Source organism: Narcine bancroftii, chromosome 5, assembly GCF_036971445.1.
Source record: "Narcine bancroftii isolate sNarBan1 chromosome 5, sNarBan1.hap1, whole genome shotgun sequence".
Lineage (NCBI taxonomy): Eukaryota > Metazoa > Chordata > Chondrichthyes > Torpediniformes > Narcinidae > Narcine > Narcine bancroftii.
In genome coordinates, this window is record NC_091473.1 from 133,971,482 (window position 1) to 134,043,570 (window position 72,089).

Consider the following 72,089-nt stretch of genomic DNA (forward strand, 5'->3'; position numbering starts at 1 on the left):
ATGTGGATAGACTATTTCCGTTAAGAGGAGGAAAGATTAAAACAAGAGGACATGAGTTAAGAATTAAGGGGCAGAGGTTTAGAGGTAACATGAGGGGGAACTTCTTTACTCAGAGGGTGGTAGCCGTGTGGAATGAGCTTCCGGGAGAAATAGTGGCGGCGGAGTCAAATGTATTATTTAAGAAAAAGGTTGGACAGGTATATGGATGAGAAGAGGATGGAGGGTTAAGGGGAATTGTGCAGGGAGGTGGGACTAGAAAGGGGTGTTTGGTTCGGTGCGGACTAGAAGGGCCTAATGGCCTGTTTCCGTGCTGTAATTGTTATGTTATGTTAAATGGACTAAAGAGATGTTGGCTTTAGACTCCACACCTCCTAACACTGGTTGTGGGGACTGGGGGGGGGGGTCATGTGGTGGCTCGCCTAAGCAACAGGCGAACCAGCTCGTGGAGTCACGGGCAAGTCCGCGGCAGATCTGACTGTGAGAACTCAGGCTGCGGGGCAAGCCCACAGCCTAGCAGCTGAGGTCATAAAGGTCCTGGGAGTCACAAGCATTAACGGGTTCTGAGGGATTTAAATGGTGCAAGGGTTCTATTAAAAATCAGTTAGTTCAATTCTCTCACTCTTTCGCTCATTACATGCTTAGTGCGACTGCAGTATATACAAATATTAAAATAAACAAATATTATTTGTCATGGAATATTTGCGCGAGCTGTTCATCGGATGTTCAGCTGTCTCACTGCTCATGGGAAGAAGACATTTCTCAGCCTGGTGGTTCGAGCTCTGATACTCCTGTATCTCTTTCCTGATGGGAATACCTGGAAGATGCTAGGGGGCCTCACTGATTTCACGAGCCCTCTTTAGGCATCGATCCCACGTCAATGGGAGGGAGGGAGAACCCAGTGATCCTTTCCCCCTCAGTGGTCTCTCTACCCCTCAGGACTTTCTTCTTTCTTCAAGAATGGGTTTACATCTGTTGTACTCCCACGAAGAGTAACTGGCTTAGAACCCATGGAATTTTGGAAGAGGGTCATCCAATATACCCACTATCCTTATGGTTCCCTCCCCCCAACACCCTAGGATGCAGATTTTATGAGGGTGCTGGAAATTTATAGATCTTTCACTCAATTAACTTCCCTCAAGATAAAAAATTACTAATGCTAATTTCTTGGGTTCATTTTTCACTCTCGACCTATCAGAATCAGAATTTATTGTTATGAACAAGTCATGAAATTCGATGTTTTACAGCAGCGTCATGCGAACATTTATTTTATAACCATCTTACAGCATTTACTATAAATCTCCCCAAAAACAAATAGTGCACAGAAAGTAAGGCAGTCTCTACGGCACATTGATCATTCAGGAACCTGATGGCAGTGGGGAAGAAGCTGTCCTTGTGTCATTGAGTGCTCGTCTTTAGGTTCCTGTACCTTTTCCCCTGATGGTAGCAGAGTGAAGGGGGCATGGCCCGGGTGGCGGGGGTCTTTGAGGAGAGAGGCTTCTTTTTTAAGATGCTGCCTCTTGTAGATGTCCTCGATGGAGTGAAGTCTCGTGCCTGTGATGTCACAGCTGAGTTAACAACCCTCTGGAGTTTATTCTTGGCGCCTCTATACCAGCCAGTGACGCAACCAGTTAGAATGCTCTCCACAGTACACATATAGAAGTTTACGAGAATCTTTGGCGACGTACCGAATCTCCTCAGACACCTCACAAAGTATAGCCGCTGGCGAACCTTCTTTGTGATTACGTCAACATGGAGGCTCCAGGAATTTGAAGTTCTTGAACCTATCTACTACTGAGCCCTCGATGAGGACTGGGTCGTGATCTCCTAACTTGCTTCTGAAGTCCACAATCATCCCCTTGGATTTGCCAACAATGAGTGCAAGGTTGTTGTTGTAACACCATTCAATGAGCTGATCTATCTCCCTCCTGTATGCTTCCTTATTGTTATTTGTGATTCTACCGTCAACTGTGGTGTTATCGGCAAACTTGTAAATGGCATTGGAATTGAGCCCGGCAAATCATTCATGGGCGTATAACAAGTAGAGCAGTGGGCTAAGCACATACCCTTGTATGGGTAAAGGATCCATTATTGTCATGTAATGCTACATTTAAAATGTAACATACATCAATTCTTTAATTTTTGTCTACCGTAAGGAAGACAGAGAATTGCCACTTTGTCCAGCGCCCCTCTCAGAAATGAAGCACCAGCAAGGAATGAACTCATAAACCCTGGTTTACAAGATCATTGCTCTAACCACTGAGATATCGGAGCCTCTAAGACAGGGGTGTCAAACTCAAATTCACGGAGGGCCAAAATTAAAAACTTGGACTAAGTCGAGGGCCGAACTAAATATTTATTGAAAATTTTCAACAACATCTGCATGTTTTCTCTTCTTTCAACATATGTAATGTTAAACTTTTTCTTATTAAAATAAATGTTTAATAATAGTTTTGGATAAACTCTTTCCAGAAGCATTAACAAATGAGAAATAAAATATTCAATAAATAATATTTCTCTATAGAGGATTTGTCAAATGTTGCTAGTGTGCTGTCGAATAGTAAAATCTGAGGGCTATTGAGAATGTGGGAGAATAACATGATTCCTGAAACAATCAAATGGGTGACTGATTGTGGGCATGAACTCTAGCAGGGTTATTTGCCATGCCCTTTTTCCATTGGTACAGATATCCTTTGATTTACACACTTTTCAAGTTTTATGCCTAATGAGCTTGTATCCAGGTGCAGGACCATTTTTAACCAGGAATATATTTATCACTGTGACATGAAACTATTGGAAGATTGTTTTATCCTGAGATTAAAGTTCATAATCCTTACTCAGGTCTGTGTGCGGGAGGGCGGGTTTTGCGGGCGATCGGGTTGGACAACGACAGTGCGGGGGCATCGGCTCTCGCTGCAGGGCGGCATCTCGGCGGATCAGCGGCCCCGTCACCATGAGTCGCGGGCGGGCCTGCGGCAGGGAGGGGGAGTGGGCAACGGTCCTGGCGAGGTCAGGCCCGAGGCCTCCGATTCCAGGCGCTGGGAAGCGGCCTTGGCTTCCCCTGACACCGGCCAAGCCCCAAAACCAGAGTCCACGGTGAGACCCTGCAACGTAAACAGAGGAGGTGTGGGCGATTAGCGGGCTGACGCCAATGCATTCTGGGATTTGTTGTATTACTGTGCATGCGCTATACTGGCGCGGCGGCCAGCAGGCCACCTCTAATACATTTTTGAAATGATCTTGCAGGCCAAATATAATTATATCGGCCCGCGGGCCAGAGTTTGACATGTGTGCCCTATGCCATCGGAACTCTGTAATTAGTAAGGGATTGCTTATGGTGGAATGTGAGTGGGAAGGAAAGGGTGAGAATCACTGCTCTAGACCCAATTGTTACTGAAATATTTTGCTTGAGAAAAATTGTAATTGGCCCATTTCCTTTGGAGTTATGAATCCGTGCACATGACGAGTCAATGAGGGATGATTAAAGCAGTGGCCTTCAAACTTTTTCTTCCCACCACAGACCACCTTAAGCAATCCCTTACCAATCACAGAGCACCAATGGCACAGGGACGCGAGTGGAAAGAAAAAGGTTGAGAACTGTTGTATTGTGGTAACTCCACATCTGATTAGGTTAATTGTTAGGCAAGTGGTCAGAGAAGGCCCCCCACCCCCCACCCCAAGAAAGGCTTAAATCACAGGAACAAAATAAGCTTCCGTCTCACTGCTCCCAATCTTACACACAGTCCTGATGTGGAATGTGGGGTCGCAGCTCCACGTTCACCCGAGTTCAGGTGGTGTCTGTGTGGAGTTTGTACGCTCTCCCCTTGTCTTGAACCAACAGGTCGGTCGCCTGATGAAGGCACCTGAACCCCCCGTTGAAACGCCGGCGTCCGGGGCGGTGGAGGAATTGGCTGAGAAGAGCGTGTTGCTCCCACCCCCCTCCCATGGTTGGAGAGGGATTAAACTGCGATCTCACGGCATGAGGCTCGTTTCCAACAAAAGGAGCGGGAGGCAGGGTCCGCCGCGCACGGAGCGAGGGGGAAGGCATCGCCAACGAGACGTTCGGTCCGGTTCGCCGCTGAAGCGCAGACCCAGCGAGGATGGTCCCCAACTCCAGCCGCGTCTGTGTGTCTGGGAGCCGGGCGGGCTGAGTGCGGCGCTCCGATCCCTGGGATTCGGGACTCTGAGATCCCTCCACACCTCCGGCGTCTTCATTTTCATCTTCATTGTGCATGTGCTATACTGGCGTGGCGGACAGCGGGCCAACTCTAATATATATTTAATATGATCTTGCGGGCCAAATACAATTATATCGCGGGCCAAATTTGGCCCGCGGGCCAGAGTTTGACATGTGTGCTCTAAGAGGTGTGCCTGTGTAGATAATCAGTGAGGAGACATTGTTTCCAATTCGTACTGAATGTAGTCTTCCGATGAGGAACTCAAGGATCCAGTTGCGGGGGTGGGGGTGGCAGGGGGGGAGGTACAGAGGCCTAGTGTTTGTAGCTTCTGACCAGTGCAGAGGGAATAATGGTATTGAAGGCTGAGCTGTAGTCGATGAAGAGCGACCGTATAAATGAATTGCTGCTTTTGAGGTGATCCAGAGCTTAGTGGAGAGCCAGCGATATTGCATCTATGTGGAGCAATTGTGATAATAGGCGAATTGCAGCCAGTCCAGATCTTTACTTAGGTACGTGTTAATTCTGGTCAGGACCAGCATCTCAAAGCATTTAATCACAGTAGAAGTTAGGGCTACTTGGCAGTAGTCGTTGCGGCAGCTCATTCTACTCTTCTCGGGGACCGGGATGATTGATGCCCTTTTGAAGTAGGTGGGAACCTCTGACTGTAGAAATGAGAGGTTGAATTGTTTGGGACTGTTCCTTAGATAGAAAATAAATTGTTTAGTTCCTGTCATTATAGTTTATCTTGGCTCAGTCGAGAAGGGACCCCCATGTTAGGTCTCACTAATCTTTTCTCTTTTCTCATGTACCAAAGCTTTCCTAGCCTGGTTTTATGTTTCTGGATGGCCTACTCTTGTATTCCAGTTTCCAAGCCTTGTTCTGCCTTTGCTTTTAATTCTGAAATGTTCCCAACGCTCAAAGTAGAGGAATTGTTGTTTTTATTTTATGTTACACGAAATTTAATGCAGACAAGTGTGAGATGTTGCATTTTGGAAGGACAAACCAAGAAAGGATGTACACATTAAATGGTAGGGCACTGAGGAGTGTGGTAGAACAGAGGGATCTGCGAATACAGATACAAGAATCCCTGAAAGAGGCATCACAGGTGGATAGGGTTGTAAAGAGAGCTTTTGGAATATCGGCCTTCAAAAATCAAAGTATTAAGTACAGGAGTTGGGATGATACGGTAAAGTTGCACAAGACATTGGTGAGGCCAGATTTGGAGTATCATGTGAAGGTTTGGTCAGCTATCTACAGGAAAGATATCAATAAGATAGAATGAATGCAGAGAGATTGTCTAGGATGTTGCCTGGATTTCTGTAACTGAGTTGCAGAGAAAGGTTAAATTTGTCAGGACTTTATTCCTTGGATCAGAGAAGAATGAGGGGAGATTTGATAGAGGTGTTTAAAATGATGAGAAGAACAGAGAGAGTAAAAGCCTCTCTTTTTCCACTCAGGGTAGGTGAGATGCAAACCAGAGGACATGGGTTACAAGAGAAAATGGAAAATTTAGGGGGAATTTCTTCACACAGAGAGTTCAGGAATGTGGAGTGAGCTTCCAGATGAAGTAGTGAATGCAGGCTGAATTTTAACATTTAAGAGGTACATGGACAGATTCATAAATGGGAGAGGCATGGAGTGTTATGGACTGGGTGCAGGTCAGTGGGACTAGGCCAAATAGATGGTCAAACACAAACTAGAAGGACTGAAGAGCCTGTTTCTCTGCTAATGCTCTATGGTTATTTATAAACTTACTTCCGATCATTTTAATTTTAATTTCTTTGGTTAAGTCACGACTGAACCACTTATATTTTTTTGCCTTCAAGAGATTAGATGCATCTTGTATGTTATTTATTCAAAAATTAAGCAGTTACTGATATACCATTAATGTGGTCTTCTAAACCTACCACAGAAAACCACATTCATACCTTCACTATTTCCTGGATTAAGTTTGAAGAGTCTGATTTCCAGATTGAATTGATACGTGTTTAATTCATCAAAAATTCAATCATGTTTTAATCATTAAATGAGGAGAAAGGTACAGGAACCTGAAGACGAGCACTCAGCATCACGAGGACAGCTTCTTTCCCATTGCCATTAGATTCCTGAATGATCAATGAACCAAAGACACTGCCTTATTTTGACTTTCACGCACTATTTTTATTTATTTTTGTAAAGTGGGTTTTTTTAATGAAAATTTGCTCTATGAAAGCTGCTGCAAAACTAATTCCTTGACTTGTTCACTGCAGAGTCTTTAACCACCTGATAATCAATAAACACTTTAGAACTTAGAACAGCACAGTACAGGCCCTTCAGCCCTTGATGTTGTTCTGACCCTTCTCAAAAAAGTACTAAACCCTCCCCATGACCCTCTATTTTATTTCATCCATGTGTCTGTTTAAGAGTCTCTTAAAAGCCCCCAATATTTCAACTTCCACCACTATCTCAGGCGATTCATTCCAGACACTCTGCAAAAAACTTACCCCTGATGTCTTCCCTAAGCCCCCTCCTTTAACTTTGTACACATGTCATCTGGTGTTTGCTGACCCTGCCCTTGGAAAAAGTGATTGCTGTCCACATTATCTGTAGCTCCCATAACCTTGTAGACCTCTATCAAGTCTCCTCTCATCCTTCTATGCTCTAAAATGAAAAATCCCAGCTCTGCTAACCATAGACTTGTTTCCCAATCCAGGCAACTTTCTGGTAAATCTCCTCTGCACTCTCTCCATACTTCCACGTCCTTCCTATAATGAGGTGACCAGAACTGAACACAATACTCTAAGTGTGGCCTTATCAAAGATTTGTAGAGTTGCAACACTACCTCTACTCCTGAATCAATCTCCCTATTAAAATGAATTCCAGCATCCCATAGGCCTTCTTAACTATTCTATCAATCTGTGCAGTGAACTTGAGGAATGTATAGATTTGCACCCCAAGGTCCCTCTGTTCATCCATACTCTTAAGTATCCAACCATTAACCCTGTACTCAGCCTTCTGGTTTGTCCATACAAAATGCATCATCTCCCACTTATCCGGATTGAAATCCATCTGCCACTTTTCTGCCCAACTCTGCATCCTGTCTATATCCTCTTGTAACGTTCAACAACCTTCAGCTCCATCCACAGCTCCTCCAACCTTCGTATTATCTGCAAACTTACTGACCCATCCATCTGCCTCTTCATCCAGGTCATTGCGAAAAATGAGTAGGGCAGATCCCTGCAGCACTCCACTAGTCATCCATCTCCAGGCAGAATACTTTCCTTCCACTACTACTCTCTACTTTCTTCCTACAAGCCAATTTTCTCTCCATACAGCTAATTTTCCACTGATCCCATGACTCATGACTTTCTGGATGAGTCTCTCATGAGGGACCTTATCAAAGTCCTTGCTAAAATCCATGTAGATCACATTTACCACCCTACCCTCATCAATTTCTTTTGTTACCTTCTAAAAAAACTCAATTAGATTTCTGAGGAATGGCCATCCCTTCACAAAGCCATGATGACTCTCCTTGAGTAGACTGTACTTCTCCAAATGCTTATAGATCCTATCTTTACAAATCCTCTCCAATAATTTGCACACCACTGATGTAAGACTCACTGGTCTATAATTCCCACGATTCTCCCTATTACATTTTTTAAACAAAGGAACTACATTTGCCATTCTCCAATCCTCTGGAACCTCCCCAGCGGCCAAAGAGGATTCAAAGATCATAGCTACTGCCCCAGCTATCTCTTCTCTTTTCCCACAGTAACCTGGTGTATACAACACCCATTCTCATGGACATATCAAATCTTGATGTTTTAAGATCCAACACTTCCAGTTCCTTAATCTCCATGTTGTCCAGCACACAGGCCTGTTCAATTTTGACCTCACCATGATCAAGGTCCTTTTTCCTGTGAAAACTAACGCAAAGTATTCATTTAAGTCCTCTCCAATCTCTTCTGCCTCCGGGCACGTTGGCTCTCTTGTCCTTTAGCGGCCCCACCTTCATTCTCATCATACTTCTGTTCTTCATGTACACAGAACAACTTGGGGTTCTCCTAATCCTACATGCCAAGGCCTTCTCATGCCTCATTTGAGTTCTCCCAAGTCCTTTCTTAAGATCCTTCCTGACTTCCAAAACTTGCTGTTTCCTATATCTAATGTATGTTTCATTCTTCCTCTTGACTTGTTGCCTGATCTGTTTCATCAACCACGGCTCCCTTTTTCTACCATCTTTTCCTTGCTGCAGTTGGATGAACCTATCTTGAACCCTGCTCCACATTACTTCTGTGGTTTCACCCTTAAACATCTGTTTCCAATTGATTCTCTCTAGTTCCTGTCTCATTCCTCCATTTAGCCCTTCCCCAGTTTGACAGGAATCCTTCTTGTACACACCTGACAAATTCAGCCCCATCCATCCCTCTTGCAGTCAGTAGGTGCCAGACAATATTAGGGAAGTTGAAATCACCCATAACGACAACCCTGTATTTCCTACACCACTCCAAAATCTGCCTGTTTATCAGTGTCCCAAGGTCTGTGTGGGGGCCGATAGACTACTCCCAGCACAGTGATAGCTCCCTTCCTATTTCTGACTTCCACCCACACCGACTCAGTGGACACTCCCTCTACAACCTCCTCCCTTTCTATATTTTACTATTGCAAAATAATAAATCTAAAGTAACCTGTTTCCTATCAAACACACTAATCTAGTAAAAACATCTCTTATACCCTGCATGTTTTGGTCTTCCTAGCTGTTAATAATAATGTTAGTTTACCCAGACTTTACATAAATAAATTCCTCCATGATTATTGTATTACCCTTGAAACATGCATCATTCATTGCCTGATTTATAGAGCCTTGCATTACAAATACTGTTTGGTAGCTTATATACAAATATTGTCAATACTTTCTGCTACTTTTATAGTTTCTTTGTTTCAACCAAACTCATTCAAATTTCTAATTTTCGTAGCTAAGTCCCTCTCTGTCGACTGTTCGAATCCCATTCCTTCATTCAAGGGGTATTTCATTATCCTTCTTTATTTACCCAGGTCTGCTGAAAATGAAGTAGGCTGCCGTTTTTAAATCCCAGCCATGGTCACTTTGCAACCAATACCTCCGTGATGGCTTTTGGATGGTACTCCTCAAGATATCCAACTGGGAGGTCTGGAAATATTTCCCACATTTCGAAGTGACAGACTTTCAATAGACCTATTTCACTCCATAATCCTGGTCGCATCCTCTCACAATCTGTGGAAAAGTTCAAAACCAGGAAACAATTCCTGCCATGTTTCTATGAATTTCTAATTAGTGCAGTGCAGAAAGTGGCATTGCACTGCACTCACAAGATTGTGGCCGTTAACTTGGATCAATTCCAACGAGGATTTAAAAAAAAAATTGGTTGCTTCTATTTTGTTGGTCCCGAACTTGGCTCCACTTTACACAGCTAAAAAATTCTTGATGAGAATATTTATTTTACGTGCACTCTATGCCACAAAAATGTCACACATGGGGGTGTCAGTTATGTACTCAGTAGATGACAATAAAGAGTTGAATATCTCAGACAGGGTCCAACAAGCTACAGGGATGATGTTCTCCTCTATGCTACCAGCACCTGGACTATCTACGGCAGGCAACTCAGAGCATCAGCCAAATACCATCACTGCAGACTGCAAATCCTACAAGTTCATCCATGTGGTAAGCAAGTAAACACCAGTATTAGAATTGTTCAACATTGAGGCTCTAGTACCTGTGATAGGGTACATAGAGTCTTTCTCATGCTGGACAATAGATTCCTAAAATGGAAACTGTTTTCCATGTTCTTTCAAGGTAGGAGATTAACAGTAAGACTGATAGATTTAAGGAAAGAATTCTAGGAAAAAGCTTCCTTGAAGCAGCATAGATTCTTCACGAACTCTATGACCAATCAAATTAGAAAATAGAAAATGTAGAACATTACAATACAGGACCTTAGGTCCTCAATGTTTTGCTGACCTATATATTCATGCCAAAAAAAAACTAAGCCCTTTCTACCTCGTAACCCACTTTTCTTTTATCCATGTGCTTAAGAGGCTCCACCACTAACCCTTGCAAGGCATTCCAAGCACCCATAGAAATCAGTGTTTAAAAAACCTACGCAGGATGTCGCCCCTAAACTTTCCTCCCTTCACTTCATACAAATGTCCTCTGGTGTTTGCTGCTCTTGTCCCGGCAAAAAGGTGCTGCCTGTTCACCTTAGCTATGCCTCTCAGAATCTTGTAGACCTCTCATCCCTCTATGTTCCAAAGAGATAAATAACACCTCTACCAACCTTGTCTCAAAAGGGCTATTTTCCAATCCAGACAACAAATTGGAGGAAGATTGTTCAGAATCAGAGGAAGGCTTTCAAAGTTTGGTGAGGGATCGGGAAGCTGGAAAAATGGGCTGAAAAATGGCAGATGGAATTTAATGCAGAAAAATGTGAGGTTTTGCATTTTGGAAGGACAAACCAATGCAGGGCATACAGGGCAATTAGTAGGGCACACAGGACAATTAGTAGGGCACTGAGGAATGTGATAGAATCAAGAGATCTGGGAATACAGATACATAATTCACTGATGTCATGGGGAGATAGGTTGGTTAGGAGAGCTTTTGGCATCTTGGCCTTCACAACTCAAAGTATTGAATATAGGGGTTGGGATATTATGGTAAAGTTGTACAAGACATTGGTAAGGCCAAATTCAAAGTATTGTGCAGTTTCAGCCACCTAACTACAGGAAATAGATCAATAAGTTTAAAAGAATGCAGAGAAAAATTACTAGGTTGTACCAATATTTGAGGAACTGAGTTACAAGGAAAAGAGTAAACAGATTAGAAATTTATTCTCTGGAATGTAGAGAAAGAGGAGAGATTTGATAGAGGTATATAAAATTATGAGAGGTATAGACAGAGTAAATACAACTAGGCTTTTTCCACCGAGGTTAGGTGAGATACAAACCAGAGGTCGTGGGTTAATGGTGAAAGGGGAAAGGTTTAGGGGAACTTCTTTACACAGAGTAGTGGGAGTGCAGAATGAGCTGAAGTGGTGAATGCTGGCTCAATTCTCCCATTTAAGAAACATTTGGACATGTACATGGATGGGAGGGGGTATGGAGGCTGGGTGCAGATCAAAGGATCTAGGCAGAAAAATATTTTGGCCTGTTTTATTGGCTGTGATGTTCTATGGTTCTAATAGCATGAATAACATGGAAGTCATGCAAATGGAGCACAAATAAATCTTGGGTGGGTTGTGAAAGGCGGTTCACAAGCTAACACACAAACTACTCTCCTGTGAAAGCATCTGCAGTTTTCACATTGGCCTCATTAATCCTCAAAACCAGAAGTTTCCTTCAAAATGCAACACCTCACACTTGTCTGCATTAAATTCCATCTGCTATTTTTCAGCCCTTTTTCCTCCAGATGGTCCAATCCTGACAGACTGAAGAACCATACAACATTACAGTGTAGAAACAGCCCCTTCAGCCCTTTTAGTCTACGGAGAACCATTCTTTTGCCTAGTCCCACTGACCTGAATCCAATAGCCCTCCACGCCTGTCCTATTCATGTACATGTCCAAACTCTTAAAATGTTAAAACTGAGCCCACACTCACTACTTCAACTGGCAGCTCATTCCACACTTCCACTACTCTGTGTGAAGAAGTTCCCCCTCATGCTTCCCTATACTTTTCCCCTTTCACTCTTAATCGATGTCCTCTGGCTTGTATCTAGCCTACACAAATTGGAAAAAAGCCATTCTATATTTACTCTGTCTATTCCCCTCATACTTTTAAATACCTCTATCAAATCACCCTTCATTCTTCTGCACTTCAGGGAATAAAGTCCTAACTTGTTAACCTTTCCCTGTAACAAAGTTCCTGAAGTCTGGGCAACATCCTAGTAAATCTTCTCTGCATTCTTTCTAACTTATTGATATATTTCCTGTAGTTAGGTAACCAAAAATGACAATACTCCAAAATTGACCTCACCAATGTCTTATTCAAATTTACCATAACATCCCAACTCCTGTACTCAATACTTTGATTTATAAAGGCAAATATGCCAAAAGCTCTCTTTACATCCCTATCTACCTGTGACTCCACTTACAGGGAATTATGTATCTGTATTCTCAGATCCCTCTGTTCTACTACACTCCTTAATGCCCGACCATCACTTGGTTTATCCTTTCAAAATGTAACACCTCACACTTGTCTGCATTAAATTCCATCTGCTATTTTTCAGCTCATTTTTCCAGATGGTCCCAGATCATTCTGAAAGCTTTGAAAACATTCCTCGCTGTCCAAAATACCTTTAATCTTAATTTCATCTACAAGCTTGCTGATCCAATTTACCACATTATCATCCAGATCATTGGTATAGATAACAAACAATAATGGTCTCAGCACCAATCCCTGAGGCACACCACTAGTCACAGGCCTCCAGTCTGAGAAGCAATCATCCACCACTACTCTCTGACTTCTCCCACCCAGCCATTGTCGAATCCAGTTTGTTACTTCACCATGAATACAAAGCATCTGAACCTTCCTGACTAACCTCCCACACAGGACCTTAGACAACATCCACAGCTTTTCCTTCATCAACTTCCCTGGTAACCTCCTCAAAAAGGTCTACAAGGTTGGTTAAACACAACCAACAACATGCAGAGCCATGTTGCCTATCCCTAATCAGTCCATGGCTATCCAAATAATTGTGTATCCAATCTCTTAGAACACCTTCCAATAATTTACCTACTACTGATGTCAGGCTCATGGGCTTATAATTTCCAAGGTTACTTTTGGAGATTTTTTTAAAATAAAAAACAGAACAATGTGAGCTACCCTCCAATCCTCACGCACGACACCTGTGGCTAAGGATAATTTGAAGATCTCTGCCAGAGCCTCTGCAATTTCTACACTAGCCTCCCTCAAGGTGCAAGGGAATATCTCATGAGCCCCTGGGGATTTATCCACCCTTATTTACTTTAAGTCAGCAAATAGTTCCTCCTTTTTAATCTGGTTGTTTTCCTTACTTCCCATGACTCTGTGCCTGTATCCTGAGTGAATATTGAAGAAAAAATTAAGATCTCCCCATCTCTTTTGGCTGCAATAGAAAACTGACCATTCTGATCTTCAAAGGGACCAATTATGTTGTCCTTTTGGTCTTAATATACCTGTAGTAACCCTTAGGATTTCCCTTTACATACATTGTCTGCCAAAGCAACCCCAGGTCTTTTTTTTTTGTCTTCCTGATTTCTTTGAGGGTTTTCATGCATTTCCTATACTCCTCAAGTACCTCATTTGCTCCATGTTGCCTATACCTTCTATTCCCCTCTCTCTTCTTCCAAACCAGATCCTCAACATTCCTCAAACACCAAGGTTTTTTATGCCTGCTAAACTTGCCTTTCATCCTGACAGGAAAATATAAACTCTGTATGCAAAATCTGAAGGTCTTCCATTTACTTCACACATTTTCACCTGAAGAAAGACATCCCAAGCCTCATTCCCTCAAGATTGATCTTTCCCCATTTTATAATCTTAACCTGGGGCCCAATCCAATCCTTCTCCATAATTAACTTGAAACTAACAGCATTATGGTCACTCAATCCAAAATGTTCTTCTGCACATACTTCTGTCACCCGTCCGGTCTCATTCCCCAGTATGAGATTCAGTATTGCATTGTCTCCAGTTGGTACCTCTGTATATTGATTTAGAAAACTTTCCTAAATATACTTGACAAACTCCAAGCCATTCAGTCCTTTTGCAATATGGGAGTCCCAGTTAATATGTGGAAAATTAAATCTCCTACTATCACAACCTTGTGTTTCCTGCAGCTTGATCCTTAAATTCTTGTTGACTATTGGATGGTCTATAATGCAAGTCCATGAGTGTGGTCATACCCTTCCTGTTTCTCAGCTCCAGCCTCAGTAAACAAGCCCTCTGGTCAGTCATGGCTGAGCACAACCGATATTTTCTCTGATGAGTAATGCCACTCCTCCAACTTTCATCAACTCCTGATCCATTGCGTCTAAAGCGGCAGGAGCCTTGAGCTGCCAGTCCTGCCTCTCTTGCAACCAAGTTACACTAGTAGCCACAATGTCACAATTCCATGTGTCAATCTAAGCTTGTCTGCCTTTCCTACAATTCTCCTAATATTGAAATAGATGCACCTGAGAACACTTCCACCACATTAACTTCTAAAGATGGATGCAATTTTCACATCTTCTTTTCCTCCTCCACTCCTCTATCTGCTCGAACACTCTGGTTCACACACCCCCCACCCTGGCAAATCTAGTTTACACCCACTGGTGCAGCTCTAGCAAACCTTCATGCAAGGGCATTAGTCTCCCTCCAGTTCAGATGCAAACCATCCTGGAAGAGAGCCTAATGATCCAAAACCCAGAAGCTTTCCTTCCTGAACCATCTTTAGCCATATGTTAAGTTGCATTGTCCTCTTATTTCTAACCTCACTAGCACATGGCACAGGTAACAATCCTGAGATTACAACCCTGGAGGCCCTGTTCCTCAACCTAGCATCTAACTCCCTCAACTCTCCTTGTAGGACCTCCTCATCCCATATCATTGGTCCCTATATAGACTATGATATCTGGCTGCTCACCCTCCCTCCTGAAAATACCATGAACTTGATCTATTTCAGACCCTGGTACCAGGAAGGAAACATACCATGTGGAATACTTGTTCTCTTTCACAGAACCTCTTACCTATCTCCCCAACTATGGAATCCCCTATCACTACAGCTTGCCTCTTCTCCTCCCTTTGCTTCTTAGTCACAGGACTAGCCCCTACATCAGAGATCTGATCACTATGGCTTGTCCATAGTAGGTTATGCTCTTCAACAGTATCCAAAAATGATATTCTTATTACTGAGGGGAATGGCCACAGCACCCTTTCTCTCTCCTGCTGGTCACCCATCTTCCCTCCTAGGTATGAGAGCATCCATGCAACTCCTATCTATCACCCCCTCTGCCTCCCAAATAACCCAGAGTTCATCCAGTTCCAATTCCTTAATTTGGCTTGTCAGGAGCTGCAGCTGGATGCACCTCACAGAAGACATTATCAGGGATACTGCTGGCTTCCCTGACAATCCACATTTTACAAGTGAAGCATTCCCCTGCCTTGGCTGCTATTCCCTCCCTTTATGACTAGAGGAACAAAAATCTAAAATCTATTCATTCCTGTATCTACCTGCTAAATCCTTTTTGTTACTCAAATGGGATGGCCCTTTCTTACTTCAACTCCTACACCACCACCTCAACCCCTATATACTGAAGCCTTTTGTGTCAAAGCCTTTCCAATCTAACTCAACCTTGAATGACTACTCTGCTATACAGTCCAATACTTTTATAATGATGTTGAGGTTCCTTGACATCAATTATCTTTCATCTGTTGACCTCAATTGCCCTTCAACTGTTCACCTCAATTGTCCAATTAACTGCTATCTGCTGAGTCCTTTTTCAACCCCTTTGTCTTCAATTGTTGAACTCAATTGTCCAATCAACTGCTCCTGTGTCTTCAACTGTTGAACTCGATTGCCCAATCAACTGCTTTTGTCTTCAACTGTTGAACTCAATTGCCTAATCAACTAGTTCTATCTTCATCTGTTGAACTCGATTGCTCAATCAACTTCTCCTGTGTCTTCAACTGTTGAACTCGATTACCCAATCAACTCCACTTGTGTCTTCAGCTGTTGAACTCGATTACCCAATCAACTGCACTTGTGTCTTCAACTGTTGAACTCGATTACCCAATCAACTGCACTTGTGTCTTCAACTGTTGAACTCGATTGCCCAATTAACTTTTCCTGTGTCTTCAATTGTTGAACTCGATTACCCAATCAACTGCTCCTGTCTGCAACTGTTGAACTCGATTGCCCAATCAATTGCTCCTGTCTTCAACTGTTGAACTCCATCACCAAAATAAATCACATGATCACCAAAAAAAATCTAAATGGAAACACTCCCGTCCATCTCATACAGGATCAGACTATTTATTAATATATTTGGCTGCATTAGGAAAAAGGAACATTCTCCTGGCAGCCTCTTCCATGGGGTTTCCTAATTAACAGTCATTTCACAATAGCCAGGAAAATCCCAAATTTGATCATTAATCTGTGTTATGACCAGGTGAGTGATTTTTCCCAATTGGCCTCAAATTTAGCCATAGGCAGGTGGTAGGTGTAGGAATGCAAGGGAAAAGGATTTGCAGATTAGGTATCAACTAGGATTCCTGTTGTGTGGTTCATTTTGCATGATAGTCTTCTTATTTAGGAAAGAATTCTCCATGATACTTCGTTGGTTGAATTGCATGTCATTATTTATTGGACAAGACTCAGACACACACAAAAAAAAACAAAAATTATGAAGAATCTTCAATGACCCAGAGATCCAGAAGAAGGAAGTAGTAGTTCAAAGTCTTCCGAACCATATTTTAAAGTGAATTATGGGACACACTTTGAGGACAACATAACCTGCATTATCTTATTTGTAATCTATCTATAAGGGAGTTGGGAAAGAAGGCATCAGTTTTAGAAGCTTTTTTTTTAATCTACATCTACAGTCATTGCATGCGGGAGGTCAATTGCAGGTTAATTGGTTTCATTTTGAGGTAAATTTGCAAACAGCTGACTATCTGCAAACTTTCTACATTAACAGCAATTAGTCAAGGTGTGAGGTTTGAAGAGTAGCTCTGCTGCAAGAGCTTTCCAACAGCCTTTAGATTAATCTGAGTGGGTGGGAAGGAGCTAATATACTGGGCTGTCATCTGTAGCTCTGTGGTTGGTCTTTCTCATCCCTCAGGTCCAGCAGGTTGCGCTTTAAAATGAGACTGCACGAATGGAAGTGCAATCTATTGGGTGTGAGTTTACGAAAGATTCCAGGGCCCTGTTTCAAAGAGTTAGCCCCAGTGCTTAGTCAATTGCTATGTTAATCCTACATTACATCAGTAGCTGTGATTGCTTTGGGGTGTCCTAAAAGTGCAACATTAATATTTATTTTCTATAGACTGTTCGCAACCTTACTTATCCTGAAGGTGTAATTGAAACAGGAATGATCCGTTGTTTTCTTGCTGTCATTTCCCATTATTCTACTATGTGCTCATCATGGATGGAAGAGGGGCTTATGGACATGGGATAGAGCAGTGTTTTCTCTGAAGAAGAACTGGGACAGGTGCATCAGGGTTGATATTTCTGCCTCCATAATATTTAGGAGATGTCTGACAAAGACAGGAAGCTCTTACTCCATCAAGGTGCCTGCAACCAAAGTGACCTTTAATCTTCAGCAAGTGGAGTCAAAGACAGCTGAACAATTTGGGACACATAAAAAAAGCTATTGAAGACATCAATCATATACAGGGGAAATACTTCAGGCAGTGAAAGGGTTATTGATCAGAAATGGTGGAAAACTGATGATGTCTCAACTCTGTAGAAAGCCCAAGCTGACGAGCAAAAGCTTGTTTCCTCACTTAAATTTGGACACGAGAGCACGGTAGCAGGTTCTTTCGGTAGCCTTATGCTGTTCAATTACACCCAATTAACCTATAACTCCCGGTACGTTTTGAAGGGTGAGAGGAAACTGGAGCTCCTGGGGAAAACCCATGCAGACTGCTTAGAGACCGCGGGATTTGAATCCTATTCCCGATTGCTGGTGATGTAGCAGCATTGCACTAAGTGCCGCCCTGAGGAAGCATGGTTATTCAATTACTGTATTAAGCAGTACATTGAGAATACCAAAGATACCCTTCCATTTTAACTCATCTAAAACCCTCATAGGATGAACACAATTTACATTCGGGAAACATTTGGGAAAGTAAAGCAACAGTGGGTCAAGCGTTCCCATGGGTAATAAAAGCTGGTCTAGTCCTGCCATTCTCAATGGGAGACATACGGACCCCCATACGTGAGCCTGGGGGCCATGAATTGAAATCATGAAATATTGTTTTTGTAGGAGAGAAGCACAGAAGAAACCATCTAAACTTGACCGCTTCGCAGGGAACATAAATGTTGACCAGAGTCCTAAGAGGGCAATAGGCAAAAAAAAATTGTTGAGAATGGCAGCTCTAGTCAATGTCATTTGTGCCAACAGTTGAATTTGTGCAATGTGTATAGCCAGGAGTCCAGGTGTGTGCAATGGTCAAACTTCCTACACAGTCTTTTCATGTTTAAATCATTTCAGTACAAGTTAATTAATGAAATGATTGATGAGCTTGTAGTTGATGACAATCATAAGATAATTTGGAGATCAAAGACTCTTGATTGCTAGAGAGATAATTACTGAGCTGGTGAGCAGAAAAGCTGGAAGGCAAGATGTTGGGTATAATTACTGAGGCAGCATTGGAACATAAATTACAGCACAGTACAGGCCGTTCAACCCACAATGTTGCATTGACCTATGTATCTTTCTTTGGCTTGGCTTCGCGGACGAAGATTTATGGAGGGGGTAAATGTCCACGTCAGCTGCAGGCTCGTTTGTGGCTGACAAGTCCGATGTGGGACAGGCAGACACGGTTGCAGCGGTTGCAGGGGAAAGTTGGGTGTTGGGTTTTTCCTCCTTTGTCTTTTGTCAGTGAGGTGGGCTCTACAGTCTTCTTCAAAGGAGGTTGCTGCCCGCCGAACTGTGAGGCGCCAAGATGCACGGTTTGAGGCGATATCAGCCCACTGGCGGTGGTCAATGTGGCAGGCACCAAGAGATTTCTTTAGGCAGTCCTTGTACCTCTTCTTTGGTGCACCTCTGTCACGGTGGCCAGTGGAGAGCTCGCCATATAACACGATCTTGGGAAGGCGATGGTCCTCCATTCTGGAGACGTGACCCACCCAGCGCAGCTGGATCTTCAGCAGCGTGGACTCGATGCTGTCGGCCTCTGCCATCTCGAGTACTTCGACGTTAGGGATGAAGGCACTCCAATGAATGTTGAGGATGGAGCGGAGACAACGCTGGTGGAAGCGTTCTAGGAGCCGTAGGTGATGCCGGTAGAGGACCCATGATGATTCGGAGCCGAACAGGAATGTGGGTATGACAACGGCTCTGTATACGCTTATCTTTGTGAGGTTTTTCAGTTGGTTGTTTTTCCAGACTCTTTTGTGTAGTCTTCCAAAGGCGCTATTTGCCTTGGCGAGTCTGTTGTCTATCTCGTTGTCGATCCTTGCATCTGATGAAATGGTGCAGCCGAGATAGGTAAACTGGTTGACCGTTTTGAGTTTTGTGTGCCCGATGGAGATGTGGGGGGGCTGGTAGTCATGGTGGGGAGCTGGCTGATGGAGGACCTCAGTTTTCTTCAGGCTGACTTCCAGGCCAAACGTCCTGGTGCGAGAAAGAGACAAACGAGATGTGCTCCACACCAGGGTCATGCCCAGCACGGAATGCCACACTGACCACCGGCTGGTTCGCTGCAAGCTCAACCTTCACTTCAAGCCAAAGCCCAGGAACAGTAAAGCCCCCAGAAAGAGGTTCAATGTTGGAAATCTGCAGTCAGACGAAGTGAGAGGAAACTTCCAGGCAAACCTCAAAGCAAAGCTCGACGATGCAATCCGCCTCACGGACTCGTCCCCTGAAACCCTCTGGGATCAGCTGAAGACTACCATACTGCAATCCACTGAAGAGGTACTGGGCTTCTCCTCCAGGAAAAACAAGGACTGGTTCGACGATAACAGCCAGAAAATCCAGGAGCTGCTGGCAAAGAAGCAAGCTGCCCACCAGGCTCACCTTACAAAGCCGTCCTGTCCAGAGAAGAAACGAGCCTTCCGTCGCGCATGCAGCCATCTTCAGCGCAATCCGAGAGATCCAAAATGAGTGGTGGACTAGCCTCGCCAAGCGAACCCAGCTCAGCGCGGACATTGGCGACTTCAGGGGTTTCTACGAAGCTCTAAAGGCTGTGTACGGCCCCTCACCCCAAGTCCAAAGCCTGCTGCGCAGCTCAGACGGCAAAGTCCTCCTCAGCGACAAGATCTCCATCCTCAACCGATGGTCAGAACACTTCCAATCTCTTTTCAGTGCCAACCGCTCAGTCCAAGATTCCGCCCTGCTCCAGCTCCCTCAACAGCCCCTAAGGCTAGAGCTGGATGAGGTCCTCACCCAGGATGAGACATATAAGGCAATTGAACAACTGAAAAGTGGCAAAGCAGCAGGTATGGATGGAATCCCCCTAGAGGTCTGGAAGGCTGGCGGCAAAACTCTGCATGTCAAACTGCTTGAGTTTTTCAAGCTTTGTTGGGACCAGGGAAAACTGCCTCAGGACCTTCGTGATGCCATCATCATCACCCTGTACAAAAACAAAGGCGAGAAATCAGACTGCTCAAACTACAGGGGAATCACGCTGCTCTCCATTGCAGGCAAAATCTTCGCTAGGATTCTCCTAAATAGAATAATACCTAGTGTCGCCGAGAATATTCTCCCAGAATCACAGTGCGGCTTTCGGTCAAACAGAGGAACTACTGACATGGTCTTTGCCCTCAGACAGCTCCAAGAAAAGTGCAGAGAACAAAACAAAGGACTCTACATCACCTTTGTTGACCTCACCAAGCCTTCGACACCATGAGCAGGAAAGGGCTTTGGCAAATACTAGAGCGCATCGGATGCCCCCCAAAGTTCCTCAACATGGTTATCCAACTGCATGAAAACCAACAAGGTCGGGTCAGATACAGCAATGAGCTCCCTGAACCCTTCTCCATTAACAATGGCGTGAAGCAAGGCTGTGTTCTCGCACCAACCCTCTTCTCAATCTTCTTCAGCATGCTGAACCAAGCCATGAAAGACCCCAACAATGAAGACGCTGTTTACATCCGGTACCGCACGGATGGCAGTCTCTTCAATCTGAGGCGCCTGCAAGCTCACACCAAGACACAAGAGAAACTTGTCCGTGAACTACTCTTTGCAGACGATGCCGCTTTAGTTGCCCATTCAGAGCCAGCTCTTCAGCGCTTGACGTCCTGTTTTGCGGGAACTGCCAAAATGTTTGGCCTGGAAGTCAGCCTGAAGAAAACTGAGGTCCTCCATCAGCCAGCTCCCCACCATGACTACCAGCCCCCCCACATCTCCATCGGGCACACACAAAAAAAACTCAAAACCGACCTATGTATATCGGATTAACAACAACCTAATTTTTCCTCACAGCTATTACCCTCTTTCCTTCAACCTGGAACCAATCTAAGAATCTTTTGAATGTCCATATTGTACCTGCCTCCAACACCACCCCCGACGAGGCATTCCAGTAAACAGACATTTACCCCTGACGTTCCCCCACTCAACGTATGTAGATGTCATCTGGTATTTGCTATTGTGGCCTCATAGGCCTTTTTCACCCTATTTATGCCCCTCATAATCTTGTTAATACCTCTATTAACAACCCTTCAGTCCAAATCTTCAATCCAAATTACAGCAGAGAAGGTGGCAGAAAGAACAATGGATTTATATCAGGATCCACTTAAAATGAATAACCAAAACAGTCCATTCCAGTGTTGGAAATGTTTAATTCAGCCAATATTGCACAGAGGTACAGCTCATACCAGCCCCAGCAGGTCTAACAAAGCCAAAGAAAACCGGAAATGACTTGGAAATAACCTTCCCATTACGCATAGATCTTGTTATTACAAGTTTTATGCATAACATCTGCTTTCCAATTGATTGTTGAATTTTCCAGTCTTTTCTTTACAAGTCAGATCTTAGTATTCCAAATTCAAAGATCATTCGAACTGGTCACATTGAGGACACATCCATTTGAGGTTTTGACCTCTGCGATCATTTTGATGCAATCATGGGCAGATTGAAGGAGAAAGCTTGACTTTGATTAAATCTTTTGTCAGCAGTGCTGTTTTGAAATGAAGGTCCTTGGATTCATACATTTGCATCTGAAGTGGGGTAGTGTTTGGGAATGCAGAGTAATGGAATTTCAGTGGAAGTTCCACTGGAACATAGAATACTAGAGCACCATGCTAAATGTGCTCTGCCCAATATCATAGCTCGTTTAATAAATTGCTATGATAAGTTGGGAGTTATCACAACGACCAACTTCAAAACTGTTCCAGTGTTTCCAAACTTTGATGATTAATCTCCCTGATATTGCTGCTTGGGAATACAGTAAGAAAAAGATTCATCATTACATTTAAATTCAATTAAAAAAAATTTAGACATACAGCACGGTAACAGGGAATTTCGGCCCCTGATCCCGTGCTGCTCAATTACACCCTATTGACCCAGTATGTTTTGAACAATGGGAGGAAACCGGAACCCCCAGGGAAAACCCATTGCCGACATGAGGAGAACGTACAAATTCCTTACAGATAGCGCAGGATTCAAACCCCGGTCCTGATCGTTGATCCTGAAAAGGCCTTGAGCTAACTGCTACACCAACCGTGACACCCCAAACGTTAAAGTTGCAGTTATTTGAACACTTAGACCCTCAGAGTGAGAGTCATAATGTTACACAGCATGGAAGGTCCCTTCAGCCCAAATCATCCATGGCAACCTAGGTGTCTAGCTGAACTCGGCCTATTTGCTCCATATCCATGTACTTGCCCAAATGTCTTTCAAATATTGTAATTGTACAGACCTATACCTCTTCATCTGTTAGCTCATTTGGAGTATTGTGTGCAGTTCTGGTCTCCAAATTATAGGAAGGATATCAGTAAGGTAGAGAGGGTGCAGAGAAGATTTACTAAAATGCTGCCTGGTTTGCAGTATCTAGAATATGGAGAAAGATTGAGTAGACTGGGTCTTTATTAATTGGAGTGTAGAAGGTTGAGGGGGGGGGGGGGAATTTGATAGAGGTATACAAAATTATGAGGGGGATAGATAGAGTAGATGTGAATAGGCTCTTCCCCTTGAGGGTAGGAGAGATTGGAATGAGGGGTCATAAGTTAAGGGTTAGGGGGCAAAACTTTAGAAGTTACATAAGAGGAAGCTTCTTCACTCAGAGAGTGGTGGCTGAGGGGAATGACCTTCCGGAAGAGGTGGTTGTTGCAGCAGGGTCAATTTTGTCATTTAAGAGGAGGTTGGATTAGTACATGGATGTGAGGGGGGGTTGGAGGGTGATGGGCAGGGAGCAGGTAGGTGAAACTAGTGGAGTTTCACTTAAATCCGTGTGGACTAGAAGGGCCGACAGGGTCTGTTTCCATACTGTAATTGTTATTTTGTTATATATGGATATATGTACACACCAACCTCTTCCCCTCTGCTCCCCTTTTAAATCTCCCCCATCATCTTCAACCTATGCCTTCTAGCATTGTACTACCCTGTCTTGGGGAGAAGACTGTGACCGTCCACCTAATGTGAGCTCTTCATGATTTTATAAACCGTATTCAATTGAATAGCATGGGGAAAAGAGGCTGTTTTGTTTACAATTATTTTTCCGATTATTATGTTAATAACTATTGGCAAAGGTTACTTCACTATAGGCAACGAATCCCATTCCAATTGGCAAAGGGAAGGGATGAAAAATGAGGGGATCTGCAGCGGGGTGGATCAAAGCTGTACAATGGAAGCTCAAGGCAAATATCCAACCAGATTTAGCTACTGTCGGCCAGTTCATGCTCAGGTATGTCAGCGAGGATTGAAAACCAAGCAGTTAATTGAAAAACAGTAAAATAACAGCAGGTGCTGAAATAAAAAAAAGAGAAAAATACAAGAAATACTCACCATGCCAGGCAGCGTCCGTGGAAGCAGATGCATGGCTGATGCTTCACGCCAATAATCTTTCTGTTCTGACACAAGGTCATTGATCTAAAACATTAACTCACTTTCTCTTCAGTGTCCTGATTTAGTTAATGAATAACTTTTGTTTGCAATAGTGGTCAAATGAAATGACTTGCTCCATAAGACCAAAAGATATAGGAGCAGTAGGTCATTCAGCTCATCGAATCCCCTCCGCCTTTCCATCATGAGCTGATCCATTCTCCCATTCAGCCCCACTCCCCTGCCTTCTCCCCATAATTTTTTTGATATTTTGATTACTCAAATAACGATCAATGTCTGGCCCATAACCTGGCCTCCACAGCTGCCTGTGGACAGCAAATTTCAGAGCTTCACCACTCTCTGGTTAAAGAAATTCCTCTGCATCTCTATTTTAAATGGGTGCCTTTCAATCCTGAAGTTGTGCCCTCTTGTCCTCGACTCCCATACCAAAGGATGTAACTTTGCCACATCTACTCTTTCCAGGCCTTATAATATTCAATATACTTTAATGAGATCCCCACTCATTCTTCTGAACTCCATGGATTACAGTCGTCAAACAGTCCTCATCCCTTCATTCCAGGAATAATTCTTGGAAATTTTCTCTGAACCCTCTCCAATGCCAGGACATCCTTTCTTAAACATAGACCCCAAAAATTGTACACATATTCCAAGTGAGGCCTCACCAGTGCCTTAAAAAGCCTCAACATCACATTCTTGCTCTTGTATCCCATCCCGTTAGATAGGAATGCCAACATTGCATTCATTTTCTTCACCACTGACTCAACCTGGAGGTTAACCTTTAGGGGATCCTGCACGAGGACTGACAGATGCACCTCCATGATTAGGCTAGGAGAGATGAATACAAGAGGACATGGATTTAGGGTGAAATGGGAAATGTTTAGGGGGAATATTAGGGGGTATTTCTTCACTCAGAGGGTGGTGGGAGGATGGAACGAGTTGCCATCTGACATAGTAAATGCGGGCTCACTCTTAGGTTTTAAGAATAAGATGGATGGAAGTGGTCTGGAGGGTTATGGGACTAGCAGAATGACATTTCAGCGCAGACTAGAAGGGCTGAATGGCCTGTTTTCTGTGCTGTAGTGTTCTATGGTTCTTGTCAGATCTGGTATGTGAAGCTGATCTAGAGTGAACAAGCAGTGAGGAACCATGTACTCATCTTCTGGAATCTCACAAGGCTCCTCTGATTGTCCAAAGCAGCGCACTAGGGTGGGAATGGAGAGAAACAAAAATAATTTCCTGAGTTGGGTAAAACATTAAGTGGGGGACATGGATTAAGGGTGAAAGGGGAAATGTTTAAAGGGAACACCAGGGACAATGCTTTCACTCAGAGGGTGGTGGGAGTGTGGAATGAGCTGACAGCAGAGGGAATGGATGCAGATTTGATTATGAAATTTAAGAGAAGTTTGGACAGGTATATACATGGGAAGTGTATGGAACAGTTGGCAGGCTGATGGAACAAGATGGAGTAAATCATTTGGTATGGATTAAGTTGGCTGAAGAGCCTGCTTCTGTGATGTAAGATTCTATGAACAAGCCTTTTGGCCCATGGAGCTAGTGTTCCTCGTCAAATGCCTAAACTAATCCCATTTTCTTCCGTCCACATTACCTCCAGATTCCACCAACCACCTACAATCCAGAGGCAATCTATGGTGGTCAATTTAACCTGCTGACATTCACGTCTATGGGAGGAAAGCAGAACACCCAGAGGAATGCCAGAGGGAGAGCATGAAAACTCCCCAGAGGCAGCACTTTAGGTCAGGGACAACCCTGGGGCATTGTGAGGCACTTGCTCGACAAGGTGAGTCATCATGCTGTCCTGAGGTGAAGTTTTGATGATGTCTGTTTCTTTACTGATAAATACTGTGCATGGGAGGAGGGGGGCAGGGGTTAATCTCAGGCCAGACTTCTCCTATATAGCTCTTTTCCCCGCCCCCATAAAATAAAAATTACTTAGTGCTTTAGAGGGCAAGGTAATTTTCTGAGAAGCCTTTCTGAGCAGTTGCCTTTCAATGCCACAGTGACTCAGTGAGTTAATCTGTACTGTTATATAAATACACACCATTTCAATTAACTTTGTTTTTAAAATGCTCAGAGACAGACAGCAAAGCACATGAATTAGCTGATGACACTTCATTCGATACATCAGCTCAGCCCTTGATTTTTTTTCCCACAACACTCAAAATCTGCTGTCTGTCATTTCCACTGCGTTTGGTCAGAATGTTTCACAGGGTGACGTGGAATTGGCACAGATATACAGGCCATTCGGCCTAACTGTGTGGGCCTGTTACAATTCTGTCTGCCACTTCTCTCCTGAGGTGCTACTTGATCCAACGAGTCCTTTCAGGTTCTCATGCTTTGAACCACTCTATCTCACTCTGCTGTTCTTTACTGTGCCTTCGTTTCCAACTTCCCATTAAATACCTCAATGCAATTCACGACAGCTATCCCATGTAGCTTTGAGTTCATAAAACCTCCAAGTCTAACTTGCAATCTTTCTCCATATAGAACATAACAGCACAGAACAGGCCCTTCAGTCTATGATGTTGTGCTGACCTATATAAACCTACCAAAGGAAAATGAAACCCTCTCTTTTTTTAATCCATGTGTCTGTCTCTTAAATGCCCCTATTGTTCCAGCCTCCACTACCACCTTTCCAGGCACCCACAATTCTGCGTATAAAAAAAAAACTTACCTCTGATGTCTCCCCTAAACCTCTCTCCCTTCACTTTGTACAGATATCCCCTGGTGTTTGCTATTCCGGCCCTGGGATAAAAGTGCTGGCCTCTCATAATCTTGTAGACCTCTTAAGTCACCTCTCATCCTACTTTGGTCCAAAGAGAAAAACCCTAGCTCTGCTAACCTTGTTTTACAAGACACATTTTCCAATCCAGGTCACATCCTGGTAAATCGCCTCGGCACCCTCTCCACATCCTTCCTCTAATGAGATGACCAGAACGGAAATGAATATTCTAAGTGTGGTCTCACACCAAACAGAAGAGAATGGCGAGAAAAATAATAATGTTTTGCTGCACAACTTAAAGTGAAAATGTTGATATAAAAACAAATTGCAGGAAAGCACAGCAGATCTGTCAATGTTTCACAAAGGCAAACCTTGCTCAAAGCTCGTGGCAAAGCTCTGAAGTAGGTCCCTTTACCTGCTTGGCTATTTGATGATGGAGAAAAATTCTAAAGGCTGGGGAGGGGAGTTGCAGTGGAGGGATGAGGGCAGATTATCAACCACCCCAGAGAGGTGGCTGAGCTATATTTTTCAGGTGACCTTTAGGAGGGGCAATTTAATGGAGAGGATAGAGTTTATGATCCAGTGATCATTGGGGGATCAGAGGTGGAGAGGGTGAGCAAATTTAAGTCCTTGGGAGTCACTATCGCAGAGGATATTTCCTGGAGCCAACACACCAATAGCATCATGAAGAAAGCACGTCAGCGCCTCCACTTCCTCAGGAGTTTGCGGAGGTTTGGTATGACATCAGAAACCCTGCAAATTTCTACAGATGTGTGGTGGAAAATGTGCTGACCAGCTGCATCATGGTCTGGTATGGGAACACCAATACTCCTGAGCAGAAAGCCCCGCAAAAGATCCAGGACATCACAGGCAAAACCCACCCCACCATCGAGAACATCTACAGGGAACGCAGCCGTCGGAGAGCAGCAGCAATCATCAAGGATGCACACCACCCAGCACATGCTCTATTCTCGTTGGGTGGTGTGGATCAGGAAAAGGGTATAGGTGCCACAAGTCTAACACCACCAGGTGCAGGAACAGCTGCTCCCCCCACCCCCCCACCACCATCAGACTCCTCAACAACAAACTCAATCAGGGACTCATTTAAGGACGTGATTTTTTTTTCCTCTCTGTATTGCAGTTTGTTTCCATTTCTTTATTTGTTCACAAATGTTGTGTACATCTGCCTTGCCTGCTGGTCAAAGAATCACAGGGTTGTGTGCGATGTCATGTTTGTGCTTTGACAATAAATTCAAATTCTAATTCACAAACAACTCTCCAATGAGTAATCAAGTTATTATAGTCAACATGCAATCTGCAGACAGGCTAATTTCTTTTGAACTTGTCAAGGGACTCTGGCTTCTTTACAAATTAAAGATCAAGTTCACTGTCACTTGCATCAACAACGCAAGGTCAGAAGTCTTTTTTTTGGCAAGTAGACCAATAAACATTGCATACATACTACGAGTATAACAGTACAAAACGAGTTACAGAGAGAGGGACATAGATTAATTGGCTTGGAATAAAGGCAACACAATTTTACTATGTTGGAGTTCATTCAGGAGTTTGTTAAGGGCAGGAAAGATTTTCCTGAATGATTTTACGATCTCGCACGTGCATCTTCTTGCTGCTTGGTGGAGGGTGGGGAGTGTGTGGCCGGGGCAGGAGGAGTCTTACTACGTTGGCTTCTTTTCTAAGGCAGTGGGAGTTGTAAATGGAGTGGTCACCAAGGTGAGTGAGGTGGTGGGACTTAGATGAGTGATGGCCTGAACCACATTCACAACTCTCTGCAGTTTTTGGTGGTCTGGGGCAGAACAGTTCTTGTATGGGCTCCATTCTGCTAATGGAGGTACACAAGAGGACCCTTCAAGGAAGCATAGGAGGTGGTTATTATGGTGGGTCCAGAAACCAAGGTTGGTCCACATCCTGTGTATGACTGTGAGCGTACACAGAGTCTCTGGAATAAAATTTGCTGCCACTAGCTTATTGTCTCAGCAAGAGCTTTCAAGTTTCTTGTTACGTTATACCTGGTACGGCAAGAAGGGTTCTTTCACAAGCAGTCCAGCAAGTCAATTCTAATATGCACATAGAAGCATAAAGCAGAAGAGTACATTGCAGCCTCGATGAAGAGTTTTGGCTTAAAATATCACCCATTCTTTTTCTCCCACCAATGCTGATTGACCCACTGAGTTCCTCCAGTAGATTCTGTTTGGCTGCAGATTCCAGCATCCGCAGTTCCCTGTCCCTGTAGCATTGCAGTGAAAGGATCAATTAATACATAGCAATAGATCTCTGTTGTGGGGATCATTCAGGGGACTGATGTCTGTGGAGCAGATACTGCCTAAGCCTGTTGGTGCATTTCACACTATTGCACTTTCTCTGACTAGGATAGGGGGAAGAGAGTGTGTGTTCGAGATGGAAAGGATCCCTTGGTATGTTGACTGCCTTTCCCAGGCAATGTAGGAGGAGCTGAAGGAGGGAATGCGAGAGGTCTGTGAGATGTTCTGAGTTTCATTGCCACCATCTACAGCTTCTTCTAATTTTGGGTGGAGCAGTTCCCATACCTCAATGTGATGCATCCAGCTGGGCTGCTTTTCATGGTGCTCTGTATAAGTTGTTGAAGATCAGTTGGAACACTTTATAAGCCTTCTGAGGAAGTTGAGACGTTGGTGTGTTTCTTGATTGTTGCATCGATATGATCGGTCCAGGTTTGGTCACTGAAAATGTTTACCTTCAAGAACTTGAGGCTATCTACCATCTCCACTTCATTGCCATTGATGTGGTCAGGGGAATGGTTTCTACCCCCTTTTCTGAACTCTATGATCAGCTCCTTTGTCTTGTTGACAGAAAATTATTCTTATCTTGGCACCAAGCGGTTGTTGTTCATCCTTTGTAGTTGAAGGTGACCTTGACTTCAAGGTTTAAGTCATGATTTGCACTTGACTTGGATTAAAGTGGGGGAGAGTTGCGCAGGTCGTCAGCCTCACTCTCTCGCCCCAGCCTATCTGGACCCAATGGGAAGACATAGTCGAGACAGCTAGAGACAGGTCAGGATGTAGTGGATGGCCAGCAGTGTTCTGTGTGTGTGTTGCTGTCCCCTCTTAGCACTCCACGACGCATTGCTGAGAATCGCCTTTCTGCCCGTTGAACCAGTGATGGTTTCTTCCGCACACTCCGCTGAATCCAGGCTTCACAAGCTAGGTAGACAAGCCCTGAGCATTGTGGGTTCACGGCAGTTTCTGCGGCATGCTCGCAGGCTTCCCCACCCATTGTTGGGCATCCTCATCCGCCTTTGCAGCCGTTGGGAGATGTCTCCTCTTCTGCCTGATCCACCGTTGGGATGATCACCTAGTGGTGTAGTAATGACACCACCCCCTCACTTGTTTTTGCCCGCTAGATGAAGCAGTTTCCAGGGTGTGGCATCAGGATCCAACAAGTGAGAGATTTAGGAGATGTGTGAGGTCCAGTGATGCCTACCATCCCCACCTTAGTGAGGCGCAGCTATCAGCACCTAAGGTACTCCCTCTCCTCAGAGCTCCCTACACCCCAGGCTACTAGGATCTCAATCTGCTTTCTGAATTCTGCCTCACCATGGAGTGATATTTGGCGCAGAGGGAGGATAGCAGGGGGCTCAGTGTACACCCTTGCGGAATGATGTTGTTGAGCAAGATCGTGGAGGAACTGCTTACCATCTTCACTGATAATGTGGCACAAAGCTCAGTCTAAACTCATGATATTCCCAAACTTCACATCTCAGAACGATGACACAAATGATCCTGGGAATTGCATTATTGAATGCATTTTTTCCTTAAATGGAATTATTAATTATGCTCTTCAGAAATATTTTATTGCTGGGGTGGTGAAAATAAGTAACAATGTATTAAAAAGGCCCACTCATCTTGCTAATTGTCTAAAGTGGTTCATCTGGTGATGGCTATTAAATGTACAGGACTGAAATCTAATTAGTTGCCAGTGTTGTCCTGCTAAACATCCTCCAGAGTGGAGTGAACTGCACTTTGTAGGAACTTATTAACCATATAACCATATAACCATTTTATTATGACAAATAGCATATCATGGACTTTAATGCGTCGGATGTCACAAAGTACCTACCCAGTTATTAGTTCTCCAAGGACTACATCGCAAGCGAAACAGAATATCAGCAATGGGAATTTATTTATTAAATAACTCAAATGAAAAAGGAAGTGAATACTTCAGCTCGGCAAACTGTTCTCATTTTATGAATTTCCCCATTAACCGTGGGGCGCCTCGTTTAGCATCGTGCTTGTGGCAGAGCTAGTATAGCACCAGTGACCAGGGTTCGAATCCAGCACTGTCCAGAAGGAGAGGGTACAATCTCCTTGCGACTTGTGTGGCTTATTTGTTTACCCTCATGTGATCCAATTTCCTCCCATCCTCCAAAAACATACAGGATTGGTAGCTTAATTGGGTGTAATCGGGCGGCGCAGGTTTCACGGGGTGGGAAGGGCCTTCTACTCTGTTGTATCGTTAAAATTAAATTAAAAATTCATTGGTATCCTCTATCTCTGGAATGAGTCAACAATCATTTTATAAAGCTTCGACATTGAATCAGTGCTATCAAGGATCTCCAACCCAAAATGCACACCAACTCTTCTTTCTCAAAAGTCTGATACTCTATCAAACCTTTACAGATGCACTGTGGAAAGTATGGTGACTGGCTACACCGCAGTCCGATTTGAGAATTCAAGTGTCCAGAAATGCAGAAGGTAGCAAACATAGGGAAGTCCATTGCAGGCTCCCATCCATTGAAGGCATCTGTGTGAGGCGCTGCCTCAGGAAGGCAGCCAACATCAGAAAGGACCCAGGTTACAACCTCTTCTTAATGCTACTTTTGGGAAGAAGGAACAGAATCCTTAAAATCAGCACTTCTGGATTCAAAAACAGTTTATTTTGAACAGGTATCAGGTTCTTGAACACCACCCCTACTTGTTATAGTAAACTACTCAGGCAACACCAAAGGATCAGCTACAGTTCTACCCTACTGTAAGTCACTTTTTTTGCTCTGGGATTACTGTGACGATTCATTATCTATCTTAATTATTTATTGTCTTTTTTAAATTCAATTAGATGTACCATTACAGATTTTTTTTTACAAATACCTGTTTGGCAGTAGCAAAAAATAATTTTGATGCACGTGTACATTGTGCAATATGTATGACAAGAAATTCTTGATCATTTTCATTACACAGACCCTCATTAATCCCTAAAGATCCCTCACAGACCCTTATTGGTTTGAGTTAATTATAGACATCTATTGCCAGCATTCTAAAATGTTCCTCTTTTGCTCCCAATCCTGTGTCTATAGAAAAGAAAACTTACCATCGTTGCACTATTTCCATCTCTTCTTCACCTACTCCTATACTAATTTTCCACCAAATTTCCTCTCCCCAGTGCTCGCTCCATCTACCCATCTCTCCACCTCTCCCACCTTCATTGAGTATTCTCAATCACCTCTTGGGCCTTTTTTAGCATCTTTCCCTCTTTCTATACGTAATATTGTAGCGTGCGTGCTACAGCAGAGAGTGGAAGGATGACACACACTCAATGCGGTTATCCTCAAGACTGCTTTATTGCTCTCCCTGCCCTTGCTTATATAGGCCCAGTTTCCCGCCGCTGGGCCCGGTTTCCCCGCTATTGCCGGTGGAAGTGACGTCAATGGCATTCCGGCCGCTGAACAGTTGGCAATCCCGCCGCACGTGCTGTCAGCCGGGAAGAAAGGCCAGTAGCCTCTGTGAGCTTTGTGAGACTGCTGTGTTCATCTGCCATTTTGCGTTTTAGGCCGCCTCCCAGTAGCAGGTCACTACAATACCCACCCCCAGAACAGGTGGTCCGGGCACTGTCTTTTGATTTTGACTGCCTGCCCCTGCTACGCAGGGGCTGCCTGGTGACCGGTTGGCTAGTGTCCATGTGTGCTGGCTTGAGGCAATCGATAGTGAACGTCTCCTCCTTACCGTCAATGTCTAGCATGCATGTGGATCTGTTGTGTCTGGTCACTTGGTAAGGCCCCTCGTACAGTCACTGCAGAGGCTTGTGGTGTGCTCCACATTGTATTTGCATGTCTTTAGATCTTTGGGGACAAATGTTTTGGGTTGGGCATGTGGTGAAGGCTGTGTCGGGGCTAGAGTGCTCAGTCACTCCCTTAATTTTTCCAACATCGCTGCTGGTGGTTCTTCTGTGTCCTTGGCAGCAGCCAAGAACTCCCCCAGAATGATTAAGGGCACGTCATATACATTTTACACCACTGAGGTGTTGAAGTCCTCTTTTGGTGCCGTGTGGATCCCAGGAGTATCCACAGTAGTTCATCTGCCCATTGTGATCCCTTGAGTCAATCCATCAGAGCCGCCTTCTGGTGTCTGAGGAACTGCTCCACCAACCTGTTGGCCTGGGGCTGATATGCTGTTTTATGATGGAATTGGGTTCCCAGAAGGTTAGCCATCGCCCCACGAGATGTGCTGTGGGACTCTGAACCTTGCCACCCAGGTATCAATCAAGGCTCTGGCACAGGCCTCAATTATTGTTTCTGCCAGTAGGAATGCTTCTGGCCATCTCATGAGGCAATTAACCATTGTCAAAAGGTATCTTTCCTCCCAGGAGATCGTCAGCAGTCCTACAAATTTTATGCGGACGAGACTGAATATTCGTTGCGCTGGCTCGAAGGTTTGGGAGGGTTGCCTTGATGAGAGTCTGTACCTTCATGTCTGGCAGAGTATGCAGGCCTTGGTCCATTGACTGACCTACTTTTGGAGGCTGTGGCTGATGAACCTGGTGGCTACCATCTTGACAGTATTCCTGATGGCCAAGTTGTGCACTGTGTTGAAAACCTGCCGCCTCAGGCTGCCAGTATGATGGGGTGGGGTTGGATGGTGGACATGTCGCATAGGATATGGAAGTCTCGGGGTCTGTCTGCTGTGCCTTGGCCAGGGCCATGAAATCTATCCCCTGGGACAGGGTCTGGATGGAATGGATCGCTGGTCGTGACAGTGCATTGGCCACTACGTTGGCATTCAATGTCTGTGGTGAACTCAGACACATAGGACAGGTGCATTTGCTGCCTGGCTGACCACGGGTCTGGCAATTTTTGGAAGGTGAAGGATAATGGCTTGTGGACTGTGAAAACCTTAAATTGCCTTCCCTTCAAAAGGTACAGTGCCAAGAGTTCGTGATCGAAGGTGGTGGATTTAAGTTCAGGTTGCCGCAAGTGTCTGCAAAAGAACGCCAGGGGCTGCCACTGCCCCTCGATCAACTGTTCAAGCATGCCCCTGACCGCTGTGTTGGAGGCATCTACTGTGAGGGCGGTCAGGGCATCCATCCTGGGGTGAATCAGAAGTGTAGCGTTAGCCAGTATGTCTTTTTCCTTCTGAAATATTTCCAAGCTGCTTCCCTGTCCCAGAGACCTCTTTTTTTCCTTCCCCACCATTAGTGCGAATAGGGACTGCACGATCAGGCTGCCGTTGGTATGAAATGGTAGTAAAAATTGATCATAGCAGAAAATTCCTGCAGGCCCCTCATTGTGTGAGGTTTGGTGAAGTGCCTGATGGCCTCTACTTTTCAGATAGGTGTGTCGCCCTGTATTTGTCAATTTTGTGGAAGTCTATCGTTTCTAGTCTGAACTGACATTTGGCCAGAATGATTTTTTAGGCCAAAGTCAATCAGGTGGATGTCCAAATGTCTTGTATATTCCTTGCTATTGCAGCTGGCTATCAGGATGTCATCCAGGTAAATGAACACAAACCTGAGGTTCCAGCCTCTTTAGGAACTCAAACAGCCCAAAGTGGGTGATAATAGCAGTTTTAAGGATGTCATCGGGCTGGACTGGGATCTGACGATAGCCCCAGATGAGGTCGACCTTGGAGAATATCCACGCCTCTGGTAGATTCACGGTGAAATCCTGTATATATGGTACAGGATACCTGTCTGGTGTGGTGGCTTCATTGAGGTGGCAGTAGTCTCCACATGGCCTCCACCCTCCCACTGCCTATGATACCATGTGGAGAGAGGAGGCCCAGGAACTGTCATAACACTGCATGATCCCCAGCTCCTCCATCTTTTTAAACTCCTCTTTTGCAAGGTTGAGTTTCTCGTGAGGAAGGCGATGTTCCCTAGCATGGAGTGAGGGGCCCTCCGGCAGGATTTGGTGCCATGCCCTGTGCTTGGGCTCGGCTGAGGTAAACTGTGGCACCACACCACGGTGGAAGGGAATTCCGCCAGGATGAGCATGAATTCATTGTCAGAGACCGTGACGGAGTCAAGGTGGTGGGGGGGGGGGGGGGCAGTAATTTAGTTTTCTCACCCAGGGAGAAAGACTGGAAAGTCCTGGCATGCACTAAACGCCACCCTTTGAGGTCCACCAGCAGACAGTGGGGCCGGAGGAAGTCTGCTCCCAGGAGCGGCTGTGCCACCGCTGCCAGTGTAAAAGTCTATGTGAAGCGGTTGTTGCCAAAGTGGTGTGGGATGGTCCGGGTGCCAAAGATCTTTATTATTGGTACTGTTCGCTGCCCTCAGGGCCGGGCCAGCTTCCCATTCTGGGTGTTGTAGGCTGAAGAGGGGAAGGACGCTGACCTCGGTACCTGTGTTGACCAGGAAATGCCATCCTGAGAGGGAGTCCCAGATGTGGAGGAGGCTGTCTCGTTGGCCAACTGGCATAGCCATTAGCATTGGCTACAGCATTTCCCTGAAACACGCAGGAGAGCTGGCATCAACGGTCCTCTGTACCCCACCTCTGATGAATGAAACAGTACTTGTTGATGGGGGAGACCAGTTGCCTTTCCATTCGGTTGTTACAGTCTTGGTGTTCGCTGTGTGCGTGGCCTGGCAATCTGTTCCATTATGGTGCTGCTGTTCCTTTTCGCTCTCCAGAGCATGTCCGCCTGGGTGGTGACTTTCCTGGCGTCACTGAGGTCTTCGTCGGCGATCAGCAGTCTAATATCCTCGGGCAGCTGTTTCAGAAAATCCTACTCGAAAAGCAGGCAAGGCTTGTGCCCCTCAGCCCAAGCCAGCTGGTCACTGCTGAGGAGGGATGGGGCCCTGTCTCCCAGGCCGTCCATGTGTACCAGTCGGGTTCTGCACTCGCACCATGACACCTTGAAAGTGCGAGTTAATAGCTCTTTGAGGGCATTGTATTTGCCTTGTTCTGGAGACCTGCTGCAGGAAGTTCTGGCGTTGGTGGAGATCTGTCAGAACTGGAACTGGGCTTCGGCCTGATCGTATCACACCAGTGGCTGCGTTGCCCAGAATTTTGGCAGCTTCAAGGAAACTGCGTGGAGTGCTGACTGATCGGTCATCTTCGGGTCCAAATGCCGTTTGGATCGGTGGGGGTCACCAATGCAGAGCAGAGAGCGGAAGGACGACACATACTCGATGTGGGTATTGTCAAGACTGCTTTATTGCACTCCCTGCCCTTGCTTTATTTGGGCCCAGTTTTCCTGCTGTTGGTGGTGGAAACAATGTCAACGGCGTTCCCGCCGCGCAGGCTGTCAACCGGAAAGAAAGGCCATTAGCCTGCATGGGTTTTGTGAGATTGCTGTGTTCATTTTGTATCGGGCCACTACACGATCTCCCCCTTTTTACTTTAGTCTTCATAAAGTGTTGTTACCCTGAAATGATGACTGTCCATTTCTACCCATGGATGATGAGTGTTCTATCCCTCCAGAACTGAAGATAACCTTCCTGTTAATGTACAACTAAATTAAATGTTGGAGAGAAAGCCGAACTGGAAAGCATGAATATTTAGCAGTCAACTGTCAGAAGATGATGTAGCATCTGTCGAAAAAAAAAATGCTATCACTCTCCCGCATCTGCTGGGACAATAGAATGTCAGTCTCCATCCTTGGGTTTTATTTACATCCAAATTGTATACAGATGGAAATTCAGACCAGGGTTTCATGAAACTGCACAGATATTTTTTTGGCCTGTCGCACTTATTCTTCATGGGAATCTTGGAAGAGACATGATCTTCTGATGCAGATTGGGCCAGATTATTGACCCACTGGGAATTCTTGTCCAAACATTGAAGAGAATTAATACTCTCCCTTGTTCTACCTGGCGCTGTTTTCAATAGCACAGACGTAAAGGGGCGATTAAGAAAGATGTGCAGTATACAGCGGTACTGAAGAAACTCAGCAGGTCGTGCAGCATCCAAAAGAAGTAACAGATGACCATCATTTCGAAGCCTGAGCCCTTTGGCTAGGTATTAAGATGCACATCTGTACAAAAGTGAAAGGAGGAAAGTTTGGGAGAAATATCAGGGGTAAGCGTTTGATGCAGAGGGTTGTGGGTGCTTGGAACACATTGCCAAGGTTGGTGGTGGAGGCTGGAAACAATAGGGCATTTAAGAGACTCTTAGACAGACACATGGATGATAGAAAAATAGAGGGTTATGGGGTAGAGAGGATTTGGTTTCTTTTCATAGAAACATACAAAAAAGGTGCAGGAGTAGGCCATTTGGCTCTTCAAGCCTACACCATCATTCAATATGATCATGGCTGATCAGTACCCGGTTCCTGCCTTCTCTCCATACCCCTTGATCCCCTTAGCCACAAAGGCCAAATCTAACCTACCCTTAAATATTGACAAGGATCTGGTCTCAACTGCTTCCTGTGGCAAAGAATTCCACAGATCCACCACTCTCTGAGAGAAGAAATCTTTCCTCATCTCGGTTCTAAAAAAACTTCCCCCTTATCCTTAAACTGTGACCCCTGGTTCTAGTTTTTCCCAGCACTGGAAACCACCTTCCTGCGTCTTAAGAATTTTATATGTTTCTATAAGATCCCCCCTCAATCTTCTAAATTCCAGAGAATACAAACCTAGTCGATCCAGCCTTTCTTCATATGCAAGACCTTCCATCCCTGGTATCAGTCTAGTGAACCTTCTCTGCACCCCCTCCATGGCGAGGAGGTCCTTCCTCAGATAAGGAGACCAACACTGCACGCAGCACTCCAGGTGTGGTCTCACCAAGGCCCTGATCAGCTGTAGCAGGATCTCCCTACTCCTGGACTCAAATCCTCTTGCTATGAATGCCTTCATAGGTTTATGTAGGTCAGCACAACATCATGGGCCAAAAAGCCTGTATTGAGCTGTAATGTTCTACATGCTATGATCATGCGGCATTTTGATGAGGAAAATGAAGAGACAGGAGGATTAGAAGGCAGACCGTGCAGGTTAATTGGAACTGATTTTGAAAAGAGATGAGGAGATTTTTTTTTTCTGTGAAATTAGTTGTTCTTCGTTACACCCTTTCTAAATTGAAGGTAAAAATCTGACTAATAGAGGAACGATTGAGATCCACAAAGTGGGTCATAGCGCAGGCGACGTGCTCCTGTTTCGTATCTTTTTCATTTTACTTTATGTTACTCTGGGTTTATATTTGGTTCCTTTAAGGGTCGGCGACTCTAAAGATATTTGGTTACTTATGCATGCTTAACGTAAATAATCTTTTTCTTGTGGTATTAGAGTATGGAAGGATAGGGAGAGGAGTAGGCGGTCGGGGTTGGTGGGGGGACAAATGGACTCTGAAAGTGACATATCATTGTTGAGGAAGATTGTACTGTTGTTTTGGATTTGTGCGAGTCTTAGAAATCAAAAAGAAAATATTTAAAAAATAAGTTAGTTGTTCTTATCTGACATTGATTTCTGCAAAGAAATCACCCAATGCGCAAAATTCTCACTTGCTGCAGTTGAACAAGTACTGGTATAAAAACCCCACAACTACAACAGTGTACATTAAATTAAAACAAAATAAGAAATACAAAAAAAAAATTAATAATAAATATTCACAGTCACCATAATGAAAGACAAAAAAGTGCAGAGAGGCCTTGATAGAGGTGTTTAAGATTTTAAAAGGGACAGACAGAGTAAATGTGGATAGGCTTTTTCAATTAAGAAAGGGGGAGATTCAAACTAGAGGACATGGTTTAAGATTGAAGGGGGAAAATTATAAGGGGAACATGAGGGGAAATTTCTTTACGCAGAGGGCGGTGGGGATGTGCAATGAGCTTCCAGCAGACGTGGTCGAGGCGGGATCATTGGTTACGTTTAAGGAAAGACTGGATCGTTACATGGATAGGAGGGGACTAGAGGGGTATGGACCGGGTGCTGGTCAGTGGGACTAGGAGGGTGGGGATTTGCTATGGCATGGACTAGTAGGGCCGAACTGGCCTGTTCTGTGCTGTAAGTGGTTATATGGTTATATGTGGTGTTGGTATACTTTATGATTGGCGGTAACAAGGGGAGGTTCAAGACCCTAATTGTTGTTGGAAAGACACTGTTCTTGAAGTGTTGGAATGCACAACAATGGCCTTTTTCTAAAAGAATAGGACGAATGGCTTGTGATGCACCACAGCGTGAACAAACAAGCTCAAACCATGAAGGCTGTACTACAGGTTTTAATTAGCTTAAAACTTCCACACAAGGTTCAGTATCCCTTCTGGCTCCGTGTGCTCTACTTCCCATCCAAGGGCCGGTGTGGGCTTTTATATGGGGCCGGAGATTGGCAGGGAGTAGGTGGAGCCAGCCTTCCAGGTTACCTCCTTGCAGGTGTAGAGGGATCTCCCCTGCAGTAGGCAGGAAGGAACGCAGACAGGCGCAGGCAGTCGCAGACTGGTTGTATCACTGCATGGCTAAAAAGGAAAACAAAAATGCTCTAAGGGTTTGGTGAGGCCTCACTTGGAGGGGGATGTACAGTTTTGAGCTCCTTTTTAAAGAAAGGATGTGCTAGCATCGGAGAATTCAGAGATAATTCACAAGAATGATTCCTAGAATGAAGGGATTACCATATGAGGGTTTGACAGCTCTTGGACTGCTCTCCTTGAAATTCAAGATAATTAGGGTGACCTCATAGAAGCATTTTGGATGTTGAAAGGCCTGGACAGAGTAGATGTGGCAACGTTGTTTCCCATGGTAGAAGAGTCAAGGACAAAAATACACAACTTCAAGATTGAAGGGATTCATTCAAAACAGATGCGGAGGAACTCCTTTAGCCAGAGAGTGGTGATCCTTTGGAATTTGTGGCCATGGGCACCTGTGCAGGCCAAGTCATTGGGTGCATTTAAAGCACCCACAGATTGACAGGCATCTGAATACTCAGGGCATCAAAGGTTATGGGGAGAAGGTGGGGTGGGGAGGGGTTAGTGGAGCTGAATGGGAGAATGGATCAGTTCATGATAGAATGGTGGAGCCGACTCAATGGGCCAAGTGGCCTATCTCTGCTCCTCTGTCTAATGAAGAAAGAAATGGGTGCAAGTTCGGACCAGAGAGCGGCTGCAGTACAGAATCTGGCCATTCAGCCCATTGAGTCCATGCTTGCTCCCCGTAGAACAATCATTTCAGAACTGTCTCCTTATTTTTTCCCACGTGCCCATCCGATTCAGTTCTGAGATTCCAGATCAGGACTGTTTTCATGACCAACAAATGCCCTGACTTAATCAAATCCCCGAGTTCCACATCATCATTAGTCGCAGTGTAAAATTGCTGTTCCTTGTTGTTCATTTTGTGTATTTGCCCTTCACATCTGTCTAATGTCTCTTGATCCATCTGCTCATAGAAAAGGAACCCTCCTTTGTCTTAAACTGCCATGATCTTGTCCACCTCTGTAAAACTTCCTCTCAAATCTCTGTACCATGAAGAACATTTGGCACCTTTGCTCTAATTGGGTACCATTTCATTGTCACTGAACTAGACAGCGCAAGAAGCCATGCACATGATGTCCACGCTGACCATAACTACCTGTCTGTATTAACCCCCGCATAGCAGCTCTGACAAAATCAGGGATAGTTCACCATGATGGTTGGCATCAAAATCTAGAAAACGTTGTGAGAGTACCTTCTCCTGATTTCAAGCACCCTTGAAATTAAATAATTTTTCTGTCATCCCAAAAAATTCTTCCTCAGATCCTGAGATTTCACAATGGATTCCGTTCTGTGTCAATCTGGTGTCTTTCTTCAACAGCTATCCCGAAGCTCTCCATTCCCATGACGTGGACCATGTGGATCACCTGTCAGCCCCGATAGTAATTAGCCATTTCTAACCCATGTCTGACCTGCTGAGTTCCTCCAGCAATTCTTTGTTTTTCAGTCATTGTTGCTGCTCTGTTCGATCATAAGATCACGAGATAAAGGAGCAGAGGTAGGCCCATCGGCCCATCAAGTCTGGTCCACCATTCTATCATGAGCTGATTCATCCTCGACTCAGCCCTACTCCCCGGCTTTCTCCCCATAACCCTTGATGCCCTGACTAATCAAATCCCTGTCAACCTCTGCCTTAAATATATCCAATGACCTCGCTTCTACAACAGGTTCTGCAGATTCCCGGCCCTGTCTAAAGAAAATTTTCAGCATCTCTGTTTTAAATTGACGCCTTTTCATCCTGAAATTGTGCCCTTTTGTCCTAGACTCTCCTACCATGGTAAATAACTTGCCACATCTAGGATCATAGGAGACTTACAGTTGAGTATATAATGTTATCAGTGGTCTACATAGGAAGGAAAGACTTATTTCCCTGTGCAGAAAAATCATTAAATGAGGATACAGATTGGAGGAAATTCTTGAACAGTGGGGAAATGAGGAAAATTATTCTTGATAATTGTTCATCATGTTTGTTTTCTGCCTGAAAATATAATGGAAACAAACATCCTGATCACATTTCCAAAGTACTGAAATATTTGAAGAGTTGTCAACCTGCCAGGTTCCACACTCACAACTACTAATTTTTGCTTTGCCGGAAATGTGCCTAAATAACCTTATACATTACTTATATTTGATAGTTCCACGATTACGGAAACCCCCGGCAGCTGAAGTCACAATGCAGTTGGGACGGTGAATGACAGAGGAAAATCAGGCGCAAAAGATAAAAGTAAGCAAATTTCTATTGAAATTATCCTAAAGATACACAGAAGCATGAATTTAGCAAATGCGAACTACTGCTGGACATGCTTTGGCTGCCAGTGAAGTGTCATGCAAGGCCCCGGTTCAAATCCAGTCAAATTTATTGACATCTGATTGTACAAGTACAACCCATCGAAACAGCGTTCTCCGGTCCTCCGGGCAAAACATACAGACACGCAGCCAGTCATAAAACGCATACAGACAAATAATACATATGCAGGACAAGTATCTATATAAAAAACAAATATTGTTTCATGAATATGAGAGTCTCAGATGGTCAGGGTGAGCAGTTTCCGTTGGCATTTCGGCATTCTCACTGCCCGTGGGAAGAAGCTGTTCCTCAGCTTGGTGGTGCTGGCTCTGATCCTCCTGCATCTCTTTCCCGATGGCAATAGCTGAAGGATGCAGTGTGCAGGGTGGAAGGGGTCCTCAATGATTTTGTGCACCCTCATCAGACGACAATCCAGATAGATCACATTGGTGGGGGGTTGGGGGAGGAGGTATTATAGAACCATAGAATAATTATAGCACAGAAACAGGCCACCTCAGCCCTTCTAGTCTGTGCTGAATCATTTTTTTCCTAGTCCCCCTGACCCGCACCTCTCCTTACCTCCATACCCCTCCCATCCACGTACCTATCCAAATTCTTCTTAAATGTGTAAATTGAGTCTGCATTCACCACTTCAGCTGGAAGCTTGTTTCATGCTCCCACCAGGGGTGTAGCCATGTTCTGGACTTAGGGGGAGAGAGCACATAAAAAAAGGTGCCACATACCAGATGGTGAGTCAGTGGTTGAATGACAGGCCACACTGAATTTTCGCCGCATCGGATCCGGGTGTTGGGGGCTGGTAAAGTATTAGACTGGAAGGAGGCAGGGGAGGTGGCAGACGGGGGACGCGGTGGTGTCAGATTGGGGGGTGCCACTTTTGATAAATGTAACCCCCACTAGCTATGCTACTAACTCTCACCACTCTCTGTGTGAAGAAGTTCCCCCTCATGTTCCCCCTAAACTTTTTCTCTTTCACTCTTAACTCATGTGCTTTGGTTTGTATCTCACCCAACCTCAGTGGAAAAAAACCCTCTCTATATTTACTCTGTCTGTCCCCCTCATAATTTTAAATACCTCTATCAAATCTCCCCTCATTCAGCTGTGATGATATGCTGCTGTACATCACTCAGCCAACAGGTGGCCTAGAGACACGGCGCCCGGCCTAATGACATCTGACCACCAGGTGGGCCCCATGGTATAAAGCCAAGGTCCTGACCGTGTGCTCTCTCTCTCCCCCTGGGATCACATTGTGAGCACAGCTAGCAGCCAATTAGATCTTTATGTGAGTGGAATAAAGTTGTGCTGCTCCAAACAGTATTGTGTCTGTGTTTTCCTTAGGTGCAGTCTCCCACAATTTATTCCACTCACATAAATATGGCCAGCAGGCAAAGATCGCCCCAGAACTGAGCGATCCCACCCAAGCACGAGGAGGAGATTGAGGAGGGGTACAAATCCTTCATGGTTGAGACGTGAGTGCGAGCCCCCCCCCCCCACCCCCCCAAACCTGGTGGAAACTGGCTCAGACATGGGGATGAGAGTGACGATGCCGGACCCTTAGCGGACACCTATCAGGTAAAGCTGGTCCCTGGGGAGTTCCATGTTCTTCAGTGGAGGCAACAGTCCCCAGCCCCAGTGCGATCGGGGTGCCTAGAAACGAATCAACGGCAGCACCTCTTAACGATGTCACGGCTGGAATGCCTGGAACTAGATCCCTGGGTCCTCAGCACACCCCCGGGCAAGCTGCCTGGCAAGAGACACGGACTGGTCGAAATGTAGAAAATGAGGCCATTATGCTCGGGTCCGCAGGAGCCCGCGGGTGACCACCAAGACCCATTGTCATGTAAATGGGCAGCGAGATAGCTCTGCTTCTTCCTCAGATCAGCCAGGAAGGAACGCCATGTGCGCCCAGAGGGAGAGGCCATCTTGGACCTGGGATCCAGAGGAGGAGCGCCACTAGTATGGAGACCACAAGGAGACAGAGGAGTGCACGCTGGCCTCCTTCAGGATCAATCAGGCGAGTCCACACAATTTGTCAGAGACTACGGTCTCCGTGCAGTTGAACGGATGGAACTTTAAATGTCTGTTGGATAACAGTAGCATGGAGAGTTTCATAGAGCTGAAATTAGCCAAGGGCCACGGGTTCCTCAAATACCCCAGCAACAGGCAGATTCTCCTAGCGTCCAACACCCACTCAGTGGAAGTAAAGGGGTACTGTGTGGTGACACTAGAAATTAAAGAGAGGGAGTATAGGGACTTCCGTCTGCTGGTCCTGGAACAGTTCTGCGCCCCGGTGCTGTTGGGATTAGACTTCCAATGCCAGCTGGAGAGCATCACGATCATCCACAACAGACCACAGATCCCCGTAGTGCTTACGAGCCAAAAGCGCTGTGCGCTATCGGTCCTTAATATCGAGCCCCCCCCTTATTTACCCACTGCACCCCAGACTATAAACCCATAGCCACAAAGAGCAGGAGGTACAGCCCCAGAGACAGAGCTTTTATTAAAATGGAGACACGCCGATTGCTGCAGGAGGACATTATTGAACCCAGCAACAGCCCATGGCGAGCCCAGGTAGTCGTAGCAAAGACGGGGGAGAAACTACACTTAGTGGTCGACTACAGCCATACCATTAATAAGTTCACACAGCTGGACGCATACCCTCTCCCCCAGATTAGCGAGATGGTGAATACGATAGCCCAGTATAAGGTCTTCTCCACCATCGACCTCAAGGTCACGTACCACCAGGTGCCCATCAGGAGGAGCGACAGGCCCTATACGGCGTTTGAAGCCGATGGCTGACTCTATCAGTTCCTCCGACTTCCGTTTGGAGTCACTAACAGGGTTCCAGAGGGAAATAGACTGACTGGTGGATGACTACTGCCTGGAGGCTGTTTTCCCATACCTGGACAATGTTACCATCTGTGGGCACTCGGTGAATGACCACAACGCAAACCTAAAGAGATTCCTGGAGGCAGCCATAGAATGCAACCTGACATACAACAAAGACAAGTGTGTGTTCAGGGCTAGGAAGCTGGCTTTGTTGGGTTACATAGTACAGTAGGGGAGGTGGGACAAGATCTGGCTTGCATGCAGGCTCTGATGGACCTACCCATCCCCTCTACGCCCAAATTGCTCAAATGATGCCTTATAGGCTTATTTGCCTATTACGCGCAGTGATACCCCCGTCCACTGATGAGAGCAAAAGAATTCCCTCTGCCCAGTGAGGCGGTCCAGGCATTTAACAGCCTATGTGATCACTTGGCACACATCACCATGAGCGCTGTAATAGAAACACTCGCATTCCAGGTGGAGACCGATGCCTCAGATGTAGCCATAGCAGCCACCCTGAACCAGGAGGGATGCCCGGTGGCTTTCTTTTCTCGAATGCTGCAGGGCTCAGAAACCATGCTCTCAGCAGTGGAGAAAGAGGCCCAAGCCATAGTGGAGGCAGTAAGGCACTAGAGGCACTACCTGGCGGTCACTGGTCACAGACCAACAGCCGGTAGCTTTTATGTTTGACAACCAGAACAGGGGGAAAATAAAGAATGATAAAATCTTACATTGAAGGATCAAACTGTCTACTTACTCATATGACATCTGATACCGCCCCGGTAAGTTCAATGAGCCTCTGGATGCGCTGTCCATGGGTCCTTGCGCGGCCACTCAGCACATCTCCCAGCTGCAGAATATCCACAGTGAGCTGGGGCTCCCCGGAGTGACCAGGATGTTCCACTTCATTAAAAACGCCAACCTGCTATTCTCGGCAGAAGAGGTAAGGACTACTACAAGGGGTTGTCATATATGTGCAGAGTGCAATCCACAGTTCTACCGCCTGCCTGAGGCAACCTTTATCAAATCCACCTGGCCATTAGAGCATTTCAGCATCGATTTTAAAGGCCCCCTCCCATCCACCAATAACAACTGTTACTTCCTCACTGTGATAAATGAGTTCTCCCGGTTCCCCTTTGCCATCCCCTGTGCAGATGTATCCACCACCCACAAGCAGTCTGAACTACCTGCATAATGTATCCATAATTATGCAGCCATAATTAAGTGCCTGAAACCCATCTTCAGCATGTGTGGATACCCTAACTACATGCACACAGACAGGGGGGCAACCTTCATGAGTGCCAAGCTGCAGGAATACTTCCGAGAGGGTGGATTGCTACCAGCTGCACCACAAGCTACAACTCCCAAGGGAACGGGCAAGTAGAGAGAGAGAATGGTATAATTTGGAAGACGGTCCTTCTGATACTAAAGTCAAAGGACCTCCCGGTATCCAGGTGGCAGGAAGTGTTACCCGAGGCATTAGACGTGATACACTCATTATTGTGTACTGCCACGAACACGACCCCACATGACAGATTTTTCTTTATCACAAGGAAATCGACCCCAAAATCGAGGTGACACGTTGGATGATCTCACCAGGCCCAGTGCTAATCAAGAAACGTGGCCGAACGCATAAGATGGACCCGCTGGTCGAGAGGGGAGAGCTGATCCATGCGAATCAGAACTATGCATTTGTGACATTCCCCGATGGGAGGGAGGACTCCGTCTCCATGAGGGACCTGGCGCTGGCCAAAGAAGAAGAGGAAGAACCAGAAGAATCATCGTACCATTGACACCCCTCCAAGCACCCAAACCCCCCCCTCAGACACACCACTGACGAATGCCACCCCCCGGGGACCCCCAACCCACCCAGTATACCCACAACACCCAGCCAAACAATCCACCCCCAGCCCAAACCACACAGCCTCCCTAGGAGCTCCCAGAGGGTGTGAAAACCAATGGTACGCCTGGACTTGTGAGCAATAGCAGGATTTTTTTTTAAAGGGGGGGTGAATGTGATTATATGCTGCAGTACTCACTCAGCCCACAGGTGGCCTAGAGACATGGCATCTGGCCTAATGACACTCGATCACCATGATATAAAGCCAAGGTCCTGACTGTGTGCTCTCCCTCTCTCCCCGTGATCACACTGTGAGCACAGCTAGCAACCAAATAGATCTTTATGTGAGTGGAATAAAGCTGTGTTGCCCCAAACAGTATTGTGCCTGTGTTTTCCTTTGGTCCAGCCTGCCACAAAACCACTGGTGAAAGGGGACTGGAATTAACCAATTCACTGTAGCTAATAAAAGGAAGGGAAGCTCAAGTGGTGTGGCATTGCTGGAATGGGAAATGGGACCTGGAGGATTTTAGCTTGGGAGTCTTCTGTGGGAACCAGATAAGATCCTTAAACCGTCCTCTTTAAACCATTCAAACATAACACGGATCTGATTTTACTTCTGGTGGTAAGAAAGAAAATTTGCAGCTCAGACAAGCAATAACAATCTGTGTAATCTGGGAACAATGCACACCATGATTGGAAGATCATCGTATGATTTGTTTTGACAAAACATAACTAGAATCATCTGCAAACATAGTAAAACAACATCGAGCATTTATAACAGCACAATATTGCTAAAGGGTCATTAACGCACTTAACTGCTTGCAGTGGAAACGCTTTGTAATAGGAACAGATTGCAGGAACAAATTGTTTGCCCAACAGAACAATAATGCACATACCCAATAAGATCATCTTGCACAAATTGAGACTTAAAGTGGTGTGTAATCCTATCTTGGTTCTCCCTGCACAGTGTGACAAACGGACTGCAGATACAATGACCACATTCGAGGTTTGCCTGGTGCCCGGTGTTTATAAATCACACTGCCCCTAACCCTCCCCACTCTGTTGTAACCTCCAACCTGGCCCTCACATCACTACCGCAAGCATCATCTTTTTGGAGCCAGTCAGTGGTGGAGCTGGTCAAGGCCCCATTTTACATTTTCCTCCTGCATTAAAAAAAATTAAAACAAAGGCCTGTCGGGTTTCGGTTAAGGAAGAGGGTGCAGGACTAAAGCAAGCTGAGGTGAGCCACAGGTGAGCCATCATCAAATAACATCACAGAAACAACTTGAGTAGGTAGAATGGCCTCTTTCCTGGAACTTGACAGTTTTTCCATTAAGGGGTCATATGTATGCATCTTTAAGCATGTATGTATTCACTGTGTGTGTGTGTGTGTGTGTGTGTGTGTGTGTGTGTGTGTGTGTGTGTGTGTGTGTGTGTGTGTGCTCACATGTGCATTTGTGCATGCATGGAAATATTGTTGCAAGGTTTGCAGTCCATCCCTAAAGACTTTGGAAGGCTTGATTTTGAATTGCTGCACTTCATGCACTGAAGGTAGTTCTTTGGAGCTATTGAGGAGGAATTTCCAATAGATGTAGGGACAGTGAAGGACCAGCAACAATAATAATCAGTATACAGATTGTACAATTAACATAGACACCAAAATTCTTACTTGCTGCAATTGGACATGTATTCTGTAAAACAAAAACTACTAGTATACATATCTCTAAAGACTGGTGGATAAGAAATAGTTATTCCAGTACAAAAATAATTGACTTTACAATAGTGCAGACAGTCCTTCTATATTGTCGGAGCAGTCTATGATTTGTGTAAAAAAGCCCTTGTCGATGTTGGAAATAAACTGTTCTTGAGCCTAGAAGTGCTGGTGTTCAGGCTTCCGTTCCTTCCTCAGCAGTAGGAAGAGGTTGTGACAAGGGTCCTCTATGACATTGGCTGCCTTCGTGAAGATGCACCTCACATAGCTATCTGCAGTGGTGGGAGGTCCATCAGAACCTGCGATGGACCTGCCAGAGTTTGCTACCTTCTGCATTTCTGGACACTTGAATTCTCAAATCAGGCTGTGATGTGAGCAGGCAGTGCACTTTCCACAGTGCACCTGTAGACATTTGCTAGGATATTCAACGACATGCCAGACCTCCTCAGACTCCTTCAAAAGTAGTAACATTGGTGTGCCTTCTCCACAGTCACCTGGATGTACTGGCTTCAGAAAAGGTCTTCCGAAATTGGACTCTGTGGAACTTGAAGGTTCTAACTCTCTCCACCCCTGCCTCATCATTAGGACAGGTGCATGGACCCTCAGCCTCCCCATCTTTAATCTTTTGGTGATATTGAGTGTAAGATTGTTGTTCTAGCACAACCCCTCCAGATTCTCAGTCTCCATCCTCTACTCCGATTCATCACTTCCATTTATTCGGGCCCAACTACAACAGTGTCAACAGCGAATTTGTAGGTCTTGTCTCATGTTTTCAAGCGAGGATGGTGTGTGGTTTGGAGGGCAACCTGCAGATGCCTGGACTAGCCATGAACCTTCAGCCCTTGAACTGGAGTAGGCTGAGGATACATTATGCAGGTAGTTCAGACTGCATGTGGGTGGTTTCAGGTGGTGGAGGTAATCACAATAAATGAACTGCTGTGTTCTGTGTGGTGTTGAATATCTTAGAGGCTCATCTAGACAAGAGGTGATCATTACATCACAGTCCTGACTTGCGCCTTGTAGTCTTTGGAATGCCAGGGTGTGCCACTCTGTATAGATTGCCTGGCCTCTCTACTACCTTAGTAGATGAAAGGGTCAACTGAGTCTTCTGGCCTTTGCTGGTATGTGTGATGGTGTACCACTGAATATCAAGGACAGGTGGTTAGAATCTTTCAGATAATTGTTATTTGGCACCTTTAAGGAGTGAATGTCTGAACATTGTCTGACCCCTGCAACCTGACGGATAGAGCACTACGCTGGTTCAATCCCCATACTGTCTAAGTGTGTGCTGTTCCTATGTTGTCAGGCAGCCTCACCTTCATGTAGCTCCCTCATTGATTCAGGGAGTTTGGGTAAAGTAAGTGTTGACTATAAAGCCTCTTAAGGAGGGCCGGGTTAGCGCAATGCTGTTACAGCTGTGGCAGCCTGGGTTTGAATTGGGCGCTGGGCGTAAGGAGTTTGTACGTTCTCCTCGTGTCTGCGAGGGTTTCCTCCGGGTGCTCCAGTTTCCTCCCACCCTTCATGAATGGATTGTTTCATTTACATGAGGAATTGTATAATTATCAGAAAAATCCTGATTCAAGTTCAGTCAAGTTTATTGCCATTTGATTGTACAAGGGAAACCCGACAAAACAGCGTTCTCTGGTCCTTGGCATCTAACATGCAGACACACAACCAGACATAACACACATACAGACAAATAATACATATGCAGGACAAGTAAATAAATTAATATTGTTTTGTTTAAATATAAGTCTTGGATGGTTAGTGTGAGCAGTTCCTTTGCTCGATCAGCATTCTCACTGCCCATGGGAAAAAGCTGTTCCTCAGGCTGGTGGTACTGGCTCTGATCCTCCTGTATCTCTTCCCCAACAGAAACAGCTGAAAGATGCTGTGTGCAGGGTGGAAGAGATCTTTAATGATTTTGCGCGCCCTCTTCAGACAATGATCCCAGTAGATCACGTCGATTTGGTGGGGAGGGCGGGTGGGTGAGGGTGATTGGTGGGGAGGGCGGGTGGGTGAGGGTGATTGGTGGGGAGGGCGGGTGGGTGAGGGTGATTGGTGGGGAGGGCGGGTGGGTGAGGGTGATTGGTGGGGAGGGCGGGTGGGTGAGGGTGATTGGTGGGGAGGGCGGGTGGTGAGGGTGATTGGTGGGGAGGGTGGGTGGTTGAGGGTGATTGGTGGGGAGGGCGGGTGGGTGAGGGTGATTGGTGGGGAGGGCGGGTGGGTGAGGGTGATTGGAGGGGAGGGTGGGTGGGTGAGGGTGATTGGTGGGGAGGGCCGGTGGGTGAGGGTGATCCCAGTGATGCTCTCTGCCACTCTTAAGGTCCTGTGGATTGATCTCCGATCTTTTTCTCTGCAGCAACCACTCTCCACCGTGATGCAGCTGGCCTGGACGCTTGTGATAGAGCTCCTAAAGAAGATTGACATAATGATGTCTAACATAAGGGAAGGAAGACTATTGATGACACAACTGCAGGCAGAAGGAAATGTTTGGCATGTTTTCCTTCAATGGGCGGGGTATTGAGCACAGCAGTTGTGACCTCATCATTCCGCTGTACAAAGCATTGGTGAGACCACAAAGTATTGTGTGCTGTTCTGGTTGCCTGGTTATAGCAAGGATGTCAATAAATTGGAAGGGCACAGAGGAGATCGACTAGGACGTTGCTGTGACTGAAGGGGTTGGCTAGGCTGGGTCTTTATTCGTTGAAGCGAAAGAGGCAGAGAGGTGATCTATATTGGTCATCTTATTACTGGTTATAAAATTATGAGGGTGTGGATAGAGTGAATCCTAAGACTTTTTCGCAGCGTATGCACTTCTAGTACCAGAGGGCTTAAGGTGAGAGGAGAAAGATTTAAAAGGGACTTGAGAGGCAGTATTCTCACTCGAAGGGTGGTCCGCGTCTGGAATGAGCTGCCAGAGGAAACTATAGAAGTGGGTACAATCTTTGGGTAGGTTTATGGATAGTCGGGGCTTAAACAGCTGAACAAAAACTGCAGCGCTGCTGTATTGGCAGCACTACCACTGGTGCAGACCCAGGAGACCAGGGAGCAGAGACACAGCATGGTTCTGCAGGGTCCTACCCGGTTGCACCTTAACAGCCTGTTAAAGGAGCCAACGGTGTTTTATTTAAAAAATGTGCACCCACTATGCCCAGGATGGCAGCACCTGTGCTTAGCAATGTGCCACAAGGTTGCAGGCTCCTAGAGTGGGGCAGTGGAATGATGCGGGGCACCAGGTATGGGAAAAACAACCCCCCCACCCCCCCCCCCCCCACCGTTGAGAAGGAGAAGCATAGGAAACAACCCTATAGGATGGTGACCGTAGCAGTGGACCAGTGAGGGGCTCATCCTCTGAAGGCTTGCTGGAGACTGGCTCATGGGAACTGAGGAGGTGCTGAGGGATAGAAACATCTCCTGAAGGGCCTCAGGTACGGAAGACTTCCTGATCATATCGGAGGTTTGGATCTTGAGCAAGGGCTGCTAATGCTAGTAACAGGATTCTGTGCAGCTGCCAAGGTTGCAGGAGGGCTGGAGGGAATCCATGGACACTCAGTGACTCTCTTCTGCTTTTCTTTCTCTTATTGTTAGGCGCCGGGCATGTGACTCTCCATGTTTGACTTGTGGCAGAACAGAGTTGAAGTACATCTTGTATAATACATAAATGGAACCTTGAACTTTGTGACACAAATGCAGGCAAATAGAGCAAGTGCAGATTGCCAGCATGCTCAGCATGGAGGAGTTGGGCCGAAGGGTGTATGACTCAATGAGAAGTTTGGGTCGTGCTGCTCTGACAGGCTCCAGCAGTGGTATTCTCGGGCTGGGACAATTAACCTCCAGCAATAACAGTCATCTTCCTTTGGACAGGTTTCCCCAGTTTTGCCAACGCATTTGAGCGTCACGTTGGTGTAGCGGCAAGGTTGGCACGGTGCTTAGCACAACGTCTTTACAGCGCAAGCGATCGGGACGGGTTCGAATCCCGTGCTGTCTATAATGAGTTTGTATGTTCTACCCGTGTCTATGTGGGTTTTCTCCGAGGGCTTCAGTTTTCTCCCACCATTCAAAACATACTGGGGTTGTAGGTTAATGGATTCATGGGCTGAAATGGCCTTTTACCATGCTGTATGTCCCAAGATCGTGTTATATGGCGAGCTCTCCACTGGCCACCGTGACAGAGGTGCACCAAAGAAAAGGTACAAGGACTGCCTAAAGAAATCTCTTGGTGCCTGCCACATTGACCACCGCCAGTGGGCTGATAACGCCTCAAACCGTGCATCTTGGCGCCTCACAGTTTGGCGGGCAGCAACCTCCTTTGAAGAAGACCGCAGAGCCCACCTCACTGACAAAAGGCAAAGGAGGAAAAACCCAACACCCAACCCCAACCAACCAATTTTCCCTTGCAACCGCTGCAATCGTGTCTGCCTGTCCCGCATCGGACTTGTCAGCCACAAACGAGCCTGCAGCTGACGTGAACTTTTTACCCCCTCCATAAATCTTCGTCCGCGAAGCCAAGCCAAAGAAGAAAATGTCTAAATGTAAATTTTTTAAAAATTGGATGAAGGTCTGCCTCGATATCAAGGACATCAACTTTCCGTTCACCTCTAGAATCCAGTTCCTTGATCTATGTTAGAACCAGGGAAGTGATGAGGTCTGGAATCGAATGTCTGTGTGAAACACAAACTAGGCAGTAGTGATCAGGTTATTGGTTGACTGAGTGCCACTTGATAACACTGTTAATGACATCTTTCATCTGCTTGACTGATGGGACAGTAATTAGCTAATTGAATTTGACCAACATTTTGTGAACAGGACATTGCTGGGTAATTTTCCACATTGCTGGGCAGGTTGTTCTTGCATTGGGGCAGCTTAGATAGAGATGTAGCTTTTGTTTCTGATAGCACAGGTTTTCTTTACTATAGTAATAAATACAATGCTGTCTGTTCCCATAGCCTTTTCTATGCCCAGTGCCATCAGCAATCTCCAGTATGAGTTGAACTGGTGGAAGGCAGACTTCTGTGATAAAGGGAATCTTAGGAGTGCTGGCATGGATGAACTGCAGATGGAGGGCTGAACATGCTTGAGAACATTTCATTCTTGACTTTCGCTGCCACATACGGACCCCTGTGGACTCCTTGCAGCCTCCTTCTCCTATTGGCTGTCTATTTGTCCAGCTACATTAATGACCAGATACGCTCCAGAACTTGATGTCTCTGTGTAGGAAACATGTGCTTGTATCTTGGTCCAGTTCTTACAGAACAAACCTTTGCATTTGCATTGCTCAGCTCTATGTTCATCCCAGACTTTTGAGAGGAACTTAGATATTAATAATGCAAATGTTAAAGTGTTCCTGCTGTTAGAACCATACAGCCAAAACCACTGTGTCACAAATTGCTGGTCACACCATCTGCGGTCCAAACAATGGCTAGGTGGGTTGTTCAATCAATCTTCAACAGACGGAGAAAACAATAGAAATTGTTCCCTTTGTTGTTCCAACCGTGCCACAAATGGACTACATTTTTCTTTGCACCGACTTCAATGGGAAAGCAAATTGGGTAGGCTATTGAAAGGGCTTGTTCATTTGGTGCCACTGCTGGGCCAAAATGGCCTGTTACCATGTTGTATGTCTAAATTTAAACAAAAATGCCGCGAAGAAGAAAAATAAAGCCCTATGTTTCATTTCATTGACCTCTAGGATTAACTTATTTGAAAACTTTCCTCCACCGGGAATATATTATATCACAGAACATGTGGAAATGGAGCTGTCAATGTAGTTAAAGAACAAAACCAAAGCAAGGTGGCTGTTAATACACACACACACACACACACACACACACACACACACACACACACACACACACACACACACACACACACACACACACACACACACACAACCCCCCTTAATGAACTGAAATTTCACAAGTTCCATAAGCCATCACCAGTTCTTCCAGTTAGTTAAAGGGTGTGCAAATGTCCCCTGACACTGCAGCTATTTCAGGAATGTTAATAGCCACTGGACTAAATTATTCTCATGTTTAAAAGAGTTGTGTTACTGACATTTTGTTTTATCAAAGTACGCAATTAGACTTCAGCCTTAATACCTCCGAGGCTGTCATGTTTTCTGAACTGCGTGGCATTACTTGCCAGTTGCAATCAGAAACTGTTCTGTCCCTTCAGCTTAATGGAAAGTAAGTAGTTGGCCATAAACTTGTAGTCGTCCTGTATCCAATCACATTGTCTTGAGTAATTAAAATGATTAGCTTAATTAGCTTAATTAACTAAATTTGACTACAGGACATGGCCATATGGTAAAGCAAAACAAAGATGGGAGCTAATTAAACTTAAAATAATGCAGGTTTTAATTAACTCAACCCCTAGGCATCAACATTCTCAAATTTATCCAAGCTGATAATTAAAAAGTCCTCTTGCCCAAGCAACATTTCTTCTCCGAGCTAATTAAATCTGGAAATGAATTAGCAACATGAAGCTCCAAATATTAATTCCTGCTCGAAGATGACTTCACTTCCTAATGAAATTAATTAGCTGCAGTGGACCTTCAATCAGATGCCAAACACTGTCCATGAACATAGACCTCATGTAATTGAGAGCCAGTCTACAAGCCCTAGGGCAGGAATTTACAACGGCAATGAACAGTCTTCAGCTATGTGCTTCTTTTAATAACCAAATGAACATGTAGTTCTGTGTATGGCCAGCAGCAATCTCTCACTCCCTTTCTCTCTCTCTCTCTCTCTCCATTTCTCTTTTATTTAATGCTGCTAGTTTATAATGCAGTTAGTTAAACATTCTTTTGCTTAATGCTACTTGTTAGTGTTAATGAAAGGATTGGCTAGCAGCGCTGGTATTACAAGGAAGAAGGAACAATAGAGAGGGAACAAAGTTTATACAGTGCAAGATCTGGAGGGTGTTCAACACATATCTTGTAGCCAAGATGACCTTTTTTTTAATGACTGTATCACTAGGTTTACCTGTTGCTGTTTAACCCAATGATTGAAAAGTCAACTGTGCAAATTCCATTAAGCTTGCTATAAACTGCTGACCTCGACAGGGTGGGAGTTTTGTCTGTAGGAGATGCAGGTTGAACTCTTCCTGCATTTTTTTTTGCAGTCGCATTGATGAAATAGTACACTTTGCAACATGATTTTCTTAGAAACATCAGAAATGCTCATTTAAATATCAACCGGGGAGAATAAGATTCCATAATTTGAATGGTATTATTCATCCTTCAGCTGCCTGGGTCTTGATTCCTGCTCCCCAAACCCTAGCGTCTCTCTCTCTCTCTCTCTCTCTCTCTCTCTTCTCCTTTGAAAACCAATGTCCTTGATGAAACACTTGGCCATCTGTTCTGAGCAAGATCTTTTTTATTCATTTCTAGTTTGAAAATGTAATGGTGAGTGGGCACCTCAACCGTTGAAATGGCGCAGATTTCTGATTTATTGTCAGAGTACATACATGACACCACATACAACCCTGAGATTCTTTCTCCTGTGGGCCAAGCAGAATTATCATTTATTGGCAGTGCAAACACATGTAAACACACTGTGCAATACAGAGAAAGAAAACAATCAATAAAGTGCATCAAGTAAGAGTCCGTAAATGAGTCTCCGATTGAGTTTGTTGCTGAGGCGCCTGATGGTGGAGGGATAGCAGCTGCTTCTGAACACGGAGGGGCGGGTCTTGTGGCACCGATACCTCTTTCCTGATGGTAGCAGTGAAGTGAGAAAGAGCATGTTCTCAGTGGTGTGGATCCTTGATGATGTTGCTGCACTCTGACAGCATTGTTCTTGTAGGTGTTCACAATAATGTTGAGGGTTTTGCCTGTGATGTCCTGGGCTGTGTCCACTACCTTTTACAGGACTTTGCACTCAGGGATATTGGTGTTTCCATACCAGACCATGATGCAGCCAGTCCGCACACATTCCACCACACATCTATAGAAATTTGCCAGGGTTTCTGATGTCATACCAAACCTCCGCAAACTCCTGAGGAAGTAGAGGCGCTGTTGTGCTTTCTTCGCGATGCCATTTGGGTGTAGGGTCCAGGAAATATCCTCCAAGATAGCGCCTCCTAAGAACTCTCCACCTCTGATCCCCCAATGATCACTAGATTGTAATCCTCTGGTTTTCTTTTGCCGAAGTCAACAGCCAGCTCCTTGGTTTTGGTGACATTGAGGGCAGAGCACCCTTCAGCCAAGTTTTCAATTTCCTTCCTGTATGCAGCTACACAGCAGAACATGGGGAATTCCTGTGGGGACCAGCAATATATTTCCAAGTGGAAGGGAGGATCTGCAGATGGAAGTGTTTCCATTGCAGTGGCTGCCCTGGTCCTGTTTGGTGGTAGATGTCGAGGGTTTGTGAGGTGTTGTCAGTGCAGCCCACCCATGGACTGGTTCACTTTGTCCATGATACGGACTGATACCCTGCTGTGTTGTTCATGTGTAGGATCCAGCAGGTCACCAGGATGGCAGCAAAAACATTCAGACGTGGGCAAAACTGGCCTGGGGGGCATGGTTGACGTACTGTTCAGCACAAGGCTGTTACAGTGCCAGCGACCTGGGTTCATCCAGCACTCTCTGTAAGGAGCTTGTACATTCTCTCTGTATCTGCATGGGTTTCATCTGAATGCTGCGGTTACTTCCAATTTTCAAAATGTATGGAATTTGTAGCTCAATTGGGTTTAATTGGACGGTATGGGCCCCTGGGCCAGATGGACCTGTTACTGTGGTGTATGTCTAAATTTAAAAGTTATATTTAAAGATCTGGGGTTCATTAGCCATGGCTAATAGATGAAGGCATGACAGGAGAGCCTCAGAAGGAAAACATGTTTAGGACAGATCATTGGAACAGCTTTACAGAATCAAACCTAGGTCATTAAAGCAGTGGTACAGCATAGAAGTCATTTTCATATTGACTTCCAAGGAACCATTTTTACATTAAGTCTACTAGTTTTACTCTCCTTCCATTCCATAGTCTCCATTCGCCTCCAGGTAAGGGGCAATTTACACTGGCCAACTAACTTAACTACCCACAAATGTTTGGGCTGTGGGAGGTAACCTTGTGCAATCACTTGGAGAATGTGTAAAATCCATAGGGACAGCACTCAAGGTCAGGATCGAATCTGGGTTTCTTGGTGCTTTGAAAGAGTGGCTCCACTACTGAACAGGTGGGTTTTAATTTGAAAGGGGATTCCAATTTATGCCATCAAAGCCAGCAGCTAAAGTTCGAGGAGAGTAGTTCAGCCTTGGTTGAACTGAATGGTGAAATGGACCCAAAGGCCAACTCCTTTGTCCTTATGTTCTGCCTGAGTTCGAATCCTGGTGTTCCCCTCCATCTCTTGTCCAGAGAGACCTGTGACCTGAAGGCAAACCAATTAAGCACCTTAACAATTGCAGAGAAGGCAAGTTATGCGCTTAACTTCGATAAACCATTCCAATTTTCTTAAGTCGTCAAAGCCAAACTCCATCCATGCCTGTGGTCACACCTCCCAACAGCGTCCAGTTGAGTTTTTCCTCCAGGAGTGTGGGGAGTGTGGGGGTGGAGGTGTATTTATAAAATTGCAGCCAGCAGAAAATTATCCCCCTTTTGCACTTCATCAAAGACATCCTCACAGTGAACTAAAAACATAACGCTGGAGAACCTCGGCAGGACACACGGTGTAGTAAAGATAAAGGTATATAACCAATGTTCCAGGTTTGAGCCTTTCATCAAGGTGTTTCTTTGAATGGAATCTTATGACACCTGTATAAATCACCTTAAAAAGTGAGAACCCTCCCCCTGGGGCTTGTTCTTAACCCTGCTGTGTGCCCAATGGGCGCACACAATCGTTCAATGAGTTGAAAGTTAAAATTTGCATACTTAAAGAAGTGCACGAGTTTGCTACTTCCCTTAGGCTTCAATTGTTTACGCTGATTTTGGCTCATTTTAAGATCGGCCGCATACTAATGAGACAGGGAGAAGACTTGGGGAATATCTTGACATTAGCAAAATGCTCATGACATCGGGAGCAAACTCTCTCCTCTACTGAGACAGGAAACTTCAAGCCCAGGTTATATTTAACCCTGAGACTGCCTCAACTCAGTGTAAAGTGTAAACATTATTCACAGCAGTTTTAACCTGGGAATAATACACCACGCTAGATTCTACTTTTATTTTAATCAAAACATGAGATATTGGAAGATCACAGGCAAGGCCAGCATTTCAGAATTCTGAACTAGAAGGCAGATTGGCTGGGAGTGATCCTGGGTTTCAACATTGTCGGTAATTTAGTGGTACATGACAGTGCCAGATTTTTATTTTATCACTTTTAAGTTAAATTCCTCATTCCCATTGTGGAATTTCAACTCAATCAGTTCATGTCTCCAGATATTAACCTAGTTATGTAAACCACTATGCTAATTTTGTATTGGATGTGTGTAACAAAAAATTCTTGCAGACACATGGTTAAACAAATTCCTTAAAAATCAGGCAAGCATTTGGTACAATGGCCTTATCATGTGCAAGTATTAAACAGCAGTAAAGATTAACTGAAGTGTATACCAGTGACTGAGATATATAGGAAATGGCAAAATATATCCCATCTACTGCCAGGAGAATCATTAAGAAGGCATTTGTGGTTCCTCTTCCTGCGGTCTAACTCTGCCCGATTAGTTCAAGCTTCCCCAGTTGCTTCTCTCACTTTGTCCAGTGGCAGTCAGCGCAAGCATTTGGAGGCCCCTGTGCAGGAAATGAAATGATCCAACACTCCTACGGGCATGAAAGTGCCCATCTGGCATACAGGGCCATCTTACTTGAAGTGCACAGCCACACGTTTGAGACGTGGGGGGAGAAAAATAAAAGCAAAACATGAGGCATATTAACCTTTTTTTCAATTAGTGTTAGTATGGACCTGATGGACAGAAACACATTCCCAGAAGAAAAGAGTTAAATCTTTGAAGTTATGAAGTAATTTCTTTTACATAAAGTGCATTCATAAGGTTCAGTCTCAGCTGCACAGACTGCTGGAGTTCAATATAATATTTGGAAGTGAAGAAACAGTTAACTGAGAGATTAACTGAAACATCTAACCAGGTCTAAAAGTGCAAAGTGCCAGAGTTGTATTTAGGTGCTGCCTTGTGCGATGGCAATTTTGTCCTTCAGCATTTATTTTGGCGCTTTCAGTGATTCTGCAAGTTTGGGCAGGATTCTGATTTCTAATAAGTGTGGCAGCCTAGCCAACAAGTCTTGTGTTGATGATATTTCTTGTTCTCTCATTCTTTTAATTTTTCTCTCCCACCTCCCCATCTCCCCTACCCACCCCAATCCCCTCCTCTGTGTGCTTGCTTCTCCAGGGGAAACACTGTAGTTCTTATATTGGGTAGGCTTAAACTTCCTTGCAGTTTCATCTTCCCACTCATCTAGCAGAGCTCCCTCCCCAAAGAGTCGATCTGTTTTCTTTTGCTGCAAAGGTCTGGTGGGGCAGGTATCCTTGGCTCTTGGTCTTTGCCGTGAAGTTCCGCTTCGACATGCGGGTAGAGACCCAAGCTCTTGCTGGCATCTGTTCTACTCAGTGCAGCTGCAGTCGGAGTCTGACCAGGCAGCCTCAGAAGGTTCACGCGACTGTCACCTTTCTCCAAGGTCCTTTCCCTGATCGAGAACGAGGACATCTTGGCTCTGCTGTATCTACTGGAGAGGTAATAGATGAGGAACCTGGAATAAAGCACACACAAACACACATGGAACATTTCAATATGTTGCAAACATCTGTTTACATCTTACACAAAGATTATTTGGAAACCAGAGGTGCACGATTCTCATGAAATCGTCCTAACCCCTTGGAATAATAAAGAATGATATTGAAGGCAAAGTTGTGTAAATGGTGATGATATTTTGATAACCAAGTTTGTTTTTTCTTTTTCTCACTCTTTATCTTTCTATCTATCTTTTTCTCTTCTTTTATTTTGGGGATTATTATTTGGGGAGGGGGTTGGTGGGGTTTATTGGGGTATAATTTGTAGCAGGTATAATTAATTTGAATATATGATTGACATTTTCTGTATTTGGATACTAATACATGTTTGAAAATTTTAAATAAAATATTCAAAAAAAAAAGAAAGGGTGAGCAAATTTAAGTTAATGGGTCTCATTATCTTGGAGGACCCAACACAATAACGCCATCGTGAAGAAAACACGTCAGTGCCTCTAATTCCTTGGGAGTTTGCGGAGATTTGGAACGACTCCGGAAACCCTGGCAAATTTTGGTGGAAAGTGTGCTGACTGGTACGGGGACACCAACATCCCCGAGTGCAAAGCCCTGCAAAAGGTAGTGGAGAAAATCACAGGCAAAACCCTCCCCGTCATCGATAACATCCACAGGGAACGCTGCCATCAGAGAGCAGGAGCCATCATCAAGGATCCACATCACCCAGCACACACTCTGTTCTTGCTGCTACCATCAGGAAAGAAGTGCAGGTGCCACAAGACTTGCCCCACCAGGTTCAGGGAACAGCTGCTCCCCCTCCACCATCAGACTCCTCAACAACAAACTCAATCAGGAACTTATTTAAAGACTTACATTTGGAATTTATTGATTTTTTCCCCCTCTCTGTATTGCACTGTTTGTTTACATTTCTTTATTTGTTTCTACTTGTGTATGTTGAGACAGTACTTTTGGACTACCAATAAGTGGTGATTCAGCCTGGCCCACAGGAAAAAGAACCTCAAGGTTGTATGTATGTGATGTCATATATGTACTCTGACAATAAATCTGATTATTTACATTCAAATTTATTCTCAGAGTACATACATGATATCACATACAACCCTGAGATTCTTTATCTGTGGGTCAGGCTAAGTAATTTCTATTCCACTAACTGTAAACAGTACTTAAAGAAAGAGAGAACTGTAAACACGCTGTGCAAATGCAGATGAAGGTATAAATATACAGTAATAAATAATGAGTAATATTGGGTCCTTAAATGAGTCTCTGAATGAATCTATTGTTCAAAAATCTGAGGGTGGAGGGGTAGCAACTGTTCCTGAATCTGGTGGTACAAGTCTTGTGGCACCTGTACCTCCTTCCCGATGGCAGCAATGAGAACAGAGTTTTGCAGCCGGTCAGCACACTTTCCGCTGCACATCTGTAGAATTTCGCCAAGGTTTCCGATGACATACTTAACCTCCGCAAACTCTTGAGGAAGTAGAGGTGCTGGCATGCTTTCTTCACAATGACTTTAATATGATGGGTGTATGGATTATAAACCGTGTTCTACAAAATTACAGCCGCTATAAAAATTAACTAACTTGCATTTGTCACATTTTTCTACATGCCGGGCTAGTGAGATTAATCTGCTGCTGTATTTGCTGTTTACTGTTAGCTGGAGGGATGTATATTCAGACGCTCATTAACTCTTTATAGACAGACTCAATCCTCTCAGTCTCAGTTAAGGTGGAAAATGTTTGAATAAATTAATAATATTTAAACCAAAGGCTGTTTATGAGATACTAAAAGTTATAATTACACTTGAGATGCAAGAGAACCATTGAAGTGTTGAACAAGCACTGAAATCTTTCCAGATCAAGAAAGCAAACTCATGATTTTAAGCCTAGTAAAAAAAACGAGCAAACTATAATTCGATGTTAGTCCAAGTACAGAGTGTTTTTTTAAAAAAAAATCCCATCAGACAGTAGACTAGGCAACATCCTGCCTTTATATTGGCATAAATCAATGGTTTTCAAACTTTTTATTTCCACTCACATCTTTGGCTTGGCTTCGCAGACGAAGATTTATGGAGGGGGTAAAAGTTCACGTCAGCTGCAGGCTCGTTTGTACCTGACAAGTCCGATGCGGGACAGGCAGACACGGTTGCAGCGGCTGCAGGGGAAAATTGGTTGGTTGGGGTTGGGTGTTGGGTTTTTCCTCCTTTGCCTTTTGTCAGTGAGGTGGGCTCTGCGGTCTTCTTTAAAGGAGGTTGCTGCCCGCCAAACTGTGAGGCGCCAAGATGCACGGTTTGAGGCGAGATCAGCCCACTGGGGGTGGTCAATGTGGCAGGCACCAAGAGATTTCTTTAGGCAGTCCTTGTACCTTTTCTTTGGTGCACCTCTGTCACGGTGGCCAGTGGAGAGCTCGCCATATAACACGATCTTGGGAAGGCGATGGTCCTCCATTCTGGAGACGTGACCCACCCAGCGCAGCTGGATCTTCAGCAGCGTGGACTCGATGCTGTCGACCTCTGCCATCTCGAGTACTTCGACGTTAGGGATGAAAGCGCTCCAATGGATGTTGAGGATGGAGCGGAGACACATACCACCTTAAATATTCCCTATTGCATTTTTATCAAGCAAAATATTTTAATAACAATTGGGTGTGGAGCAGTGATTCTCAACCTTCCGTTCCCTCTCACATACCACCTTAAGTAAACTTTTACTAATAACAGAGCACCAGTGGCAAAGGTTGAAGACCACTGGTATAAATGACTGATTATGGGCTCAGGTTTACAAAGCGAAAAGTCTGACATGAGCTTCACCTCAAGAGGCTGGATTAATGAAAGCTTTGCGTTGAATTTGGAAGAAAAGCAATGCTTTTGTGGAAGCCATTCAGCCCATCTTCATGTGGCCACAAAGGCTTTGATGCTGACCCTTACTTGCCAGCTCTTGGTCCATGGAGCCAGGTTATGGTTCTTCAAAAGCTCACTCTGGTACATTTTAAATGCTTCCAATTTAATCCTTTCTGACGGTCACCAGTCATTCAGCCACAGAGAGATACATCATGGAAACAGGCTCTTTGGTCCATTTCATCTCAGCTGATGACTAACTAGCTACTTACATTATTCCAGTTTTAATCCCATTTTTTCCTGTTTTTTCCCCAAACTCCAAGATTTGACCACTTGCTTCTACACTGGGTCAATTTAAAATGTCATTTAACCTACTAACAGTGCATTTTTTTGGATGTGGGAGGAAGCTCAAGCACCTAGAGGAAGTACACGCAGCGATAGGGAGAATAGGCAAACTCAACACAGAGAGTACCAGAAGTCGGGATTGAACCCGGGTCTCTGGTGGTCTGAGGCAGCGGCTCTGTTTTCTGCGATGCTGTACTGCTAAAATTTTCTCATCTTCTTTCTTGGAAGAGAGTGAGTTTGGCAAATCTAAACAACATCTACAGGGGGCACCAGCGGAAACGAACCTGCTCATGATCAAAAGAAGCTCCAGAAGGTGGTGAATGTAGCTCAGGACATCACACAAACTTCCATCCCCATCCATGGGCTCCATCTACATCTCCACCTGCTAAGGAAAGGTGGCCAACATCTCTGAAGGACCCACCAAACCCCAGACCCATTCTCTTTTCCTCTCATTGGCGGCGGGGGCGGGGGGTGGGTATGGATTAAGTGTGTGAAAGCGCACACCAAGAGGCTTAGGGATGCTTATCTTCCCTGCAGCCATCAGGCTCCTGCACTGACCCATAAAAGTGCTATCTGCTTTTGTTTGGGTCTTCCTTTTCATTGCATTCCTTCTCTCTTCAGTATTGCTCTTTACATGGCTGTGAATGTTAGAGATGACCTGCCAGTCTGCTCGCAGAAGAACCATCTCACTGCCCTAGGCAGAAACGTAAACTCCTTCCACCACTGATCTTTGGGCTCTACTTTTCTGCTCTCTGCTGGGCGGGGTGGGGGGGTGGGGCGGGGAACGGGACTCTAGTCTTGTAGCATGGTTTTATTTTACTCCCTTGCTCTGTTGCATATCATGGCTGGGAGAGAAGGCAACCCCCGTTTCAAGTCCTCCCCTTGCAGCAATCAGGATGATCAGAAAGTGCCTGTTCTCTGACCTTTCCAACACTCTTATCAGAGGCATTTAGCAAGGGCTGCAACACAATAATGTAGCAGTGGCATAACTGCACAATGATTAGAATAAAGAGGGCTGTGTTCTGGGATCAGTAGATACTGCTTCCTGGCTAAAGCTGATTATCCACATGCTTCGAAAACGCAGCTGGTCCTGAAAAGCGACATTGCTCTGAAAGGGCAGGGGATTCCAGCGGTTACATAAGGAAACTCCACCATTAACTGTGCAGCGAGTGTCTGCACCATTCGTATGTACCTGGTTCAGGTGGCAGATAATTCAGAATTGGTGGAATCCTGTCTAATGGGTCACTGATAAAAGGATGTTGGTTACAAAAGCTGACGTAGTTACTCAGAAACTCTTCAAAACCACAAGGCACTGGGGACTAAAATCCCCATCATTGCCATTTAATAATTCTGTCGCAATGTGGTAACTGATCTGATAAGTGTCCTAACAGTAGTTATAATCAATAATGATTAAAAAGAGCCAATTTTGAATCCAGTTTTTAATGGAAAGTTACTGAATTTGGTAAAGAAAGATCTGCCACTGGGGGTCTGATCCCAGGCTGGGTTCAGTTGGGGTACTGGGTTTGGATGGCTGGTGGCCCAGGTTGGGTGCAGTTGGAGCACTGGGTTTGGATGGGTGGTGACCGTTGAGTCTGTAACATCTATCCTGGGCTGTGAGATGTAAGAGGGTTTGGATTAAGACCTCCAGTTGGGGCCTTGGTGCAGTAGAGAATCAGGAGATTGAGTTCTGAGGTCAGGTGTTGGGGAAGGGTATCAGGATTGGGGGGGGGGGGGAGGGAGGTGGGGGTGTTGCCAAAAGATAAATTTGCTCTGGGTCCCAATCTGGCATTGCATTGGGGAGATCAGGTTGACCCAGGATGCCCGTCGTAAAATGACAGCAGGGATATTGTGGTCTAAATTGCCCCACAATGCTCATGGGGAATGATGTCAGCTTGTACAAACTACTTGATATGGTGGGTAGTTGTGGCACCAACAACTTTCCCTGAACAGATCAGATGGGGTTTAGAAACACCTGGGTGTTATTTATTCATTCATTCATGGAATGTGGATATCACTGGCCATACCAACATTTAATGTCAAGATCGAATTGCCCTGAACAGAGAGGTCAATGACTCACAGAAACAGACTGTGGTAATATGTTTACTCCATTGTATATAGTTATCATTGTTAGATGTATATATGGAGCTGGCCCGCCAACGGGTAACTCATACCCTTTGACTCCTCCCCTGTGGTCCTGGGCCATAAAGGTCGAGCCACCTTTACCTTGACGCCATTCCTATCCTGGGATCTGGGCCAGCAAGGTTCTTCTGTGTATTAAAGCCTATCATTTCCTCAGCTTGTTTCAGTGGTTACCCTATACAGACCTTTCAGCCACAGTCTGTGCTGTGCATCCATTTACACTAAAATTAAGAATCAACCATCAAGGTAGGTCTACACCAGGGGTGGCCAATCTTTTAATTTTTAATTTCGACATACAACATGGTTACAGGCCATTTTGGCCCATGTGTGCATTACAGGGGTGCAGGTAATTGGGTGGCACGGACACGTGAGTCAAAATGGCCTGATACCGTGCTGTATGTCTAAATTAAAAATTAAAAGGTTGGCCACCCCTGCTCTAGAGTAACATATAGGCTGGACTGGATCAGGCATGATGTCAGAACTTACAAAACAGAAGGAGAAAGTTTGGCCCACCATAAATTTGTTGGTTTGTATCGAGCCTTATTCCACCTTCTTGCTCTATGAACCCTGCAGGTAATGGCTCTCGAAGTACCAGTCTGACCACATTTTAAGTGCCCACACCAATTCTTCCCATTTCTCTGCGGATTTCTTTAAGGAGAGCAGATTAGCGAAGCATATTTTTATTTTTAAAAAATCCCAAATCCACTAGTTTTTATTTAAATTAGCATTAAATGGCAGATCTATTTACTTGCTTGAATTGCGCTATCTGCTGTGGTAGGATTTGAACTCACAAATCTAGACCATGCGTTCAGATCTCTAGGTCTATTCCTGTTATTGAGAGCCCTCTCCCTCTCATAATCGCAATAATGATGTCCAAAAGATATCGAGCATAGGAGTTGGGATGTTATGGTCAAGTTGTATAAGACATTGGTGAGGCCAGATCTGGAGTATTGTGTACAGTTTTGGTCACCTAACTACAGGAAAGATATCAGGAAGATTGAAAGAGAGCAGAGAAGATTTTCAAAGATGTTACCAAGACTTTAGGAGGTGAGTTACAGGTGAAGGTTAAATAGGTTAAATTTTATTCCCTGGAGCATCAGAGAATGAGGGGAGATTTGAGAGAGATATTTAAAATTATGAAGGCTACAGATTGAAGAAATGCAAGCAGGCTTTTCCCACCGATACAAGAGCAAGAGGACATGTGTTGAGGGTGAAAGGGGAAATGTTGAAGGGGCAAATGAGGGAGAACTTCTTTACGCAGCGAGTGGTGACAGTGAGGAATGAGCTGCAAGCGGAAGTAGTGGATGCAGATTCGATTTTGACATTTAAGAAAAATTTGGACAGGTTCATGGATTGGAGGGGTATGGAGGGCTATGATCCAAGTGCAGACAGATCGAAGGGACTAGGCAGAATAATAATTTAGGATGGATAGATGGGCCTAACAGCCTGTTTCTATGCTCTAGTGTTCTATATTTTTATGGGTGTTTTTGTAAGGAACTGGGCTTCCTCATTCTATCGGTACTGGCATATCTTGGAATAATACTGCTCACGTATTCTGCAATCTATTATAAGGACTTGTGCGCTCGCTTTGGTGATTCTTTCCACTGCATCTCCATATGTTCAGCCCAAATGTCACTCAGCAAAGCATTGTGGGAAATACATTTGTGAAGAGCATCTGCTGTTGTGGAGGTTAATTGCTCAGAGAAGTCATAAACACAAAATGACATTGCCTCTTTCACCTGTCTGTTTAGTCCAGAACTCTCCATCCCAATCACAAGACTTTATAAAAGCTGAATCATCTGAATAAAGTGTGCTTGCGCTCCAATACCTCTAACATGGGAAAAATGTTCCAAGATAGCATGTGGAAGCCAATCAGTCAAATATCAGCATCCACTTTGGGACACATTCACAGTATAGCTCTGCAGCTCGGTAAATCTCCAGTTGAACTACTCTTGGAATATTGTGTTCAGTTCTGGTCGCCTCATTACAGGAAGGATGTAGAAGCTATGGAGAGGGTGCAGAGGAGATTTATGAGGATGTTGCCTCAATTGGAAAATATCTTCTGAGGCAAGTTTAGAGCTTAGAGGGGACTTCAAGGTCTGCAAGATTATGAGAGGCATAGATAAGGTAGACAGTCAGCTCCTTTTTTATCGCAGAGCAGGAGAAGAAAACATGAGAGGAGATATGTACAAAGTTAAGCGAGGAAAGTTTAGGGGAGACATTAGGGGTTGTAGTGCCTGAATGCATTGCCAGGGGTGCTGGTGGAGGCTCGATCAATAGGGGAATTTAAGGGACTCATAGAAATGGATGAAAGAAAAATAGAGGGTTATAAGGTGGGGAGGGTATAATTTTCTTTTTAGTTATATATTACAGCACAACATTGTGGGGTGAAGGGTCTCTAATTATGGTAATGTTCTATGTTCAAAGACTGAATTGAATTATTTAATGCCACCTCTACTAGGATAGAGTTAAGGGCTTTGATTTGTGTGCTATCCAGGCAAATCAACTCATGCAGCAGGGTGTCTTCACTCCATCGAGGACATATACATGAGGCAGTGTATTAAAAAAACAGCCTCTCTCCTCAAAGACCCCCACCACCACCCAGGCCATGCCCTCTTCACTCTGCTACCATGGGGAAAAAGGTACAGGAGACTAAAGACGAGCACTCAATGGCACAAGGACAGCTTCTTCCCCGCTGCCATCAGATTCGTGAATAATCAATGAACCAAAGACACCGCTTTACTTTTCCTGCACTATTAAGTTTTTAAAATATTTATTGTTGTAAGATGTTTATAATATGATATTGCTGCAAACACCGAATTTCGAGACTTGTTCATGACAATAAATTCTGATTCAGGCAGTGCAATAATTAATAAATGACTAAGTAGGGAATCGTGTTACAATAATTTAAATAGCGCACACTATAGAGAAAGTTACAAGAATGGTGAAAGGTCAAGGTAAAAGTACAGTTCAAAATAGTGGAAAGGCATCATTTTTTTGCCAGCGAGGGGTCTGCAGAAATACAGAGGCTGCACTGCAAGATTAGCCGCAGAAAGGGCGGCCAGATTACCGTCTGCCAAGAAGTATATAAAAGAATTCCAGAAAAAGGTCTCGTGGACAGATGAGACCAGGATTAATCTATATCAGTGATGGCAAGAGCAAAGTGTGGAGGTGGAAAGGAACTGCCTAAGGTGAAAAGCCACAGTTTGTGTCGTGTAGCCTCTGTATTTCTGTTCATGAAGTCTTCTGCGGACAGTTGTCATTTACACGTCCACACCTGCCTCCTAGAGAGTGCTTCTGATCTGTCGGACATAAGTTTGGGGATGTTTCTTCATTATGATGAGAATTCTTCTGTCATCACCAGTGGAGATCTTCCATGGAATACCTGTCCCTTTGCCATTACTGAGCTCACCAGTACCCTCTTCTTAATGATGTTCCAAACTGTTGATTTTGGTAATCCTAAGGTTTATTCTTGTTTTTAGCCCCATAATGGCTTATTTGACTTTCTGATCCTCATGTGGAAAAATGTAATCTACAGATTACAAAGATGATCAAAAGCTTAGAAGCAAGCCTAGCTCTCTTATACCTGCACCAACAAAGCAATTCAACAAATGAAGCAGGTCCACAAAACAAACATTGATGCTATCAGGCATACACAGATGTGATCACACTACGTTCATTCTTGGGTCGTATTAGTCATAATACTGGAGATGTAGAAACTTCGTGATCCACTCAACAAGCTCCTTACTAAGGTTAGCAAGTGGAATTGGGCTTCAAAATGTCAAGAGTACTCACAAACTCCTGTGAAGCCATATGGCCCAAACATTATGGTGCCCTGAAATGAGGGGACTATGTATAAAAAGTTCAAAACTAAATGCATACAAATAACCTTGAATAAAATCTGGAATGTGCACTTGAATTACATAGAAATTGTCTGGTTACTAATTTAAAACTGTGGAGCACAGGGGGAAATAAAGGAAAAAAGTGTATTTGTCCCAAATATTATGGAGGGCATTGTAAGAGTCTGATAACAGCAGGGAAGAAACTGTCCTTGAATGTGGAGGTTTGTATTTTCAAGCCTGATGTAAAAGGGAGTTGAGGTGGGAAGGATGGGATGTTTGCAGCTTTCTTAAGACAGGAATTCCTCAGGAATTTGCAGAGGTTTGGTATGACACCAGAAACCCTGGAAAATTTCTACAGATGTATGATGGAAAGTGTGCATCACAGTCTGATATGGGGACATACATAACCCTGAGTGGAAAGCCCTGCAAAAGGTAGTGGACACAGTCCAGGACATCACGTGCAAATCTTCTCCACCATCTGGAACATCTACAGGGAACGTTGCTGTCGGAAAGCACCACAGCAATTGTCAAGGATCCACACCACCCAGAAAACGCTCTGTTCTCGCTGCTACCATCAGGAAATGGGTACAGGTGCCCCAAAACTTGCACCACCAGGTTCAGGAACGGCGCCCCTCCACCAACAGACTCCTCAACGACAAACGTAATCAGGGACTCCTTTAAAGACTCTTACTTTTGCACTTTATTGATTTTTTTTCTCTTTGTATTACACAGTCAGTTTATTTACATTTCTTTATTTGTTTACATGTGTATGTTGAGTACAGTTTTTTTTGCACTACCAATTAGTGGTAATTCTGCCGTTCCCACAGGAAAAGGAATCTCAGGATTGCATGTGATGTGATGTATGTATTCTGACAATAAACCTGTAATCTGTGCTGATGGACAGGAGGTGGTTTTGTGTTACAGCTTGAGCTGCATTTACAACACGTTGCAGTTACTGCACCAAACTGCGATGCATCTGGGGACAGGATGTGTCACGATGCTGAATCTGCAACGAAACCTTGGGCAGGTGCTGAATTTCCTCAGGTTCTGATAAAATAGAATAATTGATGCGATTTCTTGGTCATAATGTCAATGTGGTTGGTCTAGGACATGTTGGAGACCATTCACTCCATCGATTCGATGAGGGCAACCCCATCAATCCCATTCTCTCACTTACTTCCCCTGAAACTGATTCTCTCTTGTGCCCCCATTGCTTCTCCTGCTTCCTCCCTCTAGGTGATCCACAGCAGCTATTTAAGCTACCAACCCATGTCTTCGGGATGTTGGAGGAAACCCGCTCAGTCAAAGGGAGAGTGCGTAAACTCGACTCGGACAACAGCTGAGGTCAGGATCAAACCCTGGAGGTGTGAGGCAGCAGCACAGAGGTGCTGTAACACCGTGTCATCAGTGAGCAGGTTCCTCAAAAAAGGCAAGGGATTTGCAGGATCAGAGATATGAAAGAAGGGAATCCCAGAAGGCCCTGTCAAGAATTTCCCTGTCAAATACTCCATGAATGTTTTTCTGTTTCAGTACTACCACTCCCAATAATTTATTTGCATTCTTTATTTTCTTTCTGTTTTTGATGGCAATTATTGCAAAATGATTTGCTTGCATTGAAGAGATGTTAATCAGTATTAACCCCAAGAGTAGCAGCTGCAATGAATTTTGAAGCCATCTCATCCTGGCTGTTATGTAGACACCGTGCCAAAACTTTCATTACCAATGTGATTCTCTGTCTGAAGCAAACAATGAGAGGGACTCGACAGAATCCATGGAGAGAAACAGTCAATGTTTTGGGTTGGGACACTTTATCAAGGCTAAAGTGGGAAAGGGAGATTGCAAGTATCCAAAGGATTTAATTTAAAAAAAAATTATGGATACAGTGCAGTAACAGGCCCTTCTGACCCAGGAATCCATGTCGCACAAATACACTAATTAACCTTCAAACACCATGTGTCCTTGGAACGTTGGAGGAAACCTGAGTACCTAGTGATAACTCATGTGGTCATGGTGAAAACATACAAATTCCTTACAGACGGTGCCAGATTTGAACCCAGGGCTCTGGTGCTTTAATAGCATTTTTGTGCTAACTGTATCGCTCATTATGCCACTGAGTTCCTCCTCCCTCTGCATTTGCTGTGTTTTTCGGACTAAAAATTCAGTTGGAGATTATTTGACAAAACCAAATGCTTACAGTATGGATATGGAGCATTCATGGCATAGATAAGGTCGAGAGCAACTGTCTTTTTTTCCCAAGATGGGAGCAGTTAACACCAGAGGAAATCTGTACAAAAAATGAAGGGAGGAAGTTTAGGGGAGATGTCAGGGGTAAGTATTTTTTCACAGAGTTGTGGGTGCATGGAATGCCTTGCCAGGGGTGATGGTGAGGCTGAAACATTAGGGACATTTAAGAGACTCTTAGACACATGGATAAGGTAGGGAGGGTTTAGTTTTTTTTTGGTAGATATATATGGGTCTGCACAACATTATGGGCTGAAGGGCTTGACCTGAGCTGTATTGTTCTATTCTTCCCATTCTGCCATGCCATCCCCTGGATGAGCCATCTAGACTGGCATTCTCAATGGAATCCATACAGCCTTTCTGGGGACCACAGCACTTTTAAGGGGAGTGATGGATTTAAACCATAAATTTTTTTTGTTATTTTATGTAGGCAGTAGGAGAGAAGTGTGGGGTGGGGGGAATCAGCAAAACTTAATTGGGAAAGGGATCCATACACATTGGCCAGAGCCAAGAAAAGGTTGAGATGGCTGACCCAGACAATTCCATTTGCTGTCTCTTCCCCACTCTTTGAAACTGCAAAAAAACAATCATGTGGTTTTATTCTCTTTTGAATGTGTTAATTCTCTTTGGAACGTGAAGATTAAATCTATATCTACCACCCTTGTGGGAGAATATTCCAGATCAGGCTTGTTCACAAAAGGGTTTGGAAAATGCCTGGTGTTCTGAGCAATGTTTCTCCTCTAGCCGGCATTAGTGCAAGCACCACACAACCCGGGGAAAGAAAAGAAGTTAAACAATAAAATCTGCAGATGCTGGGACACAGTGCAATGCAGGAGAGTGCTGGTGAAACTCAGCAAGTCACACAGACTGCATAGGAAGTTGAGGGAAACGTTGCAGGCCTGAGATCTTCGGTGGGTTTGCGGAAACTCAGGCAGTGGCCTGATTAAAATAGTGGGGGAGGGAGAAAGATGAGAGAGAGAAGGGGGAGTCTAACAAATAAGAGGGTAGAAGAGGAGGAAGT

General features: G+C 44.8%; 1 protein-coding gene and 1 long non-coding RNA gene across 2 annotated transcripts in view; one reads left to right on the forward strand and one right to left on the reverse strand.

Moving 5' to 3' along the window:
• The first annotated feature begins 25,500 nt into the window (after positions 1-25,500).
• On the forward strand, positions 25,501-46,594 carry LOC138762814 (uncharacterized). Its single transcript, XR_011357170.1, has 3 exons — positions 25,501-25,667; positions 41,407-41,495; positions 43,454-46,594. It is a non-coding gene; the product is annotated as an uncharacterized lncRNA (long non-coding RNA).
• An 11,512-nt stretch (positions 46,595-58,106) lies between these two features.
• LOC138763988 (uncharacterized) overlaps positions 58,107-72,089 on the reverse strand; it is a 326,058-nt gene continuing 312,075 nt past the window's right edge. Inside the window, exon 5 of the mRNA XM_069939114.1 lies at positions 58,107-59,658. Within this exon, the coding sequence (XP_069795215.1) occupies positions 59,367-59,658 (292 nt within the window). The 3' untranslated portion in view covers positions 58,107-59,366. The remainder of the gene's footprint in view (positions 59,659-72,089) is intronic.